The following is a 72089-nucleotide window of genomic DNA, read 5'->3' as shown; positions in this document are numbered from 1 at the left end:
ACTTGGCTCAGAAATATCCAACCTCACGAACTGATTGGCCAAAGCCTGAACATCCAATGCGAGCGGTCTCTCACCGACCGGAATATAAGTAAGACTGCCCATATTGGCTGACTTTCTACTCAAAGCATCGGCTACCACATTGGCCTTTCCGATGATATAAAATAGTGATATCATACTCTTTCAACAACTCCAACCACCTCCTCTGCCTCAAATTCAACTCCTTTTGCTTGAACAAATACTGAAGACTCTTGTGATTCCTGAACACATTACATGCCACACCATATAGATAATGCCTCCAAATCTTCAATACGTGAACAATGGCTACCAACTCCAAATCATGAACCGAATAGTTCTTCTCATGAATATTCAACTGCCGCGAAGCATAGGCAATGACCTTGCCATCCTGCATCAACACTGCACCAAGTCCAATGCGAGATGCATCATAATAGATTGTATAAGGCCCTGAACCTGTGGGCAAAACCAACACTGGTGCCTTAGTCAGAGCTATCTTGAGCTTATGAAAGCTCGCCTTACACTCGTCCGACCATCTGAACTGGGTACCCTTCTGGATCAACCTGGTCATCGGGGCTGCGATAGATGAGAACTCCTCCACAAACCGATGATAGTAGCCTTCCAATCCTAAGAAACTTCGATTCTCTGTAGTTGATGCTGGTCTAGGCCAGTTCTTGACTGCCTCAATCTTCTTCGAATCAACCTGAATTCCCTCTGCTGACACAACATGAACCAGGAATGCAACTGAACTCAGCCAGAACTCACACTTTGAGAACTTAGCATATAACTGACTATCTCTCAGAGTTTGAAGAACCACTTTGAGATGTTGCTCGTGCCCCTCCCGGCTGCGGGAATATATCAAAATATCATCAATGAAAACTATCACGAACGAATCCAAATAAGACTTGAACACTCGGTTCATCAAATCCATAAAAGCTGATGGGGCATTTGTCAACCCGAATGACATAACCAAGAACTCATAATGCTCGTACCGAGTACGGAAGGCTGTCTTAGGGACATCGGATGCCCTAATCCTTAACTAATGGTAGCCAGATCTCAAGTCAATCTTTGAAAATTCCTTGGCACCCTGAAGCTGATCAAACAAATCATCAATTCTCGGGAATGGATACTTATTCTTGATCGTAACCTTGTTCAACTGCCAGTAATCAATACGCATTCTCATCGACCCATCCTTCTTCTTAACAAATAACACCGGCGCACCCCAAAGCGAAACACTGGGTCTAATGAAACCCTTCTCAAGCAAGTCGTGCAATTGTTTCTTCAACTCTTTCAACTCAGGCGGAGCCATACGATACGACGTGATAGAAATGGGCTGAGTGCCCAGAGCCAAATCAATGCAGAAGTCAATATCCTTGTCGGGTGGGCATACCCGGTAGGTCTGAAGGGAATACCTCAGGGAACTCACGAATGATGGGCACAGAATCAATAGACGAAACCTCAGCACTGAAATCATAAACATATGTCAAATAGGCCAAACACCCCTTCTCGATCATACGCCGAGCCTTCACATACGAGATAACAATGCAGGTAGAATGACCAGGAGTCCCTATCCACTTTAAACGAGGCATACCCAGTAAAGATAAGGTCACAGTCTTGGCATGACAGTCCAAGATAGCGTGGTAAGGTGATAACCAGTCTATCCCTAATATAACATCGAAATTGACCATGTCTAAAAGCAACAAATCTACACGAGTCTCAAGACCCCCAATAACCACAATACAAGAATGACGGACTCGATCAACTACAATAGAATCACCTACAGTGTAGACACATAAACAGGAACAATCAATGAATCACTAGGCATGATCAAATACGGTGCAAAATAAGATGACACATATGAGTATGTAGACCCTGGATCAAACAACACTGAAGCATCTCTATCACAAACCAGAACCGTACTTGTAATAACTGTATCTGAAGCCTCAGCCTCTGGCCTGGCTGGGAGAGCATAACATCGGGGTTGGGCCCCACCACCCTGAACTACATCTCTAGGATGGCCTGCAGCTGGCTGACCTCCACCTTTAGCGGGCTGACCTCCACCTTTAGCACCTTTACCCCCACCTCTATCTGGCTGGGCGGCCTGTGGGACACCTGGTGCCTGAACCATAACACGGGAACCCTAATGCGGAGAATTGCTCAAAGCTCGAGGGCAATACCTAGCAATGTGCCTCGTGTCGTCACAAGTAAAACAAGCCCTCGATTACTGGGGCTGACGACCCTGGAAACTCTGAAGCGGTGGTGCACTGATTGGTGCTGGTGGTGCACCGTAGGACTGCTAATCAGAATACTACATCTGAGGACCACGGCTACCTGAAGCATCGTGATAAACCTGAAGTGTTGACTGGAAAGGCCTAGGGGGATGGCCTCTACCATATGAATATCTACCTCCAGACGAGGTACCACTGAATCTGCCTGAATGACGGGGCCTCTTATCCGACCCATGACCACCTCTCTGTGACATAACCATCTCCACTCTCCTGGCCACATTGGTTACCTCCTTGAAAGATATCTCACTCCCAGTCTCCCTAGCCATCTGAAGATGAATCGGCTGAATAAGACCATCAATAAACCTCCTCACCCTCTCTCTCGGTAGGGAGTATAACAAGAGCATGGCAAGCTAAGTCGATGAACCTAGTCACATACTGGGTAACAGTCATGGAACCCTGCTGGAGGCGCTCAAACTGCCTTCGATTGGCCTCTCTCTTAGTAATGGGGAGAAACTTCTCCAGAAATAGATGTGTAAACTGCTCCCAAGTCAAGGCTGGCGATCCGCCTGGTTTGGCCAAACAGAAATCCCTCCACCAAGTCTTGGCAGATTCTGACAAGCGAAATATGGCAAAATCGACCCCATTGGTCTTAACAACCCCCATGTTCCTAAGAACCTCGTGGAAGCTGTATAGATAATCCTGGGGATCCTCAGAAGAAGCACTATTGAAAGTAGTAGTGAAGAGCTTGGTGAACCTATCCAACCTCCAAAAAGCATCGGCAGACATAGCCGCTCCATCGCCGGTTGAGCTACCACACCCGGCTGAACTGCTCCAACTGGCTGAACCGCTGGAGTCTGAATCTAGGGAGCTACCTACTTCGGGTGCGAGTAGCAAGAGTCTGGGCTCCTCCTTCAGCCTAAGAGACGGCTGGTACTACAGGAAGAAAGCCTGCTCGGGTGACACTCTCCATGAGGCCCACTAATCGGACAGAGCATCCTGAAGAACTGGGGTAGCAATAAACCCCTTTGGGACCTGAGCTGGGCCCAATAGAACTACTGGGGCCGGAACCTCCTCATCAAAATCAACCTGAGGCTTCGTCACTGGTGCTGCTGCTCGGGGCTGAGCTCTGCCCCTACCTCGGCCTCTAGCACGGCCTCGGCCTCGCCATCTACCCCTCGTGGAAGCTGCTACTGGGGGCTCGGGCTGATGAGCGATGGATGAGGAAGTGTGTGTTCTCGCCATCTGCGAAAGAACAGAGTAGGAATTCAATTAGCATTGAGAAACAAACCACACGAAAAGAAAGAACGAATGTGAAGTTTTTCCTAACCTTGTAGCCTCTAGGGGATAAATACAGACGTCTACGTAACGATCCCTCAGACTCTACTGAGCTTGTCCGTGAATTGTGAGACCTATGTAACCTAGAGCTCTAATACCAACTTGTCACGACCCGGATTTCCCACCCTCGGGAATAGTGATGGCGCCTACTCGTAGAAACTAGGCAAGCAACAAAATTTAGAAAATTCTTTACTTCTTTATTTTAATCCTTTTAAAAACCTGCTTTAATAGGTGATAAACATTTAAATAATAGCGGAATATGAGATTAAGCGGAAGACTTAAACAAAATAAACAAAAATAATTCGAAAATCAACATATGCCTCTACCCAGAAACTAGTGTCACAACATTCACGGAGTATCTATGATTACTACATACAAACGTTTGAAAGAAGGAACACTGTCTCTCTCGGATACAATGATAACAGAACAAAATAACTGACAGAAGAGACGTTGGGCCTGTGAACGCCTGCAGGACTACCTCGGAATCTCGGTGGACTGAAGGCTGGCTCCCAAGCTATTGATGTTGACCTAGTGTTGCTCTGGTATTTGCACATAAATGCAGAGTGTAGCATCAGCACAACCGACCACATGTGTTGGTAAGTGTCTGGCCTAACCCCGGCGAGGTAGTGATAAGGCTAGGACCAGATAAACCTGTACAATTATATATATATACAGCGGAAAATAAATACATAAATAAATAAATAAAGATAGGAGGGGGAAACATGCTTCGGGGAATAACAGGTAAAACAAAATATCAAGAGAATTATAAAGGAATCAAAATCAACCACTAACAAGAATGAGGAAAAACAAAGACAGATTTCACTTTCTTTTTACATCTTGTTGCAGGCATGCAACCCGATCCCAATTCCTATATCTCGTGGCAGGCATGCCACCCGCTACTATTTTATTGTATCTCGTGGTAGGCGTACCACCCGCTCCCATTTTATTATATCTTGTGGTAGGCGTACCACTCGCTCCCATTTCATTATATCTTGTGGTAGGCGTACCACCCGCTCTCATTTCATCATATTTTGTGATAGGCGTACCACCCGCTCCCATTTCATCATATCTTATGGTAGGCGTACCCCTCACTCCCATTTCATCATATCTTGCGGTAGGCGTACCACCCGCTCCCAATGAAAAGTAAATAATAATCACAAGGAATCCCGACAAGGGAACAAAAGCAATATAGCAACTTTCCGGCAAGGGAACAATGATATTTTATCAACATCTCGGCAAGGTAACAATGGTGATAATAACATATGAAGCGCAATAAATCACAACGGAGTCATAACAACTATAATACAAGACTCATGGGCATGCTTGACACCAACGTATAGATACTCGTCACCATGCCTATACGTCATACTCCAAAATAACATGTAGCAAATAAGACACAACTCCTAATCCCTCAAGCTAAGGTTAGACCAAACACTTACCTCGATGCCTCGAACACAACTCAAATTTCAATTATAGCTTTACCCCTTGAGTTGAAATCATGTTAAAAGATGTTAAGGGGTGAAAAAAATGAGTTAGAAATCACTTACCCACGTTTCGGAGAAGAAGGGCTGTTTGAAAAATCGTTTCTTATGTTTTTGAGGTTTTAAAAAATAAAAAATGACTGAAAATCCCGTCTATTTATACCCCTCTCAGACCCCCTATACGGACCGCACAAAATGAACTGCGGCCGCACAGGCCTCCACCGCGCATAGCATGAAACCGACCGCGGACCGCATTGGTCCACTTCTGCGGTCGCACACATTTTTGTGCGGACCGCACTGGCGGGTTCAGAGACCAACAACTTCTGGTTTTAAGTCTAAAACATCCCGAAACATACCCAAAACTCACCCGAGCCCTCAGAACTCCAAACCAAGTGCACACAAAACCTCAAAAATATCCTACGGACTTATTCGTGTAATCAAATTACCAAAATAACATCATGAATATCAAATTAAACCTCGAGATCAATGAAATTTTTCAAAACTTCTTTAAACATCAATTTTGCAATTTAAGTTCGAATCACGTTAAATGATATCCGTTTTTCACCAATTTCCATAGAAACATCTTAAATCATATATAAGACCTGTACCGGGCGCCGGAACCAAAATACGGGCCCGATACCATCATGTTCTAAGCAAATTTCATTTCAAATTTCTTTAAACAATTTCAGAAAACAATTTTCTTTAAAAAATTTATTTCTCGGGCTTGGGATCTCAGAATCCGATTCCGGGCATACGCCCAAGTCGTATATTTTTCTACGGACCCTCTAGGACCGTCAAATCACGGGTTTGGGCCCGTCTATTCAAAACGTTGACCGAAGTCAAATTTATTCATTTTACAATCAAAACTTATCATTTTTCACAGATTTTTACATTTAAGCTTTCCGGCTACGTGCCTGGACTGTGCACACAAATTGAGGTGGTGCTAAGGAAGGGTTTTAAGTCCTCGGAACGTAGAATTTCATTGCAACACAAGTGATGACCTTTTGGGTCTTCACATTAGTAATCCGGTTAGATCAATATTTATGTGATTGTCTTTATGGAATAAAGATTAGTTGATCTCATTAACTAAATCACATAGATAGATGATGCATATAGCGATATGATCATTGAACCGACTCATTGGATAATTCCTAATGGTTATAATTACCATAAACTGTCAATAGGATATTCTCTTGAAGAATGTGATGTAAGGAGTTTCCTTTGACCTGAGATCGTTATAGTAATTGACAAGTTATTTATTGTACTTTGATACTAGACACCTATGGCTCTAGGGTAATAGTTGAAAGGATATTGAGTACGATTAAATACTTGTAGAATTAGTGATTGGTCAAGATGAAATCTGTCAACTCTTGGTGATGAGTTTAAGCTCCATGTTGTCATGAATTATAAAACGACCAAATTAAGACCTATGCCATAACAATTGAATGAAAGAAGAAAAGAGTTTCTTAGGTCATTCAATGGTCGATTATATTTGACATGAACACATAGTTGGTCGCCTATTAGGATTTGACAGTTAAACTATATCCTAGGGTGACCTAGAGCTATAAGGACAGAAGGAATTACTACATTATTCTTTTACTGGTTCTTGAGAGTAAATTGTATACTTCATGCTATCCGGTCGTTAAGGTGTGTTGCTAGACGCCACCCTTGATTAGTATATTGATGTGGTCAATTTATTACCGGTTTAGTATTGAACCTATGGGGTTGCACACTAACGAGTGTTCTGATCTTTGCTAAAGGATTAATTAAATTGTTTGATAATTAAATTAAAAAATTTAATTAGTCAAGTAAATTAAATTATTAATTCAAATGAAATATTATTATATTCTTTGCTAGCACAGAGAATATAATTAGTATTGTGAACAAATTAAAGTTTTCTGTTTGGAATAGAAAATTAAATTATCTCTTGGTTGAATATATATGATATATATTTAGTAGTCATAATTGACATTTATTTATATATAGGAGATATATAAATATTAATAAAGTATCCAATTTGGAATTGGATTGTAAATCCCATAAGAGATTTGTTATGGGATTTGAACTTTGTTTTTAGCAAAATATTAATTAATGACTTATAAGGAAAATCCAATATTGAATTGGATTTGTTATTATTACAATCCAACTTTCACGTTGGACTTCTTAAAGTCCATGTAAAAATTCGGCAGATCCAAACCTTCTTAAAAATGTTTCCGATTTCTTTTTAGAAAAATTCCATGAAGTTTATTTTGGAATAAGCTTTTACCCTAAGTAAATTATTACCTCAACCAAATAAGAAAATGGTTTATATGTGATGCTATATAAAGGGTGATGAAGAAAATTTATCGTACTTATTCTTGACAAGAAAAATATTTTGTGAAAGTGAGAGTGCAATACAAAGCCAAGAGAGAGAAAACAATTACAAGAAAAGTGTTTCTTGTTCTTCTAATTTGAGTTGAGATTTTTGAGAAAAATTTCAGCACAAGTTTTTCATTCAATTTATTCGCGGGTTTCATTGATTAAAGAGTTGATAGCAAGGATCGGTCTCGGTATGGATACGCATAGAGTCTTTGCACTATCGAAGAAATTTTGAAACGAGACTTTCTTTACCAGATACGTCTTAGATCCGATCTTTAAAATTTAAATAAAATTTAAATACAAAAAAATCTTCCTAAAATTGTTATTATATTTCGTCGCGTGTTATGAACACCTATTCACAATCGTTCGTGGGGTTCGTCCATTCACTTCATGTCAAAGTGCAGAGATATATGATTTCGGAGAAAGTTATGTAAAATATGAGGATTCTTTTATGTTGGTATATTTTACTAGTAATGATTTCAATGATATAAGTATCGGATACACATGTGCAGTAGCTAGTGAAAGGAATTTAGCAAGTCGGCGTGCCTAAAAAAGGAAGAAACAGTTTTATCATATTCAAATGTAATTATTATTAGCTGCGGGAATCATTCCTTCTTTTTATTTTATCCTTTTCTTCTCAATAACTGTCATTATCATGAAAATGGTATTACAGGCAGACCTCCTCGATAACATTCTCTATAACTAACACTTTATTATAAAAATCAAGTTTTGTTCGGAATTAATTTTTATATTATATTATAATATATACTCTTTATAATAACATTTCGCTATAATATTCATAAATATAAACAAATAAGATTGTCGTAGAAAAGTTTGACGGTAACATTTTACTAGTATTGTTTTATGTACAAGAACACTGGACTCTTTAACATCTTGAAATGACCGCATACAACTTTTACTGCAGTGGTTTGGCACAATCTTGACAATTAAAAGAATTTTTATCCAGTACTAAATATAACTGCATTGACCATCCTAATTAAAGTGTGATAGTTGTAACCCAGAAAATAAGGTATATTACTATTACAATTAATTAAAGATCACTAATAATAGGCTGGGATAGAGCTAGAGTGTCGGGAGATGGTTCTACCGAATTCAGTAGCTTTGGTTCGAACTTTGTATTTATCTTAAATTTTTTATTAAATATATTAATTACTATTAATTTAAAACTCAGTAACTTAAAAGGATTAGAATCTCACACCCATAAATTTGAAATTTTAGTTCCGTCTCAGATAATAGGTATAGGTCTCAATAGTCCTACCATAACAAAGGCACATTAATTATTTACTTGTCAAGGATTTGCTGGGAATTCCGAATCGAAGAAAGGCAGATCAAAATATGGTACGGAAAAATTCAAATCGATATAAATGGAAGATGCCTCTGGAATTCGTTTTTCACGGTAAGTCTTCGATCCCAAATACTAGTCGATTTGGCAAAATAATTTTGTTTCGAAATATTTGACGCTTTAGTAAAACAATAAATCATTTGCTGTTACTTTTTTCTAGCTTAACCCTTCTACTGTTCTACACCACCTAGTGGAGTGTCAATTAAGTAAGATATTTAAGATAGAAAAAAAAATAGTTTAGACAAACTTTCTTATGACCTATAGACCAAATGCGCAAAATCTTAAAAGACAGATAAGAAGCGGAAGTAGCAATTAATAAAAAAGGTTTTCACCCCAACCAGTATTCATAGTTCCATGTATTAATTATTACTTCAATATGTAAATAAAAAATTATTGGAATACAGAAGTGACTCGAGAAACCCTTTAATAAGACTTGCTTTAGGATGAAAAGCAATTAACTTACTTATCTAATTTTATTAAAGAAAGTTAGGATAAAAGTACCACCAATGATGTCTTGAAGAAAAAGCAAAGAAATGAAATCATAATTCATGAAAGTTAGACGGTCCTTGTTTCGCTACGTGTTTTATTCACTTTGATCGTTGAATGATATGGCTTTGTTTTTAGCGTGATTGTGACAACAACAATAACAAAAATAAATACAATGTAATTCTATAAGTGTGGTGCGGGAAAGATACTTTGTACTTAGAATTTATTCCGATTACGTCGAGATAGAATAACTGTTTCTGGTAGACTCTCGACCAGGGGCGTAGGCACGTTGAGCCAAGCTGTGTCATCCGACACCGCTTGACCGAAAATTTTATTTATTAATATATATATATATAAATAATCTGCAAAAGAAAATATAATCTAAATATAATAAATGGCACAACTTGACGTTTACAACTATATTGGCCCGTTGGTGAAGCAATCCAATTTCTGCTTGTGGTCAAGCGTTCGACTTGCCACGGTGATAAAAACTTTTTTCTTAATATTTTAGTATTCTTTTGGAAGTTTTTTGAAAGAAGCAACGTCCTATGAATTCGAATGGATAATGAGCTATATTGAGTAAATGTTTACTGCCTTATATAGATTTTTTTTTTTGGTAATAGTTGTAATGAGTCTATTATGAGTACATTTTATAAAAATAAAAGTTTGTGGGGGAGAACTGTACTACTATATTTGAATTGTGTTTCTCTAAACTATGATTTTATTAAATTAATCCCTTCATTTGTACGCCTCTCTAAATTTGGATACCGCTTACAAAAAATTCTGTGTACGCCCCTACTCTCGACTCAAGAAAAACATAAATTCAACAATAATAAAAAGAAAATACAGTAGTGAAAAAGCCATTTAATATGATATAGTCAGGTTAAATTTATATATGGGCTAGAATCCGTCAACCTAAGCCGAATTCTATGACTTGTTGGATTACTTTGTTCAACCTATCACATTTGTTCTCTCTCTCTATCTCTTTATAAAGGTAATAAGATACAGAGAATGCAGACCTAGAAGTTGAAAAATGCATGCCGAAGTTCAGTACTTTTTTACTTTCACTGTATTCTGAAACTACCCTTTTTTTTTACTAAAATATAGTCATCTGCAACTTGATTTCAATAAAGCTTTTGAGAATGATCAGACATGCACGTTTATATGCTAAAAGGGAAAGCTCAGATGATCATTTTTTCAAGCTTTGGAATTAACGCCAAAAGGTGAGTTATCGAACTAGCTTCACAACAAAGGAAAGGGAAGTGTATATATATATATATATATGCATGCCTTTTCTTTCTCATATCTATTTTTTCTACTTTTTTTTTCCTTTCTCAAAGTTAATTCGCCGATTTATGTTTAGAATGTTTAATGTTCTTTTAACTATGTGATGTATATAAAAAAGAGTAGCCGGGTGCGCATTCTATATAGAGTCTAGGAAAGAAGTGCATGTAGGATGTACTGTATACAAATACTCCCTCCGTTTCAGTTTATGTGAACATATTTTCTCTTTGGTCTGTTCCAAAAAGAATGACTTCTTTCTAATTTAGAAATAATTTAGCTTAAATTTTTAATTCTGCCCTTAATGAAAAGTTTTTATAACTATACAAATACTTTGGACTTCTTTTTGACTTGTTTAGAGCCATAATTTTTTTTTTTTTAACTTCGTGTCCAATCAAATAGGTGAGAAAGAGGGAGGGAGTAGTTAATATTGGTCCATTGTGCCCTGGTTCCTCTATGCCTAAAGCGCCGCAATCATTAATTGGTGCGCGGACGTCTTTACTACCTATACATAGGATTTGACTTATACGCATCTATGTCTAAAAAAATTTGCAGTGTTATTTAACGTTTTATAGTAGATTGTACTTTTATTTTTCAGTAATTAATCTCACTTCATCTGAACAACTATTATGTTATTATATTTTAGGTAGCCTAATTGTGTTTAAAAATAAATAAATTGTCTTTATATAGAAGTTAAGCTCCTATACATAATCCATTCTTTAGATGTTAGTTGTTACCATCTAAAGACCAAAATGATGTTATGAAAATCCCCATTCTCTAGAAAATACACTCTTGGCCTTGACTCAAAATTGTCAAAACTACGTCCAAAGAAGTTGGCTTTAATGAACTTTAATAGATTTAATAGAGGCCGGATGGGAGACATATATATAAATTTTAAAAGGAAAGTTCTAAAATATTCATGACTTGATCAGCTTTCGCTCGACGATTGAGAGGCCAACCCATTTGTGCCGAGAAATTTTACTACGTGAGTCATATAACAACATTATTTATATGACTCTAGTTTATTTCTTGACAAGTGGATTCATATTCTTACTTATTTATTTTAAAGCATAAACTAAAAAAGGTAATATCTAAGTCTATTCTTTTTCCTAATTATAGGCTTAAATGATGGAAATTAATAAAAGAATAAGAAAAAATTTAGAGGGAGGGGAGTGTTGTTTGTTTAAGTTAGCGTTGGGTGCTAAGTAGTCAATAAAATTAAATAATTTGTTGGCCTCTAAAAAGAAGTTGCTCAATTAGTAATTAATCATTCAAATCATAACTCATTATTTGTATTTGTCTTTTTTTATTATTTATTACAATCACGTATCCAGTTCATGATATACATATCTTGAGGCCTAATTTGTTTCATCTTCTAATATTGGTGTTACAATAACAACAAACTAAGTGTAATATCGTAAATAGAGTTTGGGGAGGGTAATGAGTGCACAACCTTACCTTACTTTGTGCAGGTCGAGAGGTTGTTTACGATTGACCATTGACTCAAAGCAAGCATGCAAAATCACAACAGTTGAGATAAAGGGAAATCGCTAAATGTTTTCTATGTTCACTGTGATCTATTAACAGTAGGAAGCTGATTGAAAACTAGATATCCTTTACTTACTTAGCAGTATCATCTACTACTTTAATAAATATACTTGAGTACGTAACAATTAAAGGAAAGGACGGCGTTCCACAAATCTAATTGCCTATAATCCAACTGAACTAAAAGCAAAACCTAGTTGCCCAATAATTACGTGCCACCTCATTCTTACTTTAATTTCCTTGCCATGCAAAGGAGTAATTCAATTACTAGCTAGCCAACTTCAGCTACACATAATCAAAATTCTACTCCTCTATTCGCTATATATAGCTTCCACTTATTTAACTTGGCATCATGATGCATGTACCGTTTTCATTGAATGTCATATGCTTTACAAATACTCACATTGATAAACATGGACTAGGAGTAACACGACAAATTTGTAAGTTTTTTTGAGACGATATAAAATTATTTGGAAGTCCCATATGAATTGAGTTCATCTTTGCAAATGACTGTCTTGTCCAAAATGAGAAGGGGGTTCGTTTTTTTTAATCCAATATAGTGAACAGTGATTTCTTTAGTCGTTCTTTAGGCACAATAGCAGTCACACAAAAGATAAATGTTGATGCATCAAATATACATATTTCATAAATTTGTAATTCTTTTAGACGATTTAGAAGTCCCATATGAATTGAGTTCACCTTTGCACGCTTGCTTTGAGCCGAGGGTCTATCGAAAACAACTTCTCTACCTATACAGGGTAGGGTAAGGCTACATACACATTACCCTCCGCAAACTTCAATTGTGAGATTACACTGGGTATGTTGTCGTTGTGTTAGCTTGACACTTAGCCTTAAACACATAAAACCACGCCAATATTTGGTCATTACTTCGTAAATATATATAGTTCCAACTTCCAAGCAGGTAACGCTCAAGTATTACACTTAACTGAAACACAAGAGGATAGGAAACCCCAGTTCAACCATAGAGTACGAAATAAAATGCGACGAAAATCTCATAAAAACTTCTTCCATTCTTCATAAACTTATGACTTTCTATCTTCAAAATCTTCCCAGTTACTTTCATGAGGTGCACATGAGCTTGAAGAAGTACCAAAATCCGATGAAAAGCTCATAAACACTTCTTCTTCTTGCTTGTAACTTGATTGTAATGTCAAAGGTGGCAATTCTGATAATGTACTGTTAGATGATGATTGCGAAAAATCAAAAGAACCAGATAACTGCTGATTATAACTTGGCGAGATACCAAAGTTTAAATCAGTAATGTTGCTGTCATTCTGAAGCAGCTGAGCATAGTGATGTAAACTAGGATAATGTTCTTGAAAAGGGAGAGGATGATTATTATTGGAGGTAGTTGGAATATATTGTTGGGCAACAATATCATTAGGCAAGTGATGATCTTGACTAGTATTAGTAGGAAGGTATTGGAATTTGCCTTGAACTTTTTCAGGGAAGTTGAGTTTGGCTTTATTGCCTTTGAATCTGAGAGCTGCTTCATCATAGGCAACAGCTGCAGCCTCAGCAGTTTCAAAAGTGCCAAGCCATACTCTTGCTGCTTTCTTTGGGTCTCGGATTTCGGCTGCCCATTTTCCCCATGGTCTTTGCCTCACTCCTCTATACCGTTTTCTTCTCGAATTCCCTTCACATATACATACACTGTTATTAGATCGATCACCTAAAATATAACTACAGTCAAACCTCTCTATAACAATATTCTCCTATCCAAAAAATTTTGACTACTATTATGAAATGTTGTTATATATACATAATATGAAAAAGTGGTTCCAAGGAAAACTTGACCGTTATAGTAAAGTGTTGTTATAAAGCATGATTGTTATAGAGAGGTCGGACTATATACGTAACCATTCATAAAAATGGGATTAGTAACTTGAAAAATAATATATTACTTTTGTAGATTATCTGCAATAGGGAGGTTAAGGTACATTGATAGTGTTAATTTTTTTTTAAATTTCAATGTATATGAGTTAAATCCTACTCCTATTAAGAAAACTTGATTAGATTTGTTGTGATCTTGACAACCGATGTCGGTGTAATTCTAGGAAGAAATTGAACTAGTTGAAGCTAACTGCTACCTAATGTTCCTTACTTTTCTTTTTCCTCTTTTTTTCCCCCGAAGTCTTTGTTTTCTTTTCCCTTTTGTTTTGCTTCGAAGAAATTTTGTGGGAAGAATGAAGGAGGAAACAATCAGTTTATTTCCATTTAGGGAATTAGAAACTAGAATGTCAATTAACTAAGGACGCCTGGCCACCCATAGTAGTGGTCATGAACAAGATATTAATGAGATGCATAATTAGGTTATATAATCTAATAAAAATATGTATAAGCTTGCGAAAAAAAAAAAGAAATGAGTCAGATAATATATCTAATTAAATATGGTCATCTTTTAGGAAAGCACTTGTCATCCAATGAAGATGATAAATAACTTACAAAAATAGGTTTTTTTTTATTTAAAAAAAGAACGTGGATCTTGGATCTAACTCAATTCTGGAACTAACTCAATAGGTTATCATTGTTTAAGACGATATAAGGAGACGACGACAACTCACTCCCTAAACTGACTTGAGACACTTAACAAAGAAAAAGGGGCCCAAAGAAAGAAAACATTGCTTACTTTATACTTGGAAAAGAATTAATTTGATGTTAATCATATAATTAGTTGTGGTTTGTGAGTAATACCTTGATCCTCAATAGATTGAGATTGATTTTGGAGAGCTACAGCAGACTGAGGTAGGGTTAATGGAGTAACATTAGCAGAAGAAGAATGGGTGGTACTGTTCCCGATAACTTGAGAAAGGACAGAAACCATAGCAGACATGTCATGCTGAGATCGAGCTGAGTATATATTATAGGGCTCCTCTTGAAGTTGAGGATGATCAATATTATCATTATTCTCTTTCTCTTCCATTTCATTGGATGAAAAGTCCCCTCTCTCCATTCCTTGGATCCACTGTTTTTGACTCTTTAGTTTCTTCTAACAAAACTCTACCTTTAATCTGTTTTAGCAACCAAACCCAAAGTTAATGAAACAATTGAAGGAGGTCCACAAGGAATGGGGCAAGAAGAGTAGGAAGAGGAAGAAGAAGATATTAGGGTTTACTATTCTTGCTTTTTATATCCGAATGTGAATACTTTAACTTAGTGTGGACTATACTATGGTCTATAGAGAGAATTGTGCGGTCCTACTTTTTTTTTTTTTTGAGATGCTTGTGTAATTATTTCGCATAAGAACAATATGTATATCCATCTGTTTATGCTTTCTTCTTTTCTTACATTCATATGGGACAAAAGGTAGCGTTTGCGCCAAAATTTCGAAGAAGATTTTTTGGAAATATAATTTTTTAAAGATTTTGCAAAAACTCAAAAATTGCTAAAAACGTTTTCTTTTAAAGCTGAAGGAAAAAACTTTTTTGGTATTTGATGAACCATGTTATGAAATTTAACTAAGTACATGTTATGAATATAGTAAATCTTGTTGAATTGCTTCACAACAGCAAAAGGTTGAGTTAACAGAAAAATTTCGACATCTTAGTAAATTATGTTGGAGGGTAACAGCAAGTCAGCGACCAGAAACTAGCGGTTTTACGAACGTAATATGGCACCCCTTGCTTTTATAAAACTTATAAAACCGCACCTCTCCTTGAATGAGCCATCATTTTGGCGAATAGCAAAATACTCATTTCGTTGTGTTGTATTTATTTAAGTATAATATTAAGGTTAAAATTTGTAATTTTATTTTTTCCGAATGAAGATGGGTCCACAGCAAACGGTAAATTGATTTTTAGTTAGACTTGATTATTGTACATAATAACTATTGCAAGGAATCATCATGAAAAGGAATTAACAAATGTTTAAAAAACATGCATTTTTCTCCACAAATTTTAAACAATTTCAAATTGAGACTTTTCACATATCTAAAGACCTATCAATAAGATGTCTTACGTGATTTTCTTCAAAAAGAATTGATAAAATAGAAGTAAGATGTAGAATATTTTTGGGAGTTTGGTTGAAGGGATAACTATAATAATTCGGAATAAAATGTGAAATTGCTCCATCCCATGTTTGGTTAAAAATTTTGATCGGTATAATTAGTCCCAGAACTATTTCATACTACACTCTGTGAGATAACTATCCCCAAGTAAAATAGTAAATGTCTTCCTCCAAAACTCTTCTCCCGGGTTCTTTTAAAGAGCCAAGATTAAAATTGGAAAGTAAAGTCTATCCAAATTTATCTAATTTATAACCAAATACATGTTTATATTGTGTTGTATCTCTCGTTTTTAATCCAATAAGCTAATCATCTAAAAAATGAAAATAAGCACTGAATAATCTCATTATAATTTAAAAGTACTACCCACCCCTCACCACCAAAGGAAAAGAACTTGTAAGAAGGTCACACATCATACAAGAAGCTCGAATTGAAGCCGGACTCCGGTACTGCCAGACCACCTCATTCATCGGCTTATTCGTTTACCTTGGTCCTGCCAACTGCCTTTAAAATTGCCCGTTATTTTGCCAGCGGCAACTGCCTTTACTTGTTGGGAGCTTGTTGCAAAGTAATCGTAATTATCACAACTGGAAGGTGATCACGACGCCCTTTACTCCTAACGAGATTGGAATTTGCAGAACGGAAGGCAAGGGACATGGTTTTTTTAATCAACAAATCAATTACAACACGATGCTGAAGAAAACAACATACCTAGTATATTCCCACAGTATGAGTGTGGGGTCTGGGGAGGATAATGTGTACACAAACCTTATCCCTACCTCATGGAGATAGAGAGTTGTTTCCGATAGACCCTCGGCTCAATGATGCTGAAGAAAAATATCAGCTAAATCTTCTGGGCAACATGAAGGAAGACGTGACCAGAAATCTAAAAGCAAAACTTAGTCTTGGGAAGCCAGCTCCAAAATGGCAAATAGCACGGGGCAATAGGCGAATCAACATCTATATGTACAATAATAATATGATCATAAAGTCGGCTGTATCTTTCTGAACCGCATAAATTCCAAAAATTGGGAAGGTAATTCTGCTAAAAGCGATTGAACAACTGAGACGTCTCCATCTGCAAATCAATGAAAAGGCGTCAGATCATACAGTAGAAACCTACCTGCAATATTCTCTCAAGCTCTTAAGAACGTTTGATTATCCTTTTCTACATGAGGAAGCTTTAACTGAGAAATTTATAGTATGACCCACTTTGTACATCTCGGAGAGGAACAAATTGTACTATATCCCGCACGGCAACACGTCCAGTTGCAGACTCTAGCCTCTCTCCTTTATCAGCATCTAATATCTGTGAAAACGGATCACATGGGAAATCATCACAGTTAATTGAATTGGATAACTCAAAAGCCACTCCTTGTTGAGGATATAAGTTGTTGCACTTGCATACCTCCATTTCTTTGAAGTCTGCTCCTCCAACCCCAACAATAAGAATTGACAATGGCAAATCCGCAGCTTGAACAAGAGCATCCATTGTTTCTTGGAGATCTGTTATCACTCCATCCTGGAAATTTTCAAAAATATAATTCAGTTATAAACATCTCTAATAAAATCAAACCCAACCAAAATAAGATAGACAGTTTGATTTCTAACAAAAATTCACGTTTGAGGTTTCACTGCATTTTTATGCATTCAGGTTAAGTTTACGATGTATATGCATAGAGATATATACACATGATTGAGAAGGGATTGGTTCACTAAAACTCTGATTGGTATAGCAGATGATGGTTAATATTTTACTTGAAAGGTCTAAAAACAGATGTTCATCAGGAAATCAGACAAGATATAGAACATAGAAAATGAAATGTACCGTGATTATTAACAAAACGAAATACTTCCGCTCATTGTTCGTCATAGACTGACTTGCTATATGTGCAGCAGAAGTAATCACTGGTCCAAATAAAGTTGGACCTGCAAGTGAAACATTATGAAGAGCACTCATGTATGCCATCATAATACCCTGGATTCCTTCCACCTAGAGTTAAAGGAAGAAAAAAAAACAGCTGAAATTAATAGCAAAACAAAATTCAGAAAGCTAAAGCAATAACAAAACTGAAAGTATATAACGCTCTCTAAGAAATACCTCACAGTAACTGTTGCTACCATTTAGATTGAAGCAATGAGAAACTGGGCCATCAATTGGCCGTGCTCCAAAACCCCAAGCAGGAAAACGTTTGTCTGTATCATAATACTGCAACACCTCTCCAACATCCAAGATTGCCTGAAATTGATATGCTCATAAAATAACCTACTTCATATGAAGGAAACATATCAAATCATTATTATTGAGACTATATTCTTACTCTCTGATAGGCATTTGGCCGTCCTGAAGGGTCGATATAATGCAATGAATCAGGGAGGCGTGGATTTCCATTGGAAGCTGACATACAATAATTCACACAAGAAATGATTACAGGCTCAGATGCAAGCTAAGTATGAATGCGAGCACTAACATACAGAAGTTTTTTGTTTCAATAACATAGACATCCCATGTGCCCCAGTTGGCCCACAGGTTTGGAACTCCGGAGAGTATGGACCCTCCCCTCTACCCTATTCGAACTGTTGGTTGCACTTATTTTTCTGAATAATTTGCTGTATGTGCAAATTCAATGCAGAAGATTATTGAGAAAAGAAGCAACCAACAACTCAAACAGGATCTACATAATTGTTAGGAAAAATAATTAGTTTTTCCCTCCAGGGATATTCTGACATAGATGGGGAGGGGGATTGCAAAGATTTTCACATTCCATAAAATCTTTAAGTTAAGCTAACATTGCAACAATAACAAATAGTAGTTGTCAATGGAGGCATCAGTCCAGCCCCCACTGCACATGCGAAAAGAGGAAGATGCCCGGAGTTTGTCCAAATAAATCATGCCACTGATGAAGACGACAACTACATTTCCAGGCATAGCTATGGAAACAAAGGAAGACTTATGAGAATCTGGTATTTGGAGACATTAAACAGGTACTTGAAAACATGAAAATATATGTATCATTAGGCAACCACATACCAGTGAAATCAATGGCCACCATGAAGTTGAGTTCATAGCCCCATGCTAAGTAATCAAGGAATGTATACTGGATTTTCTCAGAATAGCTTTCCACGAAAAGCTCACTCTTCAGAACCTGGATAAAAATCCAGTGACTCTTAATTAAATAAGTTGCAATAGCAGTATTGTTTACCTGATTAATAAGTTCTTACCTTGTTTTGTTGATTAGGTCCCAGAGCAGCTGGTATAAAAAGATTTGCACCAATACCGGCAGAATGTAACTTTTCTAAATCTGACAGTGACTTGTGAATCTTTCTGACAATCAGGAGAAATACTGTCAGCTTCCAGTCAGTAAAAGTCAGAAATGATGAAGAGATGAAAAAGAAGCTCATTTACCCAAGTAAACTATGCTTGCCGTTGCTATTGAAGTCATAACACTCGATAGTTAATGGGCTGTCCTGCATTAATTCAAATGTTTCTAAACTGAAAATCAAAGAATAAATATTGTGCAGAAGTGATATCCCTTTCGATTATGCAACATACTGTCAGCACAAAGTAGATGGTAATTTCCTCAGGGGAAAAGTATATTACCAATCACATCCCTTAAAACGAGTGAGTTCTTAAAGTGCAGGCTCAAAGTCGAAACCACTAACTACTTTGATGAGTAAAGTTTGTTATTGCACAAGAGCTTAACTCCATAGATATCTGCTGAATCCCATCAATTGGAGTAGTTTAATTACAAAGTCCAAAAAGACAGCTAATTTAAAGTACTAGAGAAAATAGATGGTGAAATCTACTCATTAGGGAGCAAAGATCTGTGAAAAGTGAGAACTGGGAGTTTCATCATAATTCGTATGAAAAATACTAGCAATTTCAGAGCTTGCCCAAATAAGTTTTAGGGGGAAAAAAGCGCATGTAGCTCAACATATATTGATTGCTTGGAACAGCATACACTCTCATGGAAAAAGAAATTGCTTTTGAAGGATATCATTTCCTCCTATTCAGGGTTCTATTTGTATGGGATTTGCCCAAGAAACACAACACGTTCTTAAGAAAATGCATAATGGATCACTCAAAAGGGAATTGTATTGTACCTTACTTCCAATTTGTTGGATATTCAGGAACACCGATTTCCAGATGGGTGAGTGATCATTTTTTATCACTTCTGTTTTGCAAATTGGAACCACTATTCCACTTTCTGTAGCTTTTGAGACCACCAGAAATGGATCCTGCCAAAAGCAGAAGAGTTATCAGCATCATACGTTTCATAGTGAAAAAAGATAAAACTACTCTGATGAGTTTCGTACACTTTTTGAGAACAAATCCTTTGATTCCAATTCTGAACATCTTAATCTCAACTCAATAGTAGTCTTGGAGCTGACACTTTCTTCAGCTAAAACAGTAAGCTTGCCTAACTTTCGCGCATGCGTTTGATCAGAAGATTGTTCGCCACATACAAGGTCCAAGGTCAGGGACCTGCCCGACTTTGTGACAATCTACACGGAAATATGTTTAACATCCATTGGATTAATAAACAAAATAACCTCATATGTACAACTACATTATTAAAATGGACAATACCAGAATTTGATCCTAAATCGTGGAAGAAATAGTTGTACGCAAGAATATTACACAGAGATGCAATAATTCAAATGGTTCACGGCTTGTAACCATTATCTGGCAGAAAATTCATAACCTCTTGAAAATAAAGCAAAATGGTACAACTGAAAAAGCAGATCCATAATACTGTAGCTCCGACTAACAGGAAAGCCATTCTGAATAGAAGCAACATTTTTCTTTTTCCTAAGTACTTACAGCAGTTTCAAAACAATTTTTTTTTTAAGAAAAGAGTTTTTTTTTTAAAAAGTACTTACAGGAAAATTAAACTATGAACAATCTATTTCGAGTCTCAACCAAACAACGGAATGCATGTCCATAACCAAGTACTGTACAAATAATTAGTAGAAGAGCCTCAAGGTGAGATATGTTTTCTCCTTACTCTTCAGTTAGCATGCTAATAATAGCCTTGATGGTAAACCATGCAATTTCACTTCTACCAGTGCCAGAAAGCTATGGTGATATTATAATTTTATGAACAAATGTTAATGATTAAAAAGGGATGCACACCTGGGCCAATGTGCAACTGGCCTCACCAAGAAAGTCCTGCTCTTCCAGTTTAAGCATCTGCAATAATTATACAAACTTCCATGATTTCATAAGATTTTTGCTGTGGAAGCACTTGAATGAGCATTCAAAAGAACATGATTATATACCTTGTATCCTCTAATATTTTTTCACACGATATATAACAGATTATTGTATCTTGTACTATCTAATAGCATTTAAAGAGAAAAATTGGATTACTCATTGTCCATAATAAGCAAACAAAAGCAAATTCAAAGCATACGGCAGGTACTCAAGTATACGATGTTAAACTACCCCCACCCCCCCTCTTTCCTAGATGAGCATGTAGTAAAGCAAGAGAAAATGAAACCAGAAATATGGTAGTTGGACGTATCATTCTTACTATTGATCTACTTCCTTTTTTAACTATTGAACTAATTCAAGGTTCAGGTGAAGCAAGATTACTCAATTTGAAATGAAACTGTCACTGCAGACAGCTAGCTCCCAAAAAACACCATTATGTAGGACTACTTCTAAGACCAAGCATCTGCAAGGATCTCAAAAAGAAAAACTCCCTTCAATATACAAGAAAGGAGGGAATACTTTCACATGTTGCCTGAGATGTCCAAAAAATGGAATTGTCCCGTTAAAAGACGATACAGATGAAAAGTGACATCACATAACTTGAGATGTATTGTGTAAAGGAAGCGAATTAGAAGGTTCCATCTGTTACAACAACATATAGTGGATTTGCTTGAAAGTCTAGAACCATTTCCTAAAAAGTGAAACTAACATGCCAATGCTGCAATAAGCTGTAGTGATTACAATCAATATTACTTCTTGCACGGTGAAAACACAAACTGTTTTGCTCCAACTGTTGTTTTATGCTTCAACCGGGTAAGCTATTGAAGTGTTGTTAGTTCGTAAAATATATGCAGATCTTTTACCACATAAGTGACATGTTGATTTCGAGATCAAGCACATAAGCTAGTACAAACAACATAACAGTAGGGATTATGACAGTATAAAGCAATTAGCACATTACACAGTTCAAATCACTAAAGCAGCAGGTTGATTCAATCACTCTTCTTTAAGTCTTCTCCTTATAATCAGCTCAAGGTTCATGTTAAAACTTACATAGCGGAGTTCATATTCAAAATTACAGGTTAATCTGATATGAATGCCTCTGGGGACAAGTAGAAACTGTAATTATCGTTATCAGAAATTTTAAAATGATCACATATATACCTTGACATCTTGATTGTGAAATTGAGTGTCAACATCGTACACACGAAACCTGAAATAAAGGCAAAGATTGTGATATCGAAAAACATGTATTTCAATAGAACCAGGAAGTGTAGTATCAGGACTTACACTAAATTCTGCACTGTCTCAAAATAATAAGCAATTGTATATTTTGTAATCCACTTCGGGTTCAATGAGTTCAAAACTACTTCTGTACGGCTAAGCTCTTTCAATGAACCATCTTTTTCTTTTGAATAAAGGACTGCCATAGGGTCACTCTGTAAAAAATAAATACAATAAATTCTCAGTTAAGTTATAACATGTTTATTTTAGAAAACAGACTATGATGCTTGAAGATAGAAGGCATCTCATATTGACAAGGAAAAATCAATACAACTAAAACAATACCATTTATCAAAAACAATGGGATAAAAGACAATTAGGTAACTCATAAACTAAAAAAAATACTGAAGTCCAAAAATAGCCATAATGAGAATTGGAGAGTACTTCTTAGATAGTTGGCAAGCAAAAACTAGTTCTTTTGTTATGGAAGTACTAAGCACAGTATCACAAATACAACATAGCCAATTAAACATCAAAGATCAGTGAGTAGATTTCACCTCCCTTTCCCATATCATAACCGGAAGGGATAGCGTATCCACAGAAGAGAGACTACAAGCCCTTACCCTTAAATTAGTTTAGACGCGTCTCTGACGCCTTTATGTTATAGGCTGGGTAAGCATGCTTCTTTGCCACAAAGAAAAACTCTTTGTACATGGAGGCGGTAAGCTCTCTATCAATGTTATTCATAGCAAAACACTACTAGACTATACGGATTCCAACTGAGCTCAGAGCATAAACCTCACAGAAGTCAATAAGTTCTAGCTGGTACAGGACTGCTGATAACATTCTACCCAGAAATCTGGTGCACCAAGTATAGGCTTTTCCCGCAAGCCATATTTTAAAAGCTATCCATACAAAGTAAATCGAAGACAAAGTAACACGCTAGCAGGCAGTACACGTAGTACATGAAAAATAACCTCATTGTTTGGTACCACGGTTTCTCGAGTATAGTTCCATTAACCTTTCAGTTTACCAGGTTGTCTTTAGAAGCTAGCTTTTGAGAGTGAAAAATTTAAGGTCAAAAAAATGGTATTTTGGAGTGTTCGAGACTTCGAGTAAGTACTATCCCCGAAAGTGGAATTTCACCTTCATACAGGAGAAATTATTGCACTGATGGAAAAAAGTAAAACAAGAAAACACCAAGGCAAAGATTCACATTTGAAGTCATATTACGGAGATGAAAAAATTCATATTCAACAGGAATATAAAAAAGCAACAATGATAGTCAAAACCAGAAAAGATGACACTCTATCTAAGAATAACCCAATGCTGCTATAAATCACGGCACATGAAAGTCAGCATTGTCATTTACATTATCTAACGCGCATCAAATAAGCAACAAACCTTGGAAAGCATATCACGATCGCGCAAGCTGGTAGCAGATAGAGACAACTGCAAGTGCATAAATAAATAAATATAAGAAACCTCCAACATTGAAAATGAAGAGCACAATTACAGAAATCAAATAGCCAAGAACTGCAATATGATGTTGCATAGTGAAACAGTCAATTCAAAGCTCCTACAATAACGGACTGGTGATGAAGTAGCTTGGTTCACAAATAACTGCACCGCTATATTTACATCGTATAAAACAAGAAAAAATGGACTTCGTCATCAATTCGAACATCTAGCAGTTTGGCTCCCTTCTTCAGATGACATAATAGGACATTGGCTAATCAAGAGCAGTGCAATTAAGTAACCACATCACTTGTCAAATTCCAATTACATCGGTCCATCCTCCAAGTCAATGACTACTCTTAGGTTCCTAGCTAACAAAAACGAAAAATAAAAAACAAACAGCTGTACAATATGAAGAAAGGAATCCAATAATTTGTTTGGAGAAACCTCAAGCTCGAAAGTATAATCTTTTAGATTTAAATGAATTACTATATTCCCGCTACCCGTTTACTCGGAACTTTTAGCCTTTCTGTTTGGTTGGAGCCAAACATATTTAATTTTGATCATGATCTTGTGAAGGATAAAGTTAGTATTTCAGAATGCTCACATTTGCAGTTGGAAGCTTTTATCTATGATATCTACACACTAAACTTTAATAACAAAAAATAAAAAAACTACTAAGTTATTATCGTAGGAATTCTGATATAACAAGTCCACATCTACCTCAATTACCAATGAAAATTTAGAGACATACAATCAAGCTAGTTATTCCTAATCGCAGAACAAGTCAGTTTCTCGCACGGCCAATGCCAATTCAACTTGTAGTATCTTAATTCAAGCACAATTGGTAATGAAACGACAAACTAAGTCCTCAAAATCACAGTCGTTTAACAGAACATAGGGAAAATGATATATGTGCGTATGAGCTAGTAAGGTTGAATGAAAATCAAAGTAACAGAGAGAGAGTGAAGTGCCTCGATCTGAGAGTAGAGGCCTTGGTAACCGCGAGACTTAAGGAAGGCATCGACGGCCTCGTTAGGAGAGTAAGCTGGATCGTTCTGATTTTTTCCGGTACCGCCGACCGCCGATTGTCCGCCGGCCACGTCGGAGCAGCAATTTCCCATCGACGCCGCCTCTTCTCTAACTTTCAAAAATGTCCAAATACAACTATCTATTCTCTCTCCTCTCTGTATATATGTATTCACAAATTTATAGATTCACAAACGTACATTCTGTGTATATATACTTTAACGTCCGTTGAGGTATGGATTTTGGCAGAAACTAAGCCAGAACATTGTGGGCCACCCACTGCCGCGTTAGTCGTATCTGTTTAAACAAAAAGCGCGTTTTTTTTTTCTTTCAAATTAAAGAATGACTTATTAGGTGCACTTTCAACTTGGAAACCGAGAATTCAAAGAAAAATAAATAAATAAATAAACTGAATGAATAATCATTAAGAGAACCAAATAATCAAAGTAGATCAAATAAATTAGCCATGCATTCGTGAGAATCTAAGTGGGCGTTTGGACAAAAGAATTGTAAAATTTCAAAACATGGTGGAAAAAAATTTCAAGTGAAAATAATATTTGAAATTTAGAGTTGTATTTGGACATGAATATAATTTGGATTTTTTTTAAAATTTTGTGAGTGATTTGAGTGAAAATTTTGAAAAACAACTTTTTAGATTTCAAATTTTCGAAAATTTCCAAAATGCATCTTCAAGTGAAAATTGAAAATTTTATGAACAAACGCTGATTTCGAAAAAAAATAATTTTTTTTCAAAAAGGAAAATATTTCTTATGTCCAAACGGGCTCTAAAGAGAAGTAGATACTTCCACGGTTCCACCCTCCAATTTATGTGTTATTTTGACTAGGCTTGAAATTTAAGAAAGAAAAAAATAAAAATTTGTAGTCTAAAACATATCACATTTGTGTGACTATAATTCATTCCATCAAGCATAAAATAGAAAGTTTATAACTAAATATTTTTTAAATATAAAAAGTATTGTCATATTTCGGACAAACTAAAAAGAAAATTATGCCACATAAAATAAAAAGTTGTGCCACATAAAATAGCACACAGGGGGTATTTCATAACTCACCTATTCTTCGATAACCTAAAATAAACTAAAAGTTCTTTCTGAATTTATAATAATAATAATAATAATTCTTTAGGTCTTCCAAATAATGAATGTGCACCCATACACGAGCATATCGATATCTCACTCAACAATTTTTTTTAAAAAAAAAGACATTTTCTTCTACGACTTGTCTGGTCATTGTTAATAGTTGACGGGGGATTTTCACTGTCAAAAAATGGACATGCAAATAAGTGTGCTATAGAAGAGCTAGTACATAGCATGAAGTTGTAACAAACAGGCTACTTAAACTAAGATAGTAGTCGATAACTCAAATTTTCTTTTCCCAAAGAAGTTATATTTACTAATACTTGCAATATCTTTTTTGGTTTCCCACCCGATGTCCGTTATCCACATTGTAGCCCGACTATTAGATTCACGCCGCGTAGACCTTATTCGGCGGAAAGCGCTCCCTACCAAGATTTTTTTCATACCCAGAGCTCGAACCCGAGACCTCTGGTCAAGGGAAGAACAGCCTCATCCGCTGGCCCACATTCTTTGGTGGTGCATCAATGATATGTTCAAATATCATTCATTAGTTTATGTTATAATCCTTAAGGCCACTTCAATTTTAAACTATCGTTCATTAGTTTGTTGGATTAGATGTCTCTTTAAAGAAAATTGGGGGTGAAGGTGGGGGGGGGGGGGGGTGGAGTGGGTGGGGGGAATAGAAACTTCTGTTTGGACAGATAAATGTAGCTTACGGGTTGGAAACCCGGCGGTCATTTACACTATGCTTTTACAAAATTATACTGAGTAAAATTTCAGTCACATGTCATGTCTTATTAATATTATTGGTTATCATATTTTTAATCCAATAATTCATATCATATGGTATTTACACATTTGATGCGAGTAAATAAAGAATTATATATGCATGCATAAATCAAAATGTCCAGCGCTAGCTGGCCCTACATGCTGATAATAATCGTATTACTTTAGAAATTAAAGCCATGTGGATTTACATGTAAGCATTGTAAAGCTTTTAGGAAGCATCATTTCTTAGCAACTCCACTTTGTTGCATGTAATTATTGAAATTGGAAGACTTCTCTATCTCTCTGTCACCTTTTTCTATAATTTAATTGTAACAATGTTAGAAAGAACCAACGAAAGAAGATTGTTTTTGAAAGGTTTGCGACAATTGGTTGAAAATGCTGTCCATGCACTCCACGCCAGATTTACTACCAATTTTTTTCGTATGGTGTTTGGTCAGATTGTGCGTAGCTAAAAATTCCGTCAAGTAAATAGTATACCAAAAGTTTTGTAGAGCTTAACTTTTAAATTATAAAATTTAATTTAAGAAAACTTTTAGTTAAAATATTAATTTTAAGATTAGTTATTTATTTCTACACAAATTTTAAGTTTTAAGAGTTATTTTATTAGAAAATTTTTTAGATTGCAAAAGAATCAAATATACCACACATGGTGGTTTAATTTTGGCAAATAAAATGGGCAAAGAACTTTGAACCCATGATACAACACGTCATTTTTAACACCCTGGATGGCTGGACTACCTCACTCAATTGTGCTAAGGGTGTTAAAACTATAACATATAACCATATAAAGTAGTACTTAATTTATATACACAATATAATTTTTCGGCGACGGATGTGCGCCTGACCACCCTTGATGTAGGATGGCTACGCTACTGCTTGTGCCCATATGCGTATCTCTATCAACTAAGACTTTGGACAGAAAAAACCATTTGGGTGTACTCTTATCTCGATCACTAGGCAGATAGAAAAAAACCATAAAGTGTAGGCCACACCCTTTGGGTGCACCTTATTTAAACCATTTTTACTTGCATAGGTCATTAAATAAAAAGACAACACAATCATCCTCCATCAATATAGTATTTCTTTAAAAGAAAGCAACCAAAAAGACAAGGCCTCCAAATTAATAATGTGATCTATAGGTCTGGCAAACTTTTTAGAGCATGATTAGGTGTAGACCCCTTCATGAAAATTCATTCATACTTTCGTTCATTGAGTGCAAATGGAAAGTATATTTTGCCCACGCCACAACAATAGAAAAACACTACTTCAAGTCTTCAACGACGACTTACTACTCAAACTTTTTTCTTGATTTAACCAATCTCATTATGCACCAAAACATGCAAATAGTCTGTCACAGTATTCACACATACTTATTATACTCTTAACTTTGATGCACCCATTTTAATACCTCTAAGTTGGTATATCAAAGTCAAGTTAGTGGTCAACGGTCAAGAGGTCAACCACTAAAGGATATGTCTAAAACAAGGACGGAATGCTGGCGATATGTCCATTACATTAGACAACTTTCAACAGTCATTTTTGTTTTTTATAACGGTTATGTCCAGAGCAACATGCATTCATCTCGATTAATTCACAAAATATCTCCTATCTCCCACATATATATTGGGTAACCCTACCTACTTAAGATTAGACAGACAATAACAACTCATTTAGTGTCTGTTTCCACTGGATTTTAATGGGGTACTTGGTTGTCAAGATTGTCATTTCAACTAACCACTCTACATCACCCCACCCCTGGGAGTGACTATCAGTTAGTGGTGGCAAAAATGGTTCAAAGAAAACAATTAACCACCCATATTATCCACTGAAAAATGGATTGGATAATGAACTTTTTAAAAACGGGTCAAATATGGATAAGAACCATATTATCCATTTAGAAAACGGATAACCAATGAGTCTAAATTTTACATTTGTAAAGCCTCAAATTGGGGTTCCTCAAGTTAGGGAGACTAAGAATTCTCCCAAAAGTGATCATATAAGCAAGAAGTCATGGATAATATGGTTACCCATATTATCCGCTGGTTAACCCTTTTTATCCGTATTAAATATGGGTCGGGTCGGATAATTTATCCGTTTTTTCATTACCCGTTTTCGACCCGAACCATATTCGACCCGATCCGCCCATTTGTCACTCCTAATAGCAGTCAATTAATTGACAGACCTCTGAGCTAACAAAGAGGTGAAATACTTCTGAATGATACAGACAGCCTTTTTCATAGGATTTAACAGCTTGAATGCAGAACAAGGCACAGGAAAAGATGACACTCCTTAACATTTCCTTTTCAAATCGCCTGCTGTATCAAACCCACGCAATGAATTTCTTTGATCTAAGAGCCCAATATGGCTTCGCGGTAACGATTTCCAAAATGAATGGGAACAATAAGGGCTAAAAAGAAAAGGAAGCACACCTCTTTAAGCACCTCATAAAATTCTGTGCAATCCAATGTTCAAATCAGAAGATATAGAAATGAGGAGCGGGAGAGTGTGGTGCCAAACAGCTTTGAAGACTCGCTTATGATGAGCTCTAATGGACTGGGAAGGTTTGTGAGAATTGTACCGTATATCAAATATGTGAATGTCAGGATCAACAGAGCCAGATGAAATGTACAAACCATCAGGTGACCAAGCCTGATTTATAAGAGCCGAGTGCGAGTCACTGCTTTCTTGTTTCCACCCAAAGGAATGAATCTCAGCTTGCCTCGACCTAAAATCAAACAAGCGAAGCTGTTTCTCTAAGGTCCTGCATGTGAAGATGCAGTCATTGGACCAGAAAAAGCATAACAAGAATATATCAGCCTAAGTAACATATTCCTGCTTCAATCGTATCTACTTTAAGATAATAATTCAATCAGACTTGTGACATAATAAGAAAATAGTTCAAGATATAAAACAGGCTTTACACTACAACAACTAAGCGTCAATCCCAAACTAATCGAGGTTGGCTATGTGAATCCTCAATATCCATTTCACTCATTTTGGATCCGTTTTATTCCATAACATAAAATTTTTAAGAGAAATTAGGGGCTTCCTATATTATATTAATATAAGAGGTTCTCTACATTTTCTACTAACATACCAACCAATAAGAAAAAACCAAAAAATTCTTGCCAAACACCTAACCGAACGTAAGTGTACCAGTAAAAATAAACCCTAATATATGGATCTTTCACTTCTATCATTTTTATCCTTGGAAAAAATTTGCATGGAGTCTAAGACACTGTAGCTTTTTTCCTGACAACACTATTCCACGTAGTTTTAAGTCTAGGTCATCACCTTTTACAACCTTTAATCATCATAGTGTCACACGGACTAGTGTATTTGAAAGTCGGCATAGCCAAAATCAATTTCAAGGGACCTTCACTTATTTTATCCTCTATGTGTGCTATTTGTACCTTCTACCAAATGTGGTAAATTGTGATCTTGTCAAGAGGGTGTTTGGATTGGCTTATAAAAAGTAGTTTTTAAGCTAAAAGCCAAAAGCCATAAGTTGGTAATACCTAACCTTTTGGCTTTTGGCTTATTTTTGTACTTTTTTATGCCTAAAAGTAAGTGCTTTTAAGCACTTTTTATCATTGTCAAACACCACACAAACTAAAAAAGTGCTTAAAAGCCAATAAGCACTTAAAATAAGCCAATCCAAACACCCTCCAAATTTCGTATGACTACCCCTCCATTTTAAAATCTGTATTTTCGGAACACTCATTTTGTGAATATGTTGGGTCATTAGAGGTCCAACACTCCATCAGATATAAACACTACTCGTCTCACAACCGCTCTATAAAACTCGCCTTTAAGGCTTTCACTCTAGTAGTTATTTTCCAATTACATCAAGATCCTGTAGCACTCCTCCAATTTAGTCATATTTTAAGTATGTGTTAATATCTTCATCTAGCATGCTATTCTCCTGAACACCAAGTCTAGATACTGAATTGTTCACATTTAGGTACCACAATAATGTTAATAAAAGAAATTTATCAAAATACTTTTTAGATGAACCCCAGATCTCTTCCTTTTAGGAGGAATGACTTCATAGGATTCCAAAAACAAATTTTATGGATCCATATCAAATTCTAGATTCTACATTGTTCAGGTTGCTCCTCTTCTTCTTCTTCTTCTTCCTCCTCACAGGTATAATAGTTCTTAAACATAATTAAAGTAGAACACATCATTTTCCGATGCATTACCAAAGAAAAACCGAAACATTATCATATAAATCTAAATGTATCAAAAACAATATAGTAGAAATCCACTTTACTCAAACACTATTGCACATAGCACATTTTGACAAAGAAAGGAAGGGGTAAAAATACCAAAGAATCACAACACATTGGGTGCTTTGGAGGAAAAGGGAATGGGAAATAGCAAGAAAAATTATTACTAATGTAAAAGAAATATCTACATAATAAAATATGCACATAATGGAACAAAGACATATGCACATAATGATCATAGAATGACCATAATGGTAACTTACCCTGTCTGAACCATAAAAAGGTTCAAATCATGTGGATTAGGCAGGACACTCATGCATTTGCTTTCTAGTTGATGTTTGTATTCTATTCTCTGAGCTGGTAAATCAAATCCTAATATACGTTTATCGGCACCAGCAGACATCACAACTTTCTTATGCTGCAAACCGGCAACTCCCATTACAGCAGAAGAATGCTCTTTAGGCAACACTTTAGGCTTCCATGAATTTTCTCCATCTTTATTGGTCCACAAGACAACTGCATGATCATTACCACCAGTAACAAAACAGTCCTCTTCCCATGGCATGAACGTTATGCTGTTAATGATCCCTTTGACATGAGGTTTCTCCTCCAAGAAATTTACTCGCGTATTCTGTTAATATACCAGGATATGAGATCAGAGCAGAGAAAAAATCCAAGAGAGTCCTTTGACACAATAGAGTATGCAAGACATACTATCAAGTGCTACATAACCAAGCACCAATAGAATGTATGATAATTGTGATAGTGACAGAGACAAGAACAACAATGCACCTATAAATCATAGACTTTAGTTTAGGCTGGAGGAGCGGCATATGATATCAGGTTTACCTGATGGGCTTCCATTGGTTTTTAATCTTCCGTGGAGGGAGGAGAATTCAGATATTTTTTATGTACTTGAATACTTGACAAAAGACACATTGCATCCCTTTTTGGATGTTTACTTTATGACTACAGTCTAAAAATAAAACCACGCTGCTGCCTCTGACTCTTTAAAAAATGTTTTATAGCAAAATCATGAGAGAGAGAGAGAGAGAGAGAGAGATTCATAGATCCCTGAACCGTATACTCCACAGTTTTTTCCTAAAATTATAGACCGTGATTTACCCCGTATTCCTGCTACAAACCTCGTCCATCATAAGGCCAAACAGGTCAGCCTAAAAATCAAACCATGCACGCATGTTTCTTCAGTCATGCAGATTTTAGAGTGAAATGGTCTGTCATATAATTTCATCAAGAAATTTCCTAAAAATACCTCTTTTCCCTTGTTAAGATTCAAGATTGAAATTTGTGAATCCCCACCATCAGCGCTGTACACAGAAAAGAGACTAGTGCCTTTCGGATGCCATGCTACGTCTTCTGGCCATCTTCTACCCTCGCGCGAAATGCAATCTGTGCTACTGACAAGATTAGCACTTGACCTGATTACCAAAGTGACAGACCATCAAAATACAAGCATTTGGTGATGCGCGGGGAAAACAATTGACATCTAAAGTTATTGCCTAGAAAGTGGGTCTCGCAAAGGAAAATGATACAGATGCAGCTCTAGAATTTGAATGCTAAAGTTTTGACATACCCCATGTCCTGCACCTGCCACAAGTTGACAACCCCATCCAGTGCACTGCATGTTAAGCAACTCTGAGTTAGCCTTTCTAAGCAAATACAAAGAATTCGAGACTGATTTGTTTCATTCGATGCTGAAAGGTTGAAAACTGTATGAGAAAGACTGAGAAACATGAGTAACAGGTCGTTCTCAAAAGAAGCAAGTACAGTGCAGCATTACATCAAGGAAACCAGTGTTTTAAAAGCGAAAAGCAAGAAGGTCCATGAGGCTTGTTTAAGCAAAAAGCGAGAAGCGACGTTGCATGCTTCTTTGAAGTTAAGCGTTAAAAAAATACCAAACACCAATGAATTTAGTACCACAATGATCAAATTGCAATTTGAAATAAGTAGTTTTAGTATCCTATATACAAAAATGTCGACATTAATCCAACTCCTCCAAGTTGAGATTCAGAAAACCGACCGCTTCCCATCCGGATTACTTTGCTGTCATAGTTTGAAGCACACATTCTATGAAGCACTTGGTTTCACTCATGAAGCGATAGCTCTTCGCTTCGTATCACTTTAAGTGACAAATCCATGGCTTTTAATAGCACTGAAGGAAACAACTTATCAAATCATTACTTAGGCAAAGTAAACTTATTATCATCTAATATGACCAATTGCAGTGTGCAATTTAGGAACTCGAATTTTGCTCGGGTACGAACTGTTATGTCGAGGAAGAGGTAAACCAGAAAATAAAGAAGATAAAGAACACTAAATTTTAACGTGGAAAACCCTTCAAATCAAAGGTAAAAACCACGGGATCACAAAGATCCAAAAAAGCTCCACTATAACAATAAGGGGGTGACAAAAATTCTCCAAATTGGCTACATAACAAGTGCCAAATATAGAGCAACAACTAATCAATTGAAGAAAGAGTATAATCCACAAAAACGAAGTTGCTGTTCGAGGCTCGAAATCAGATGCTACGAGCCTCCAAATCCGATCTCCACCGTTCAAATTCAAGACCAAGATGTTACGAACACTCAGTCAAAATTTCAGCCCGATCCAACGGTTAACGAATCGAAAAACGTGATTTGAATGTTGGCTGGTCGGAATAAAAATCTGCAACAAAACAAATATTTTTCTTCTCTCTTCTCTCTTGACGAAAGCTCTCTCAAAAACCACTCTTATGTGCTTAAGTCTTTCAAAGACTTGTATCAATGAGCATAGAATAATTCTCCAAGGTTGTCTTATTTATAGATCATGAGTGGTGCTTTCTCTTAAAGCCAAAACCAACTCTAAATAGGAACAAAAACCGAATCCAATTCCGAATAGGAATGGAAACCAAAAAAAAAATAGGATTAGGCCATTAGGCCTTTGGCTGGACAACATGGGCATGGGCCTAACAAACTCCCCCTCCAGCCAAGGGGCCAAATGAGTCTTCAAGTAGAAGAACTATTGACAGGCTTCATGCCTGCCAATTTCCTACAAAATTCATGTTTATCTGCAACCACCGCCTTTGTCAGCATATCCGAAGGATTTTCATCCGTGTGTATCTTCTCAACCTCAAATAATTTCTCTTCCACGGTCATTCTTATCCAATGATACTTTTTATTTATATGTTTGGTCTTAGAATGAAAAGTGAAGTGCTTGATGAGACAGATAGCACTCTGATTATCACAAAATAAGATGTACTTTGGCTGCTCAAAGCCAAGATCATTAATAAACTCCTTCATCCATAATAGTTCTTTGGCACCTTCTGTGACAGTAATATATTCGGCTTCTGTGGTGGATAGAGCTATGCACTTCCGTAGTCTAGATTGCCAAGAAACAGCTTCAAATCTGCAGTACCTTTCAAATACCTTAATATCCATTTTACTGCATCCCAATGTTCTTTTCCAGGATTAGAAAGGAATCTACTAACAGTACCAACGGCATGTGCAATATCTGGTCTAGTGCAAACCATAGCATACATCAAGCTACCAACGGCAAAAGAGTAAGGAATACGAGACATCTCCTTTTTCTCTTCATCAGTAGATGGAGTCTGACTAATACTCAATTTGAAGTGTTTAGCAAGAGGAGTGCTAATCACTTTTGCATCTGTCATATTGAACCTCTTAAGTATCTTCTCAATGTATTGCTTTTGGGACAGAAATAACTCTTTTCTATCTCTGTGTCGGTAGATTTGAATGCCTAAGATTTTCTTTGCTGGCCCCAAGTCTTTCATCACAAACAATTTGCTCAACTGCTTCTTAAGGACTGCAATTCTGGATTTATTCTTGCCAACAATAAGCATGTCATCCATATAAAGCAATAAAATAATAAAATCATCATCAGAGAACTTCTGGAAGAATACACAATGGTCTAAAGAAGTTTTCTTGTACCCTTGTTCTTCTATGACAGATTTAAACTTCAAATACTATTGCCTTGGAGCTTGTTTCAATCCATACAGGCTCTTTTTCAATTTGCAGACACAATTTTCTTTTCCCTTAGTTACAAAACCCTCCGGTTGCTCCATATAAATCTCCTCATCTAAATCATCATGAAGAAAAGCAGTCTTGACATTCATCTGCTCAACCTCTAAATCTAGACTTGCAGCTAAGCCTAGAACCACACGAATAGAAGACATCTTTACAACAAGGGAGAAAATTTCATCAAAGTCAACTCCCTTCTTCTGGCCAAAACCTTTAACAACTAACCTCGCCTTGTACCTAGGTGTAGAGGTATGGTTATCTTGCTTTATTCTGAATATCCATTTTTTAAATAAAGCTCTCTTACCTTTCGGCAATTTCACTAACTCATATGTGTCATTCTCATAAAGCGACTTCATCTCATCTTCCATCGCTTCGATCCACTGATCTTTGTGAGTATCTTGCATGGCTTCATCATAATTCTCAAGTTCTCCCATGTCAGTTAAAAGTACATACTCATCAGGATTATAGCGCATGGATTTTTGCTTCTCCCTTGTAGATCTTCTAAGAGAGGTTTCAGGAGCATTCGAAGTAGTTACCTGTGCAGGAATTGATTGCTGATCAACCATAACTTCATCAACTGGAGCATCCATAACATCTACACCATGATGAACATTTTGATCTTGATCACTATCTCCATCATTGTCTTGGGTTCTTTCATGTGCAATAGGTGCCTTAGCAATTGAAACTAGATCAATATCAACTAAGCTCTCATTACTCTGAGAATCTATCTTCTCAGCTTTGTCAATATCTTCAATAGTTTGGTCTTCAAAGAATATTGCATCACGACTTCTAATAAGTTTATTGTCAACTGGATCATAAAAACGATACTCAAACTCATCTTGACCATAACCGATAAAGATGCACTGCTTAGTTTTGACATCCAGTTTTGATCTCTCATCTTTAGGAACATGCACACAAGCTTTACACCCAAAAACTCTCAGGTGATCATAAGAAACATCTTTGGCAAACCAAACTCTGTCTAGGACATCACCATCCAAAGCAACAGCAGGAGACAAATTGATAACATAGGCAATAGTGTTAAGTGCTTCCGCCCAAAATGTATTTGGAAGTTTAGTCTCTGAAAGTAAGCATCTAACTCTCTCAACTAGAGTTCTATTCATCCTCTCTGCCAAACCATTCAATTGAGGTGTCTTGGGCGGAGTTTTCTCATGACGAATTCCTTTTTCCTTGCAATAGTTATCAAAGGGACCACAATATTCACCACCATTGTTAGTGCGAATACATTTTAATTTCTTCCCCGTCTGTCTCTCAGCTAAGGCCTGAAATTCCTTAAACACGCTAAGTGTTTGATCTTTAGATTTCAAAGAATACACCCAGAGCTTACGAGAATAATCATCAATGAAGGTCACAAAGTAAAGTGCACCACCTTTTGACTTTACTTTAAAAGGACCACACAAATCAGAGTGTACTAGTTCCAATAAATCGGGCTTTCTTGAGGGAGGATGACTATGAAAGGAAACCCTTTTCTGTTTGCCAGCTAAACAATGGATACACCTTTTCAGCTTTGCTTGTTTCACTCCAGAAAGCAAACTTTTCTTAGTCAAACACGTAATCCCCCTATCGCTTATATGACTCAATCTTCTATGCCACAATTCTGATAAAGTATCACCTTCCACCATATTTATTGAGTCATTAAAAATAGAGCCCTGTGTCACATATAAATAACCAAACTTGACTCCGCGAGCCACTACTAACGAGTCCTTAGTGAGCTTCCATTGGCTATTAAAGAGGGCATTATGGTAACCTTCATCGTCTAATCTTCCTGCGGAGATCAAATTGAAGGGAAAGTCTGGAGCATGCTTGACATCTTGAAGAACTAACATTGAACCATTATTAGTTTTCAAACAAACTGTGTCAACACCAAACACTTTAACTTCACTGGCATTGCCCATTTTAACACTCCAGAATAGATGAGAAAAAATCTTTTCTTGGTGTGACATGTGAGGTAGCTCCAGAATCTACTATCCAACTAGTCTCATGGGATACCAAATTGATGTCGTTTTCATCATAAGCAAAAATAAGGTCATCTCGAACAATAGCAGCAACATTGTTCTCGTTATTTTCAGTTTTCTTTCCTTCTCTAGAGTCTTGATTCAACTTGTGACAAAACCTTTTGATGTGTCCTTTCTTGCCACAGTGGTTGCATGTAATATTATAGTATTTGGACCTTGACTTACTTCTACTTTTACCTCTATTCCTTGAGCCTCTTGTTCTATCTCTCCCCCGGTCTTCTGTAACCAAGATATCTGCTTGTGAGGACGAACCCTGAGATTTTCTCCTTACTTCCTCGTTCAACACACCACTCTTGGCATATTCCATGGTCACCTTACCTCCAAAAGCTGAATTTGTCAAAGAAACACGAAGAGTTTCCCAAGAGTCTGGCAGAGTATTAAGAAGCCAAAGTCCTTGTATCTCATCATCAAAATTAACTCCCATTATTGATCAAGGACGCCCTGAAAATCATTTATGTGATCAAGGATAGGGTCGTCTTCCTTGTATTTAAAGGTCATCAATTGGTTTAGCAGAAACAATGTGTTGTTCCCGGTTTTGAAGCATAAAAAGTTTCTAGCTTTTCCCACAATGATCTCGCATGTATCTCATTCACAATATGGTTGCGAACATTATCTTCAACCCATTGTCGTATATATCCACATACTTGTTGGTGCTCGATATCCCAATCTTCATCGGATATACTCTCAGGTTTATGAGCTGAAAAAACGGGTAGATGCATCTTCTTCACGAACAACAAGTCTTTCATCTTGCTTCTCCAAACATTATAATTTCTCCCATTTAAACATACCATCTTGTTCATATTCGCCTCAATTCCGTAACAACCCGGATTAATAACCTGGCTCTGATACCACTGTTATGCCGAGGAAGAGGCAAACCCAAAAATAAAGAAGATAAAGAACACTAAATTTTAATGTGGAAAACCCTTCAAACCGAAGGTAAAAACCACGGGATCACAAAGATCCAAAAAAGCTCCACTATCACAATAAGAGGGTTACAAAAATTCTCCAAATTGGCTACACAACAAATGCCAAATACGGAGCAACAATAGCAACAAAAGCAACAACTAATCAATTGAAGAAAGAGTATAATACACAAAAACGAAGTTGTTGTTCGAGGCTCAAAATCAGATGCTACGAGCCTCCAAATCCGATCTCCACCGTTCAAATTCAAGACCAAGATGTTACGAACAGTCAGTCAAAATTTCAGCCCGATCCAACGGTTAACGAATCGAAAACATGATTTGAATCGTTGGCTGGTCGGAATAAAAATCTGCAGCAAAACAAATATTTTTCTTCTCTCTTCTCTCTTGACGAAAGCTCTCTCAAAAACCACTCTTATGTGCTTAAGTCTTTCAAAGACTTGTATCAATGAGCATAGAATAATTCTCCAATGTTGTCCTATTTATAGATCATGAGTGGTGCTTTCTCTTAAAGCCAAAACCAACTCCAAATAGGAACAAAAACCGAATCCAATTCCGAATAGGAATGGAAACCAAAAGAGAATAGGATTAGGTCATTGGGCCTTTGGCTGGACAACGTGGGCATGTGCCCAACACGAACATCTTCAGATCGGCCACAATCATGTGGCGTTACTGTAGGATCTCTAAACTAGATTAAAGTCATGACATACATGATGAAGTTGGTGGAGCCATGACAAACATGACTAACTGTAGAAGGGAAAGGGACAAGCAATTTCTACAGTTAGTCCACCCATAATTCATCTATAAATCTAGAAGCAATGAATGAAATACACAACCACAATTGTCATTCACACAGAGGGCGTACCTACCTGCTCGCAAAAAGTTGATCATTCGTAGGGCACAAGACAATAGTTCTCATCTTTCGCTTGTGTTGACTAGGTATGAAATTGCACGTCTGACAATGGATCTTGCTTGCTGAAGAGGAGCTACCTATCAACGGAATCAACTCTTCACGCTCTTTCTGTTCTATACCCACAAAGAGAAGATGAGAAACAAGCTCGTCAAATGGTAATTTTCATACGAAAAAAAGCATTTGCATATTATATCAGAGTGCATGTTACACATACTAGTATTGACAGATCAAAGCTAAGGAATAAATTATTACCAAACTTCCTTTTTGTTCCTTTAGGTTGAATCTCAGCAGCTACAACGTCAGGAGGGGTTTCCACAATATTATCTGCTTTTGACCTTGCAATGCGAGTGTTACGAAAATTAAATCCTGATCCTCCAGCACACAAATCAGATCCACATAGGACAGGACTAGGTTCTACCATCTTCAAAGGCTGAGAAACCTTTGGTCTCACGTCAGGAATGATAAGTAATGGTTTTGCCGTGGGCAGCTTCGCGGAATTATCATTGTTTTTCTGAAAAGGGCTTGCTATTTTTTTATCAAGTGCTGAAGATTTTCTAGCTGTGATGTTGTCTTTGTCAGGTTGAGGCTTACACTCAGAGAGGCTTTCAGAAGAATCATCACTTATCTGAATAGGACTGACGGATCTTATTTTAGCTTTCACCGGATCCAGGTCATTCCCATGAAAGCTTGTGGATGTTGCCACATTGACCCGAGCCCGGAGGCTAGCAAGTTTCTGTTGTGACTCCTCTAAATTCCTCTCTGCTTGATCAAGCTGGAAATCTCATTCCAAAGAAGGGGGAAAATGGAAAATATTAGTTATGGTCCCAAAGTAAGAGAAAGACTCCGAAGTAAAATGAACATTATTTCAATTACATATTAAAGTAGATAATAAATCCTCCGCCAGGTAATAGCCAACATTCAACAGCCATCCCTTTGCGAGTAAAATGATTGTAAGGTAAGTTCACAGATGTGTATGAAACTTGATAGATACACAATCATCCCTATGGAATTTTATAGATATATAATTTTTAAGACAAAAGGATTCTGTTGCACTACACTAAGTTTAACTCAAAGCTGGATCTGTTGCCACAAGCAAAGATTTGAAGCTTATCACTCATAAAATTGGACATTCAAGTATCCTCCTTTTGCCAGGGAATCAGAAATATATGGAGTATCCTTGGCATAGAGAAAACTTGCAAATCTAAGAATGGGAAGAAAGAACAAGATATACAATTGACATTCATGTAGAAGCATTAGAAACATAAACAGCTAAACAGCCAGCTCATATTCCAATTGAAGACCCTGAATGTCATAATTTGAATAGAACGCGCATTAAGCCACATGACAATATCTCCATGTCATCTATTTGAACAATGAGAAGACCATGGAGAAAGTATAGTAGAGTTTTTAGGTTCCTCAAGGCACCCATCTTCACTAGACCACTTGTTATTGAGAGAGAGACAATGAACTACAAACATGTAAAATTGATCCCAAAAAGGAAAAGAAGGAAAAAAAAAACGTAAAAAATACGGTAATTAGCTTTTTTCTGACTATATTGGTCCTTGACAGAAATGGTCTGACTTTGGTCGATCCAGATATAGCCGCATTGCATAGATATCACCAAGATTGATGGTAAGACTTGCAAGTCTATCGAAGCTATGCTACTTATTGGTTATCAAAAAATGGACCCCCCCCCCCCAATTTGGGGCTACGCATACACCCTAAGATAAGACGGTTCCCGCCGTCAAGTCGAGAATAGAGCTAACTGCATAATAAAAAAACAATTACTAGTCTGAATCCTGAACCTGGTTTACTCTTTAAAGAAGCAGTACTTCTTCCAATTTCATACATCAAATTGTGTATATAAAGAAGAAGATCAAGTCAGGAGGCCCTTTAACAGAGGCTTCAGTCATCCTTAGAATCTCGGGGCAGCCCAAATGACATAAAGAAAGGATACTTATTTCCAAGTGGTTCAAGTAGTTCAGTGGACTGAAAATCCTAGTGTGGTTTGAATCCACATCTACTTCACAACTCTAATAGTCCATACCAGCAGCTTGTGTCATTCCTGCTGAAGCATATATTCCAGGTTTTCTTAAAAGCAAATCCTCATTAAGATGACCACGATTTTATGGTAACAAATCCAAAAACACCTATGGGCCAACAGTAGCTTTTACTCATTTTTTCCCCTTGTTGACTTGAACCCCGAACCTCATGGGGAGGGTCCTCTCCATTGAGACTATAATTTTATCAAAAATGTTTTTTTTGTGACTGCTGGTGTCCGAGTATTCCATCTAATTCCCACTAGGACATGAATTTGGCGAACTCTACCCACCAAGACTTAGGCAAATGGGAAGAAATCACTTGTTCAAGAATGTTATAGTAGGGTAAACATCTTTCATACATGTACATACATATATATGCGTGCACACACAAAACTGGGAAGCCCCTAAAATACATAGACATTGAAGTTAATTATTCTTTAAAAAGAAAAGAAAAAAAAACATCAAAGAAAAAGAAATTTGAAGGCTTTCGGGACAAAGCAATGATTTTCAATTTTGGAGATCCAAATCCACGACGGAAGATATAAATGGACTTGTGAGTAGATAGCAGCTTTCTTTACATTCGGTTAATATTTTTAAAGAACGTTAACCGCAAAACTCCTAGGGATCAACAGTGGTTTTCATTATTCAAACAAAAAAAGGGGGGAAATTAAAGACCGTCCCGCACCAATCCCGGTCCCCTCCCAACAATAAACGAAGTTGACAACTTTAAGACTTTACAATTTCAGCCATTAAAGCTTAAAAAGACATTTAATGAAAGGTTTGTATGGGTCCCAACGAAGAGAACCTGAGAAGTGTAATAAGAGATGCGTTTGCGAAGATTTTCAACATCTTTAGTACGTTGTTCAATGAGAGACAACAGTACTTCTTCTTGCTCCCTTCTTATCTCCTCTGCTATAACCTTTGGTTCTTCTTCCACCATTTTTCTCCTCCCCACAGTCTTGCACCGCTTCCACTAAATTCAATTTTCAAGAATACCCGCTCTCTCTCTCTGTATTTAGGTTAAAATCCTGTACTACCCGAATTAAAGTAAATAACCACAGTTTACCGCTTAGTTAAACAGTTAAAGGATTACTATAAATTATATACTAGGTAAGTTTTATATTTATCTCTAATTTTTAAAACTTCATTGAATTTCGGTAATCCAAGAATGATCTTAAAACTTCTATAATTCCATTTTCTGCTACTTTTATTCAATATTCTATTAGAAATTAGAATTTGTTTATGTACTTCTCTACAATATTCTACAGCTTTTCGTGTTTATACATTTTCCATCATAATATAATTATTTTTAGTTACTCCTTTGTGCCAAGTTACGTAGAACTATTCGAATTTCAAGAGCCAATTTTTTAAATTCTGACTGTGGATTCGAACATAAAAAATTTATGTTTTTTTATTAAAAAATTGTATATTTTAATAAAATATTTTAAGTCATAATAATTAATAATATATAAAAAGTATATAAAATACGATCAAACAAAAACTTATTTATCTCTCAAAGTGCAAACAATAAATATACAAATTGGAACATGGGGAGTAATATTCTATTTTATTGCATAAAATAAGAGAGTGCGGTCCGCGGTGAGGAAAATTTTACTGGTCCTACTTCGAAAGCTCATATATTTTAATCTACAAGAAATTTTAGGATGATTCAAAAACGAAAGTTGTAGCTCTTCGTCTCTAGTTTTCAGAAAGGTAAAGAAATCACAATTTGGACATCTCTAGTGAAAATTATGGCCAAAATACTAACGTCTGTCACTGCAATCAAAACCTGTGCGGTCACAGTCGTTTTTGCGAGGACCGCACTGGTTTTGTGCCGACCGCAATCGTTTTTGTGCGGTCCGCAGAGGTGTAAATCCGGAGGTGCCCTATAAATACGAGGTTTTGGGTTTTTATTTCATATTTTGACCTAGAGAGCTCGAATTTTGGCGATTTTTCGAAGGTTTTTCAAGAAATTCATCGGGGTAAGTGATTCTAACTCAGATTTGGCTAGAGTACATGAATACATCATTGAATTCATCATTTAATTCGTGATTTGGGATGTAATTTGGGAAGAAAACTTGTGAAATATTTCAAAAATATAAAATGATGATTTGAAGGATCAAATGGTATCGGAATTGGATAATTTTGGTATGGTTAGACTCGTGAGGGTATAAAGATTCTGAAAATGTAAATTTTACCTGATTCCGAGATATGGGCCCGAGGGGCATTTTGGTCATTTTACATAATTTCGCGTATTAGCTTAGAATTTAATTATAGAATCAGTTACTTGAAGTATAATTTACATTATGCAATTTAATTGAATAGATTTTGATCATTTGGAGTCGAATACTCGGGGCAAAGACGTGGTGTTGGGTTGATTTTGAGCCGGTTCGAGGTAAGTGGCTTGTCTAACCTTGTGTGGGGGACCTTCCTCTTAGGATTGGTATATTTGGTAATTGAAATGCCTTGTACGTAAGGTGCCGAGTGCGTACTTGTGCTAATTGTTGGAAATCCGATTTTCTTAAGTAATTACTAGTATGTTTCCTTTCCTGTTTCTATTTCTCGCACTATTAAGCATGTTGTTAGCTTAGGAAAGCATGTCTAAATGACTTAATTTGCTTTATTTGATTTAACCTGCCTTACTTGAATTCTGTGCAGCATGCTAGGCTAGAATCACTTGTTGCTTTAATATGAAATTTTGTCATTTTTGGATATCTTCCTGTTGTTGTTGTGTATTTATTTTGGGACTACGGATGTGGGATTCCGGTAGCGCCCCCTTGTCTGTTTACTTTGGGACTGCGGGTTAGATTCCCGGTAGATCTCCCTACACAGTTATATGGAACTACGGGAATACACCCAGTAAATTCCCCCAGTACTGGATATTTACATTTGGGACTACGAATCGGGATTCCGGTAGATCCCCTCGCATTATGAGTTGGACTACGGGACGGTATCCCAGGAAATCCATTGATATTTATATTTGGGACCACAGGACGGTATCCTAGAAGGCGCCCGGTTGTTATCTCTGTGTTGAGCTGTATTTCTTTTCGTAGCTTGTTTTGTCTTTGATCTAGTTGTTGTTGTTCTGTCAATTCTACATTATTTCTTACCGTTGCACTTATTTATACTGTTTTATTCCATATTGTTAACTCTCGTATTAATTTTTTTCCTCAGTAGGGCTCTGACCTTCCTCGTCACTACCCAATCGATGTTAGACTTGGTACTTACTGAGTACCGTTGTAGTGTACTCATGCCTTTTCTGCGCATGTTTTTCATGTGCAGATCCAAGTACCGTCGTTGATCAGACCTACTATCGTACTCCGAGGTACCGCGTTTGTAACTTAAGGATTTTCGGGTATTACATAGTAGTACTTAAGGATTTTCGGGTCTTACATAGTAGTACTTAAGGATTTTCGGGTCTTACATAGTAGTGTATGCCAAACGGCATATTTGTATACTGTTACTATTATATTTCTATTTTAAATCGTCTCCTTCCCCAAGTTTTAATTTTCTTCCACAAATTAGACTTACCTAATCATAGAAATTAATACCATCACAATTATGCAAATTCTTTATGTTGAATTTGATATCTGTGATTTTTTTTCTTTTGAGAATCCCAACTCATTTCGGGCATATTATTAACGAAAATGGGGCATATTATTGAATTTGCATCAGTAGGTGCCTGTTGCAAATTGATATCTGTATAGTATATCTTCAACATCGTCAGTCAAGTTTTAGCACTGATTAGATGGTGCAAGTCTGCAACAACATCAGGCACATTTTGGGCTATCAATTTACATAAGGCCCAATAGGTTTAGCACCGTTAAAGCAGCTACAAGTCTGCAATACGCAATTCATGTAAGGGCCCAAAATCTTAAAATATGAATTGGGTAGGGGCCGCGCGAACGCAGGCCCCCTCTGCCACAAATTATGACGTAGGCTCGGCCACTTGGGCCGACCTTAGGCGGGCGCCCTTCCAAAGTGCAATGGAAGTCACCAACCTAGGCCATGGGCATTCATGACCACCCATTGACCCCGTCCAGGTAAGTATGTTTGACGTTGTTCCCTCATGTCATTTTATACCACTCCATCTCTTTGTCTCCCTTTACCTCAGCCGATGTGGGACTACACTAATACCTAAGTTTTCCATTTTTCTGCCCATGCTACAATTTTGTGCGTAGCTGAATAGAGATGCCCCATTTTCATTTTCACGAACCATAAGCGTTGTAAAAATAAAAAAAGCCAACTAACAAAGAACATCATATGCTTGAATCTACCTGTTTAACATGTCCCTAACATAAGATAATTTTTACAAATGTTGCATCAACGAGAGAAAAAGATCCCTGAAAAAGACCCAAAAGACCCCTAAAATTAGGGGTGTACAAACCGAACCGGAAAAATGCACCAAACCGAAAAGTCAAACCAAAACGATTAAAAACCCTGACTAGGTTTGGTTTGATTTGGTTTGGTATTGAATAAAAAAATACGAACCAAACCGACATATAAATATATAATTTTTATATATACTTTTAAGATTTTATATAGAATTTTCTTTAAAAAAATATCTAGAAATATTTGGGATTCTCTTATGGGATGTAATATCTAATAGAATATGAAGTGCTCCATATTTATTAACCTTAAATAATGGTTGTATGATCATTTTCTCATCAAGTGTTATTGAAATGCGTCAATCTCTTTATTCTTCCATATTCATATCATATGTTAAGATCTACTAAATTGTTATATCTTTTTTGAATGTGAAGTGATTATTATAATTGAGTTATCATATTAATTTTTATGTTTAATTATTAAATTCGGTTAACCTTGAAAGTGTACATCAATGAAACATTATTGTCAGGCGACTATAAAAATAACTATTATGTGTTACTAAGAAAATTCTCTCATAAAAATATTTTAATAGATAATATGTTTGTTAATTTTTTATATTTTTACTAAACATATATTACTTATAAAAAACTTAACAAAGTAAGATTGAAATAATATTTAAGTAATAAAAAATTCGAAAAACCGGAAAATCCGACAAAACCAAACCAATCCAAATCGATATAGTTGGTTTGATTTGATTTTGATAAAAACCGAACCAACCCGGTCCATGTGCACCCCTACCTAAAAGAGACCCCTTGTGTATGAATTTTCTTACGGCTCTCTTAACTTTTTAATTTCATATCACTTGTCTCAACCAACATTTGAACTCTATTATCAACATTTAATACTCAAAATTTCATTTAAACATTTCAATATAACTTTTGGCATACCAATCACGCTTTATTAGGTAAACTTCATTATTTAGTGGCAGCAGTCAATAGACAATAGCTGGTGAGTAACAGTTACTTGGAAATTCTAGTAACCCACGGCAGAAGGTCAATATACCTGCCTTAAACGATTCGGCAATAAATAGAGCACCAGTATTTGGTCGAATAAAGGATTACAGTCCCCTTCTCAGAAATGGCAACTTCTTGAATAAGAGAATCAAACAAGGCTGTAAGTTTTGAGGAAATATTTTTGAGACACAAGTCATAACACATTGATCCAACAAGGGCATCTACAATAAGGTAACACAGATATACTTTAAGAAATCTGTCCAATTAATGGGTATTGTCTCTTAGGAAATCCAGTGCTTGAACAAGAAAGACTTTAAAATTCAATCCCCAAAGAAAGAATTCAGGCCTTTGTTTGGAAATCAATCACCAAATCAACTTGGTAAATCTCTTGAAACTAGTAATCTCTCCCACAATAATAGGCAATAGACAAATTTCCACCAATAGACCATCCCCAAAGATCTTTATACTGTCCCCTTTTGTGCAATGTTATCTCACCCTAATTGACCTCTGAAACAAAACTCAATGACATTAGGCTCAACAGAGATGAATGAGAACACCACATCTTTAGCTGACTTGGTTGATGGACAGCAAAAACCAACTGAAGACACAGATGACAAAAGTAAAACACCAAGACACTCGCGATGGACCAGACAAGAAACACTTGTTCTCATAGAAGGAAAGAAGATTGCAGAGGAAAGAACTCATAGGGGGCGTAAATCCAGTTCTGTGTTCGGTTCAGACAAGCCGGAACCCAAATGGAATTCGGTCTCCTCTTACTGCAGACAACATGGAGCAAACAGAGGACCTGTTCAATGCAGAAAACGATGGAGCAACATGATCAGTGACTTCAGGAAAATTAAAGCATGGGAGTCACAAACAAATGGAAGCAGCGAATCTTATTGGATTATGAGTAATGATCTAAGGCGAGAGAGAAAGCTACCAGGTTTTTTTGACAGAGAAGTCTATGATGTCTTGGATGGGAAGGAATTCACAGCAGAAGCATACCAACTAGCTCTGGTAACCATAACTACAGATGATAAAGTTGAGTATGGGATAGAAACAGCAGAAGAAGAGGAAGAGGAGGACGAGCAGGAGAACACAGAGGCTGAAGCAGTTTCTCATACAGATGGATATATCATGGCAGATGATGTTCTGTTTCCAGCCATGGAGGAAATTGGAAGCAACCCACTGAAGGAAGGGATTGCCAAACATAAGAAAGCTAAGTCCATTCCCTCTCCCACGCCTATATCAGGTAAATTAAAGTGTCCTTCAAAACTTGCTTTGCTCTCAAGCAGAACTTCAGCACACGAGTTAGTTAACTTTTTACATCAGAACTGATCTGAGATTGTTGGACACAACTTTCATGATGATAATTCCCCTGTTATTATATCATGGTTAGCACAATTTTTTCGTAATTTAGCACAATTCTGGATTTATAATGTTGGAGGAACTATTTTATTCTGTAGAACTATATTTATATCCTATTTATATTGTTGGAGGTACTAATTCTATCCTGGTGGCATAAATATTTTCTTGCAACTACAATCCATCAGAAAGTAAGCCCTTCACAAGCATACAACTCTATGAATTTCCTACCAAACAGAGCATTATCAAAATTAACACATTTAATATGAGATTTGGTTCATGCTACCACTGTCCATCCCATCTATAACCAATAATAACCAACAATTCAAAGCTTGAAGCAGCCTCGTCTTTCCTAGCACATACTTGTTATCACACAGACTTCTGTGCCAACTCTTTTTTCTTGCTTGGTTTGTGACAGACAAAGTACATTTTGCAATTTCACAAATATTCTGTTAAAATTTAACCATAACTCCAGTAAGCTAGACAGGATGAGTGGTACAAGTAAATGACCAGAAACTTAAATAAATAAATAAAAATAGATGGATCATTTTTCAGATGACTCTAATTTAATAGCACATTTCAAAGTGCCACCATTTAACTTAAGTTATCCATAACAACTTTAGTTAAATGCTATACCGTAAAGATTTTAACAGTAAAGTACATTCCTCTGTATTGCTCTCAGGTACAGCTGAAGGTGAACAGCCTGGATCAGATTTCTGGAAAAGCTCCATTTTTAAGGACGGAGTGAAGAGAAAAAGACAATCACCAGATGGTTGTATTGCTACTAGTCTGGGATATAAACTGCTGAAAACTTTGGAGCAAAACACCAACATGCTTCATGCACAACTTGATGCTCAAATCGACAACCATCAACTGGACAGGGAGCAGCAGAAGGAACACACTGATAGCTTAATTGCTGCTCTTAACAAGGTTGCTGATGCACTAGCAAGAGTTGCTGATAAGATGTGATGGACAAAGACAGCCTTTAAGATAATGACAATTTAATAGTAGGTTTTGATTATTTATAGATTATCAAGGTTCTTGACAGTGATTATGAAAGTATGGTTTCCGGTTACTTAGTGATCTTCAAAACTTATTGACAACCATAAGATCTCATTTACACCTGCCTTCGACTATGAATGACGGTCTCTTCTGTGATGAATTTAACCTAGCATCAATTGGACATAGGAAGGCAAACACTTAGCAAGATAACTGAGAATTTACAGGTTCAACCTCATCTCCAAAATGGATTACTTGATAGTAAATTCTACCCCCTCTTCTCCAATTTTTATGACATTATCTCCATCTTTAGCCTGAATGTTTAACACCATTCCACTAATAATATTATCTTACAGTTTACACGGCTTTAAGAAATCAAATTCATTTAACTGTTCAATTCTCAACTTTGATGTAATCTGTTATCTCTTGAACTAATTTTAAACTGTTATTTTATATTTTCTTTTACTGCCGCTAACTGTTCAAAATATTATCTTGATGTTTCCAATGCACATGGAATGAAATATAGAAGCTTAAAAAAAGGAAGGATAGGATTTCACAACAATCAAGCATTATTTGAGGAAAAAATGTAGCAGAGCTGCTGGCAGAGAACCACAAAAGTTAGAAACGAGAAGGAATGAATCAAAGCAACCAAATGATGACTAACATTTACATTTCATGATCTATTAATAATATCAACAAAAATTTTCCAAGTCAGAAGCAGAATTTTGATACATTATAAACTATTATACAAGTTAGAAAACGGAGGAGTGAGATAACACATTCATGATAAACACTCAACGAACTTCCTAATCTCTAACCAGCGGCAAAGAAACATGGCCAAACAAATGAGATCTCACTTGCCTTTCAATCCTAAGCAGGGACAGCCTCAATAAGCTTTGCAAAGTAAAATTGTGTGGCAATCAGGCCTCTCTTCCTTATCTTCCACCCAGCTTTTTGCAGTGCCCGCTCCACATCAGCCTCTGCATGTAGATATGCTCGTGTAGCCTTTGAAGGTCCAGGGAACAACTCTCCGATTCTTTTTAACAAATCATAATAGAATGTCTTTGGGGCGAAGCTCAGGATCAAACGATTCTCAGCCAATGACGCAAGATGAGCAATCATACCATCAGCCTTACTTTGTGGGTAATGTATCATAACATCTAAGCAGACCACGGTGTCATACTTTCCATCCAAACTCTCCAAGTCCTTCACTTCAAATTTTGGCATTACTGGTGCCGGGGACTGGTCATCCTTAGCCTTGAATAACTCCTCTTGCGCCTTCATTAAAGATTAAGAAGTATAACTCAGTTCTCAACTCCACAAAAGCCATAATCCTAGTACCAATTACACTTCTAAAACAAGTTTCTTTCTTAAAGATGAACCAAAGCTCGTCATATAATCTAAGATATACTCCAAAGTCCAAAGGATAATATAAAAGCTGCTGGTGAAAAGAAAAGGTACGAGCTAAGACATTGCATTTCCCACGCTGTAATTTAGTTTGTCCAAGCTAAGAGAAGAATACATAAAATTCTTCTTCCACAACTACAAAAAATGTGATGCAAAGCATAGGCAGATTCAACTCGTTGGACCTTCAACTTTAAACTATACTCCTTTGCTTCAATTTATGTATCTTACCTTCCTTTTTAGTTTGTTTCATAATGAATGTCACTTTCTATATTTAGTAACTCTTTAATTTCAACATCTCACATTGCATGCTTAAGACCACAAGATTCAAAGGGCATTTTGGTACATTTATATACATCTTTGGTTTAATCACAAGATTCAAAAGTTTCCCTAAACTTGGTGCCCAAACAATTCTCTTGTTAATCCAATTTCCCTGTCCAGACAAACTAAGACATAAAATGAACGGAGGATATATGTGAAACTATTGTTGGTAAAAACTAAAAAGTATTTTAAAAGGATCACCTGTTTTTGGGCTTCAGCGACCATGGAAGCTGAAATATCACTAGCTGATACAACAGCACCTTCTTTAGCTAGCGGAATGGATAAACAACCGGTCCCACAACCAGCGTCGCAGACAGTAACTCCCTGAAGAGACCCCTCTTCAGTCAACATTTTCATCACATTCTCAACAGTTTTAGAATGGCCCAGTCTTATGTCCAACTGCACTTTGTTCACATCATCCGTGTCGCCATATATCTTCTTCCACCTCTGAAACCCATTGTTGTTGAAATACTCTCTGACTACCTCCTTGTCACCGCCGCCGACCTCCTCCGCCTGCAGCTGCCGCCGGCGCTCGGGGTCGGCGAGCGAAAGGATAGCTGCAAGTGCTGCCACGGAACCACCACCGAGTACGGCGAGAGTCGTTCCGTCCAACGGACCGGTGACCGCCGAGATGTCGGTGGCAGTAGAGAGTGGCGGAATGGCGCAGACGGAGAAGTTCCGGCGGTTGGGTTTAGTGCTTTTAGGATGGATTTGAGAGTTAGGATTTAAGGCGAAGTTAACAGGAGAGAATAGTGGCGAAGAGAAAGCCATAATAAGTGGGAGTGAGCAAAATTTCCTCCTGCTGGGAAGGCAGAGGAAGCTGAGTCAAGAAGATGAAAGGCAGTTGACGATAGTGTGTAATCCGCGGGATAAGGATATCGTTCGTTGCCATTCCTTCGCGCTGGGTCCCACTGTCAGCATATTTAACTTCGAAAACTGAAGTAATTTATACTTACGCCTAAAGATTAATATAGTGAAAGTAGTAATAATAATTAGGGGTGTTCAAAAAAATCCGAAAAATCGAACTAAATCGAAAACTAAGCTAAATCGACCAAAAAAATTAATATTTTTTGGTTTGGTTTGGTTTTGGTTTTAAAATTTAAAAATCGATCAAATTTGGTTTGGTTTTAATAAAAAAAAAAACCAAACCAAACCGAATATAGGAGTAGCTATTTTAAATTTAGAATTACACACATATATATGAACACTTTTATACAAAGTTTCAAACTTTTTATAGTAAATATTAATCGTTTGCACTTTTAGTGCAGTTCTTTACCTTTACATTCTAGTTTGATTGGTAGTTTCTTTTGTTAAGTGTAAGAATCTATTTCATGTTAAAAATAATATATTTTTAATTGAGTCCTTAAATTATTCATCACTATTTGATTCAATTATCATCAATATACCTTGGTAAATAATAGATTTCTCAAAGGGCAATTGATTTGATAATGTTACGTTAAAAATGTGGTCGCCGAAATATGTGTTTGGTAGTGTATGTCTTATATTTAAGAAAAAAACCGACAAATAACAAAAAAAACCGAAAAACCGACATACACCAAATCGAGAAAAAACCGACTTAATTGGTTTGGTTTGGTTCTAATATTTGAAAAACCGACTTATTTAATTTGGTTTTTTTCGGGAAAACCGATCCAAACCGAACCATGAACACCCTAGACGTGAGTAATTGATATGTTGCGGCCGCTTTTCCTAAAATTATGCCAAATGCGCACTCAGCTTCTTTTTCTTTTTTTCTCTAATAGAATTAAATTATTTTTAAATAATATTTTGTTAAATATATGTACAAAATCAAGCATGATAAACATGTATGTTGTTGTTGTTATATGATGAACAAAAAATATAAGAAGGGGTACACAATTTAATTAGTAGGATCAGCTAAGTTGGAGTAAATATATAGAAGAAATAGCTAAGAGAAGTGGAGGAGTTAACTTTAGAGGAGAAACTCCAACATCTCTCTGGACTTCCTAAAATCACTAAATTGCCATAACCTCTTTCTTATACACCTCTACCTAATATGGGCGTGGATACAGAGACATTGATTCCACCAAAACCACCAGACATTCTGAACGATTGCACTACCCAAATACCTATAATCTTCAAACCACATTTAAAGATAAATTAATTAGGGGAGGTAATGTGAACACCTAATTTTTGTCCTACATGAAAATAACTATTAGAAATGGACCAAAAATAATTTTAATTAATTTTTAGGAATTTTTCTTTATTCAGTTGCATTTCATGCATTTTAAATATTTGAAAATTATAGAAAAAATTATAAAATTGTCACATTTTTATTTTTATGCCATCCTAGTTTCAACTTACATTTAGGAATTAATTACATTGAGTTAATTGTATTATTAAGAAAAAAATTTACAAAAATAATCATTTTTACATATTTAGCTTATAGTCTTTAGAAATTAGTGTTTTACTTAGTTTTAAGTTAATTAGTTATTTTAATAAATAAAGAATTTTATTTTCTACAAAAAAAATAGCTTTATTTAGGTTTTTAATTAATTAAGGAAAAGAAAAAGGGAAAAATAAATAGAAGAAAATAGGAAAAAATGTTTGGTCTTGTTTATTCAAAATTGGGCCAATCCTTAAATTGACCCCAATTAATTAACCCGAGTCCAATCCTTTAGCCCAAGCCTATTACTCTAACCTACCCATACCCCTTACCCTTTAATAAAATCTAGATATAGAAAGAAGACAACATCAGATAATTAAAGACCTCACCCTGAAGAAGCTAAAAAAAAGGCGCAACCTCCCCCCATTCTCGATTCCCTTTCTTCTTCCTTGGCCTCTCACTCAGCCCCCATGGAACGAAAAACTCACACACCTACATTGATTCCTCTTACTCATACACGCTCCTCCCTCTCTCACACGCTTAGGCCTCTAGTAAGAGCGTGAAACTATAGAGATCAGATCTTAAATTCAAGGTTACAAAGTTCGTTTTTTTTTTTTTACATTTTTGGGGGAATTTCAGAGTTTAATGCAGCTGTTGAGTTTGTTTCGAATCCGGAAGAAGAAAAATACACGGATTCCTGCATATTTGAATATAAAAATTCCCATACAAAAAATCAAGAGCAAAATTGTTTGAAGTTGCTATTGCCTCGTCTTCTCATTTTTCTGGGATTCTGAAGTTTGTGCCGGATAAATGCTGTTGCATCTGCTGTATCTATTTTGCCGAGCTCTTCTGACTGATTTGCTGCCCTTATTTGGCTCATATTAACATCTTCCTTGCTCAAATAGGTCATTCTGAACTCCTCTGTATTTATGGTTTCAGTGGATAATCAAAATTTATGGTTTATTTTGCAGTTCATTTTATATTCTCTAATCAACCTTTTTAATTTGTTGCATTGTGGACTGTGATATCATTGGCTTCCTTATTTTACCTCGTGGGGAAGGACATGACACGTCAAAATCTTGCGAATATACTTTGTTCATCTCACGTGTGTTCTTTTCTTGAACTAATAAATCCAAGTTTGCTAATGTGGATTGTGCTTCTAATGCTTTCCCTTCGGCTTAGTTTCTTCTTCTGCCCTCTTCCTTTTCCTCCTGTAGAGATATTCTTTAACAATGAAATAAAACATTTTGTCTTCATTCATATTGCTGGCTTTTGCATAATATCGTGGAGAGTTATTTCATTGTTGTATGTAAGGATGGGAAGTTTTCTTGCATTTAATAAATTGGATTCAAGTTGTAGGCCACTAGTAGCTGGACTTTCCTTTGATTACATTGCATATGCCAGTAATTGACGTATATTTGATATACTCGATTTGTGGGTTTTTATGGGTGCACACAAGTTCAATGGTGTAGCATAGATTACTATGTTAGGACCTTTATGCCCTCTTCTGAAAGTGTAACTTCAATTCTCTCTTATTTATCTTTTTGCAACATTTATTACATTTATGAAAATGTTTATCTCCAGTAAAACATTACAAATAATGCTGGAGCTTTGTCCACAAAAGAATTTCACTCACCTTTGGACTTTACAAACCATTTCAAATCGGTACGAAATAAACAAACTTATGAATGTCATAGTTGCTTTAGGCGCGACTAATAATAAATTATCGTGACTATGATAAGATTCCCGTGGCATAGTCACGATACCTAATTCCCAAATTCGGGGGTGTATTTTATGTGACCCGATCATAACAACTTCGAATAATAATAAAATAAACATATCGTGATTCGCAGGCGCATTTCATGTAGCGTAATTTGCGGTGTGTTCCAAAACGGCAAGTGTACGACAATCATAACTTGTTCAAAAAATAATTCTGTAAATCCTAGAAAGCAGTTTAATGAATAAAAGCGGTTATAAAGTTAAAAATGCACAATAGGTTTAAAACATGTAATTAATCAGATAACTAGGCCAATATTAATAGTTTAAGCGATCGTGCTAGAACCACGGAACCCGGGAATGCCTAATACCTTCTCCCGGATTAGCAGAATTCCTTATCTAGAATTTCTGGTTCACAGACTTTTAAAAATATAGTCAAAATTTCCTCGATTTGAGATTTTAAAATGAACCGGTAACTTGGGACACCATAAATATTTCAAGTGACGACTCTGAAATAAATAGAATAATCACATTTCGATTGTCACTTAAATTGGAAAAAACTCCCTTATACCCCCTTGCGGGGGTAGGAAAAATGAGGTGTGACAGTTGTGGCGATTCTGCTGGGGATCAAAACCCAGAACTTTGGTTCAGGGTTCAAGAATTCGAGCTTAGAATAACTGTTATAGTTGACTTGTTTTTATCTGACTTTTACATGTTGAGACTAATGTGCTAATTTTCGCTTTTTACCGCTTTGATATTATTTGAACTGTATATAAACTGTTACGAAACCCTTCTTTTCTCATCTTCGGGGATGTGCACGCTGGCGTGACTCCTTTTTTGTTAGTGTCATACCTTGAATTAGAAAGAGGCTCGGACAAGTTACAAAGCCGGATGGCCTTTTGGTTCTCGGTACGTAGCCCCCTCTCGGTTCGATTTGTCCGCTCTGGTAAACCAAGTCTAGAACAATACACCCAGGTTTTAAACCTAGAATAACATAGCCTCATGTCGGATCCCTAGTATGTACGCTTGTCTGCATCACGTGCATTTGACTTTGGAGACTCAACACAGGGGTTGGGTCCGTCTAGGACAGGTGTACCCAATTTAAAAGACCATCCTAATGCATTTTACGTGCTACTTGCGTATTTATTTGTTTTGGCTTGCGTGTCGACTTACTTCTAGAATAAGAAAATAAAAACAGAAAAAATAAAAAGAGAAAAAAAAAAGTGAGGTAGGTATTTGGAAAATCTGGAAACTCTGCCGAAATTCTGGAAAAAAAAAGTCATTCCAAAATGAGCTAAAATTTTCAAGCCATGTTTCCCTTGTTCCGTCAAAACTGACCGAACTACGCGGGTCTGATTCTCACCGGATGTACGATACGTAGGCAGACCTCATCGGTTTCGGCCCTAACTTTTTTTTTAAAAAAAATCCAAAATCAATTCCCTTCAATTCCATCCTTAGAAGCATTTTCTTATAAAATTCAAAAAAAAAATTAAACTCAAAAAAAAAAATAGTTTCCTTCTTTCTGAAGTCTTTCATACGGAAAAAGAAATAGAAAGAAAAATCAAAATGAATAAAAATCCAAAACAGGGTTTCCTTTATGTTGAAGTATTTTTCCAAAAATTAAAAAAAAACAAAGAATCCAAAAGAAAGGGAAATATTCCTTTCCTTCTTTAAAAGTATTTATTTCATAAATGTCAACAAAAAAAATTGAAAAATTAAAGTCCAAAAATATTTTGCTTTTCTTTAGAAGTACTTTTGTGAATAAATAAAAAACTCAGAAATTCAAAATATTTTTCTTACAAAAAGTCCCTCTTTCGAAAATTAAGAGGCAACATCCAAAATCCAAAAATATCTTCTTTCTTCCTTAGAAAAAGATAAAACAAATGAAAATTCAAACAAAAAATATTTTTTTTTTACTTTTGAAATTTTCAAAGTTCAAATCAATGGCAAATGAATTTTTAGAAGTCTTTCTTTAAAAAAAAAAACAAAAAAGAATCAAAAAAATATATTTCCTTTCTTCTTTTAAAGCATTTCTTTCAAAAATTCCAACCAAAAAAAAGGTTAGCTTATTTACTCCATTTTCGATCCTCCCGAACTATGCAAGATCTAACTCGTGCGGTTTTACTCCATTTTCGATCCTCCCGAACTATGCAAGATCTAACTCATGCGGTGTTATGATATGCAGGTAATCCCTATCGAATTCGATCATAGCCATAAAATTAATTGAGTGAAAAATAAACTGAATTTTTTTTTAGTGAAAAAGAAAGAAAGAGTGAAAAAAAGAGCGACACAAACGAAATGAAAAAAAATCAAGAGTGATTAAAGAGGGGCAGAAATGAAGAAAATGGGTGCAGATTGAAAAAAAAAGAAGGTCAGTTAAGACCGGGATGAAACATGCAACCGTTCAAACACACGATAGAAGCGTTTAACTTTAGGTGCATTGCATCCCAACGTGCGATTTCCTATATGTTAGATATTTCAAAACTAACAAGGTTGCTGGATGTGCAAAGAAGCTAGGTTTTGGTGGTTGGTTTTGTTGGTAGTCTAGCCTCCCCTCCTTCACAAGATCCAAAGGCACAGATGGCCTCCGCGAGCAATCTACCAATCATTGGTCCCGAGGATAGCCCCGCATCGGCTATTCTACAGCTAGAATCAGCAGTTGCTGAAGAGAATAAGATGTTGCGTCTCCGCATATTGAAAATGTGGGATGCCTGGTTTAACGGTAGGGAACCGCTAAATGCAATCCCTAGGTTCCCTGAGTTGATCCCCAGGTCAGGTGAGGTTACCAACACCCCTGTGCCCAACCCCGCTCATCCCATGCGGGCACCCTCCAATGCTGTCCAATGTTCCTGGCATGCCTTATGTGGGCCAGTTTCCAGGACACCTCCAATATTGTTCTATGCAGCACCAGTCTGCACCAGAGCACAACCAACTTTACCACGGCCGTATATTGAGCCTCCAATGTTCACCTTTCAAGGTCCACAATTTCAATCAGAAATAGCATATGTGACCCCGTACTCTTTCACTCAACCTCCACAATATGATCTCTCAGAGGAGTAGAAAAGGTTGTTAAAAATCCCGAGCAAGAGGAAATGGCTCGGAAGATGAAGAGCATCGAACAAAGCCTAAAAAACATGCAAGATCTGAGTGGCCAAAAGAGTATCTCATACTCTGACCTCTGTATGTTTTCCCATGTCCACTTGCCATCTGGCTTCAAGATGCCATAATTTGAAAGTACGACGCGCATGGAGACCCGATCGCTCATCTGAAACGATATTGTAACTAGTTGAGGGGTGCTAGTGAAAAAGAGGAGCTGTTAATGGTCTATTTTGGGGAAAGCCTCACAGGAATCGCTTTTGAGTGGTATATGGATCAAGAAATTACTCATTGGCACGTGTAGGACAATATGGCCCGAGATTTTGTCCGCCAATTCCAGTATAATATGGACATCACTCATGATAGAAACACTTTGTCCAATTTGAAAAAGAAAACTACGGAAAGCTTCCGCGAATATGCTGTCAAATGGTGTGAGCAAGCTGCCAGGGTAAAGCCTCCAATGGATGAAATTGAAATGGTCACGGTCTTTTTATAGGCCCAAGAGGCGGGCTACTTCCAGAACATGATGTCTGTTATGGGAAAGCCATTTGCTGAGGCTATCAAAATTGGTGAGATTGGTAGAAAGTAGGCTAAAAACAGGTCGAATCTTGAGTTATGCTACTTTTAAAGCCACATCATCAGGTGTTCAAAATGGTTCAGAGGGTTTGATAAATGGAAACGGGAGAGAAGAAGGATCCATGATGGCTTCCAGCTCAAGGGGGTCCTGCAGGTCATTCAGCTAATCATATATGCTTCGTGAGGTCCCTCAACATTATTATCCCTTTCAAGATGCTACTTATGTCGTGGCATCACCTCTTTATGCGGTGATGAATGCGCAACCTTACCCGCGGCCACAACATTATCCACGAAACCGAGCTCCACTTCCCAGAAATACCCATCTTTACCAAGCTCCATATAATCCTCAACCAAACGATCCCCAATACAATCCTCGCCCAAGACATCCTTTCAGAAAGAATCAGTTCACCCCTATTGGTGAATCGTATTCAAGCTTGTTCCAAAGGCTAATCAGGCCAAATCTATTGCAGCCAGTGGCCTCGAACCGGCTGAACCCTGAGTCCCTATCGCACCGAGCTAATGCTAGATGTGAATACCACTCTGGAGTAGTGGGACACAGTATAGAGGACTGTTGGTCCCTTAAAATGGCAGTTGAAGACTTGATTGAAGCTAAAAGAATCGCTTTTTGGGATGAAGAAGCTCCTGATGTGATGAACAATTTGTTGCCTGCTCATAACACTGGGCCAATAGTCGGAATGATTTGTAAAGATGAGGAATTTGATCCTGCACTAAAGGCTATTGCAGCCATTGCCGAAATAGAAGAAAAGTTGAAAGATGGTCGCCAAGCCTGAAAGTTCCCCATTAGACGGGAGTCTTGGTAGCCAGTCTTACTATCCTTTTTGCGTCCGGATTATCTCAGGGTGTGATCTGGATATTTTACTTTATTGTCTTACTTTCCAGTGTAAACCCTTATATCTTAAAAAATCAAAAATAAAAAAAAACAAATGAAATTCTTCCAGGGATGTCTCTTTTCTTAATTTTGTCATTTTCTTATTCTCTTTTCAGTTCTGTTAAATGCAGATTTCAACAACATGACATACTTGCGGACTTCATGCCCAGATCCTGAAACGCTGTCAGACTTCGAAATCATGAATCAAGAATCAGATTGCAATGAAGATAAGTTTAAAGAAATAAAACAAAGAGGTGGAACAGTTGAAGGAAAATTGGTTCTAGATTGGAAAGGTCCATACATGGTAACAAGAGTACTGCCAAAAGAGAGCGTTGTACGTGGAACACATCGAAGAAATGTCCCTGAAACAACTGTCAATGCAAATGCAGACAAAGGTAATATGTTGGATCTTTTATACATCATTAATGATCTCCGGTTGGGATGAAGAAGGCTTTCTTTCTTAGTATCCAAATATTCAACCCTTTGCAAACCTTTTGAGCCGGTTACTCTTCTTTGATTACCCTCTTTATAACCTGAAAGTGTTATGAAAAAAAACTGATTGAAAAATGATGATGAAAATAAAGAGAAGAAAATAAAGATACAGGGGGGGGGAGGGAGAAAAGACAAAGAAAATAAAATGAAAAAAATGATGAAAAAAGAGAGGAAAAAGGAAAGGAAAAAGAAAGAGAAAACAAAACAAAACAGAAAAACAAAAGGAAAAAAAGTTCCCTGAACTACGTTCGACTTGATTCCGAAAGGATGCGTAGGCAGCCTCTCACTGGGGTTCAGTCACACCAAAATTCCCCCAAAAGTGAAACTGGGGCAGGAGTTACAATGGTTTCGCCTGAAAGGTTCCGAAGTTATAATTTAATCCAAATTCCTTTTATCCCAAATCCTGTCCAAGTCTTTCCGATCAATCGGTGAGAATATTCAAGGATTGGAGAATGCGGCTACTTGAATTTGATGCAATCCAAATGAGAGAAATAAAATGAGAGAGTCTTATTGGTGAAAATCCACACGGGCACCGTGAGGCGACGGTAAGCACAGAGAAATAAAAATGAAAGAGTTTTGTTAGTGAAAACTCACAAAGAGCACTATAATGCGACAGTAAGAAGAGAAATGAGAGAGGTCAGCAGGTGAAAACCCGCAAAGGGCGCCCCTGATCGAAAAGAAGATCCTCACAGTCATCGGCATTGACAGAGTCCTAGCAAGATTTCTCGATTTTAAGGCAAAAGTTGTGATAAATTTTTTAGAATCGGACGGTTTACATAGATCAGGCATCCAGTCCAAATGGCATGTCATGTTCATTGAAGTCTGCATGTACTCCAGATAAGTCCTTCTTTCCTTTCCCCGAAAGGGACACTTCTTGTTTTAAACTCATTCTCTATTCCATTATTTGTTTTCTTTGAATCCCTTTCGGCCCAACTCTGTTCTGAAACTAAGACAAAGAAATGATGGTAAGACTGATTTACATGTTTCTCATTTGATACAAGCTAATATGCAAAAAGGCACCAGCCTCGTTGGGGGCATCAAGTCAACCTTGACCGGCCATGGCGGCTGATGTTTTGAAATTGAAAAACTCCTGAAAAGAAAGGAAATCAAAGTCAAATGCCCACAAAGGCAAAATGAATCTAAAAAGGTTGAGTCCCACGTGGCTAACCGCCTTGGCAAAGGTTTGAAAAGCCAAGGTACCCCAAATGCTCTGAAATTGAAGTTAGAAGAAAGAATCCAAAAATGAAAGGCCTACGAAGGCGAAATAAAGTTGGAAAAAGTTAAGTCCCACGCGACTAGCCGTTGCGACAAAGTTTGAGGAGCAAAAAAAAAAGAAAAAGAAAAGGCAACAAGTTAGAAGGGAAAGGCCCACAAAGGCGAAATAAAGTTGAAAGCTGAAGTCACATGTGACCAACCGTCATGGCAAAGTCTGGAAAAACCAGAGATTCTCCAGGGCCTGAAATGAAATCGGTCCTCAGGGAACAAGCAGTTGCAGTTGAGGTCTGCATCAAAGAAGCTGGGCCGAGATTAAGTGATTGAAACCGTCAAGGCCACAAAACCAACCACCGTTTCAAATTAACAATTGTTCTTTGTTAGAAAACAGGAAACATGTGCAATCCAAAGCAACCTTGCAAGAAGTAGGTGCAACCAAAAAGAAACTGCACAAGGGCTAGAAATAGCTTAGCAACAATAATCAATCCGAAAGGGAAGTTTCTTTCAAATTCTTTCCTGCATTTTTACTCATTTTTCTGAAATAAAAAAAATATAAAAAAAAAGAGAGAAGAAGAAAAATGATGAAAAGGTCCCATACGGTAGCATAAGGTCTCACTCCCTAGCTGATGCCATCATAACCTGGTAATCTTTCCATTAGGGTCCCAGTCCCTAGTCGATGCCAGCATAACCTGGTAATCCTTTTCAACATAGGGTCTCATTCCCTAGTTGTCCCCGACATAACCCGAGGACCTTTTTCTTTTCCGGCATGACCCAATGATCTTTCCCGGCATAATTCGTGGACCTCACCGACATAACCCGAGGACATTTTTGTTTTTTCAGCATAACCCGATGACCTTTCCCTGCATAACCTGTGGACCTCCCCGGCATAACCCGAGGATCCTTTTCTTTTCCAGCATAACCCGAGGACTTTTCCCGACATAACCCATGGACCTTCCCGGCATAACCCGATGACCTTTCCCGGCATAACCCGTGGACCTCCCCGGCATAACCCGAGGACCTTTTTCTTTTTCCGGCATAACCCGATGACCTTTCCCGACATAACCCGTGGACCTCCCCCGCATAACCCGAGGACCTTTTTCTTTTTCCGGCATAACTTGATGACATTTCCCAGCATAACCCGTGTACCTTCCCGGCATAACCCGATGACCTTTCCCAGCATAATCCGTGGACCTCCCCGGCATAACCCGAGGACATTTTTCTTTTTTCGGCATAACCCGTGAACTTCCCCGACATAACCCGAGGACCTTTCCTGGCATAACCCGTGGACTTCCCCGGCATAACCCAAGGACCTTTTTCTTTTTCCGGCATAACCCGAGAACCTTTTTCTTTTCCGGCATAACCCGATGACTTTCCCGGCATAACCCGTGGACCTCCCCGGCATAACCCGAGGACTTTCCCGGCATAACCCGTGGACCTCCCCGGCATAACCCGAGGACCTTTTTCTTTTTCCGGCATAACCCGATGACTTTTTCCGGCATAACCCGTGGACCTCCCTAACATAACCCGAGAACTTTTTTCTTTTCCGATATAACCCGATGACTTTCCCGGCATAACCCGTGGACCTCTCCGGCATAACTGGAGAACCTTTTTCTTTTTCGGCATAATCCGATGACTTTTCCGGCATAACCCGTGGACCTCCCCGGCATAACCCTAGGACCTTTTTGTTTTCCGGCATAACTTGATGACTTTCCCGGCATAACCCGTGGACCTCCCTGGCATAACCCGAGGACCTTTTTATTTTCCGGCATAACCCGAGGACCTTTTTATTTTCCGACATAACTCGATGACTTTTCCGGCATAACCCGTGGACCTCCCCGACATAATCCGAGGACCTTTTTCTTTTCCGGCATAACCCAATGACTTTTCCGGCATAACCCGTGGACCTCCCTGGCATAACCCGAGGACCTTTTTCTTTTCCGGCATAACTCGATGACTTTTCGGCATAACCCGTGGACCTCCCCGGCATAACCCGAGAACCTTTTTGTTTTCCTGCATAACCCGATGACTTTTCCGGCATAACCCGAGGACCTTTCCGGCATAACCCGGTCATTTTTCCAGCATAATCTGGTAATCTTCCCAACTTGGGGCCTCCGATCCCCATTTGATTGCATTTTAGATATAGGGTCTTCACTCCCTAATCTCTTTTTCTCAGGAATACACAATTCCGGTTTTAATTACTTTCAATAAAGAAATAGTTTAGATTTTTGTTACAATAACTCTCGAAATTTTTCTAGTGAAAACTGAGCAGAAAATTTCGTTTGTTTGCTTTGGTGCCTAAACAAGTTTTCACCGTGAGGCACAAGGTTTGAGATGACCAAAAGAAGAAGTCTAAACCCAAATAAAAGAAAAGAAGAACAAGAAAAGAAGTTGAACTCTAAGTATAGAAGCGGAGAAAAGATGCGGACTGCTCAAGATATGATTGAAGTCACAAGCATTGCATGTCCCGCCTTGATCCAAAAAGCTGAAGAAGAATGAACCAGCGGTTGCAGCTAACGAGCATCAAGATTCAGATCAGAGTCTGCAGGAAGAACTAGCCAAGACTCAAGATCAAGCTTCAGAAGATTTATAGATAGGAATCTTGTAACTCGTAGTTGATAGGCTTAGCTAGTTTAACTTTTTATTTTTCATTTTGGTGTAATAAGGAGCTCAACAAGCAGAAATAGCAGCAACAGTAGTGAAATCACAATTTCTCGGTAGTCTCAGCTACCAAAACTTCCAAAACTACACCGACCTGATTCTTTTATAGCCAAGGATATGTAGACAACCTCCGAAGCAAGGTTCGGTCAAACTTTTTCAAAATGCTTCCAAATGGAGTTTCAAACGGGCAAAAATTGCTCAAAATTGCTCACTTTATCTTTGCCCGAAAACTCTTCATGTTTCTGAGCAAAGAGGGGCAGCTGTGAGCACCTAATTTTTGCCCTACATGAAAATAACTCCTAAAAATGGACCAAAAATAATTTTAATTGATTTTTAGGAATTTTTTCTTTATTCAATTGCATTTTATGCATTTTTAATATTTTAAAATTATAGAAAAAATCATAATATTTTCACATTTTTAATTTTATGTCATCCTAAGTTCAATCTGAATTTAGAAATTAATCACATTGAGTTAATTGTATTATTAAAGAAAAATCACAAAAATAGTCATTTTTACATATTTAGCTTTTAGTCTTTAGAAACTAGTGTTTTTACTTAGTTTTAAGTTAATTAGTTGTTTTAATAAATAAAGAATTTTATTTTCTAAAAAACAATAGCTTAATTTAGGTTTTTAATTAATTAAAGAAAAGAAAAAAAGAAAAATAAATAGAAGAAAATAGGAAAAAATGTTTGGTCTTGTTTATTCAAAATTGGGCCAATCCTTAATTTGACCCCAATTAATTAACCCAAGTCCAATCTTTTAGCCCAAGCCCATTACTCTAACCTACCCAAACCCCTTAACCTTTAATAAAACCTAGATATAGAAAGAAGACAACATCAGATAATTAAGGACCTCACCTGAAGAAGCTAAAAAAAAATGGCGCAGCCTCCCCCCATTCTCGATTCCCTTTCTTCTTCCTTGACCTCTCACTCAGCTCCTATGGAATGAAAAACTCATACACCTACACTGATTCCTCTCACTCATACACACTCTTTCCTTTCAAACATGCTTAGGCCTCTAGTAAGAGCGTGAAATTACAGAGATCATATCTGAAATTCAATGTTACAAAGTTGGGTTCAATTTCAATTCGTTTTTTTGACATTTTTTGGGGAATTTCAGAGTTTAGTGCAACTGTTGAGTTTGTTTCGAATCTGGAAGAAGAAAAATACACGGATTCATGCATCTTTGAATATAAAAATCTCATGCAAAAAATCAAGAGCAAAATTGGTTGAAATTGCTACTGCCTAGTCTTCTCATTTTTCTAGGATTCTGAAGTTTATGCCGAATATATGCTTTTGCATCTGATGTATCTATTTTGTCGAGCTCTTCGGACTGATTTGTTGCCCTTATTTGGCTCATATTAACATCTTCCTTGCTCAAATAGGTCATTCTGAACTCCTCTGTATTTATGGTTTCAGTGGATAATCAAAATTTATGATTTATTTTGCAGTCCCTTTTATATTCTCTAATCAACCCCTTTAATTTATTGCATTGTGGACTGTGATACCATTGGCTTCCTTGTTTTGCCTCGTGGGGAAGTACATGACACGTCCAAATCTTGCGAATATACTTTGTTCATCTCACGTGTGTTCTTTTCTTGAACTATTAAATCCAAGTTTGTTAATGAGAATTTTGCTTCTAATGCTTTCCCTTCGGCTTAGTTTCTTCTTTTGCCCTCTTCCTTTGCCTTCTGTAGATATATTCTTTAACAATGGAATAAAACAATTTGCCTTCATTCATATTACTGGCTTTTGCATAATATCGTGGAGAGTTCTTTCATTGTTGTATGTAAGGATGGGAAGTTTTCTTGCATTTAATAAATTGGATTCAAGTTGTAGGCCACTAGTAGCTGGACTTTCCTTTGATTACATTGCATATGCCAGTAATTGACGTATATTTGATATACTCGATTTGTGGGTTTTTTTGGGTGCACACAAGTTCAATGGTGTAGCATAGATTACTGTGTTTGGACCTTTATGCCCTCTTCTGAAAGTGTAACTTCAATTCTCTCTTATTTATCTTTTTGCGGCATTTATTACATTTATGGAAATGTTTATCTCCAGTAAAACATTACAAATAATGCTGGACCTTTGTCCACAAAAGAATTTCACACACCTTTGGACTTTACAAACCATTTCCAATCGGTACGAAATAAACAAACTTATGAATGTCGTAGTTGCTTTAAATACGATGAATAATAAATTATCGTGACTATGGGTACGGTTCCCGTGGCATAGTCACGATACCTGATTTTTTAATTTGGGGGTCCATTTCATGTGACCCAATCATAACAACTTCGAATAATAATAAAATAAACATATCGCGAATCGCGGGTGCATTTCAAGTAGCGTGGTTTACGGTGTGTTCCAAAACGGCAACTGTACGACAATCGTAACTTATTCAAAAAATAATTCCATAAATCCTAAAAAGCAGTTAAATGAATAAAAACGGTTATAAAGTTAAAAATGCACAATAGGTTTAAAACATATAATTAATCAGATAATTAGGTCAATATTAATAGTTTAAGCGACCGTGCTAATCATGGAACCCGGGAATGCCTAATACCTTCTCCCGAGTTAACAGAATTCCTTATCTAGAATTTCTAGTTCGCAGACTTTTAAAAATAAGTTCAAAATTTCCTCGATTTGGGATTTTAAAATGAACCCGTGACTTAGAACACCATAATTATTTCAAGTGATGACTCTGAAATAAATAGAATAATCCCCTTTCGATTATCACTTAAATTGGAAAAAACTCCCTTATACTCCCTTGTGGGGGTAGGAAAAAGGAGGTGTGACAAGTGAAAGGTTGGATATTATCACTGACTTGACCACCCTAAGAGTCAGCTCCGGTGACACTACTTCCTCAATGACACCCCTTGAACTAACCATAGAAGAAAAGATAATCTCCCTTTCACAAGAAGACAAAAAACGGATGTGCATGCCCCGGAAATATTATTAAGCTATAAGGGAAAATAATACTCCATCAAATTCTCAAGAATAAAGTCAAGGAGCTTTGGAAGGTGTCTGAAAATTTTCCTTTAATAGATTTAGGGTCAGATTACTTCATTGATAAGTTTCAAAAGCAGGAAAGCATGATCACAGTTCTTCAAAATGGTTCATGATTCATCTTTGGACATTTTCTATCATGCCAAAGATGAGAACCAACTTCGTAGCATCCAATGCCAAAACAAATTCATACAGCTGTTTGGATTCACCTACCAAACCTGCCTACGGAGTTTTACAATGGGATCATACTTCAAACAATTAGAAATTCGATTGGTAGACTTCTTAAAATAGATGCTTGTACCTCTGCTACCCTAAGAGGTCGATATGCTCGTCTATGTGTGGAATTACCTATGGACAAACTAGTTGTTAGTCTATTAATATTGAAAATTATAAACAGCCAATTGAATATGAAGGGGAGAAAATACTTTGTAAGAATTGTGGACTGTTAGGGCACACAATGTACCTATGCCCAATGACTGCAATCTCAGTAGTCCAAGTAAAAGGTAATAAAGATGAATCTGATGAAACAGATCTAGGGAAAGCAAGGAACGAAGAAGGCTGGCACATAGTGTCCTTCCAAAAAACAAAAAGGATGCAGAAAAAGATCACAAATAATGACAAAGAGAACTCTACAGATGCAGGTATAGACGTTAAAATCTTTAATGATGCAACAGGTAAGTTCATTCAAACTCAAACGCTAAAATTTGTCCATAAGGATAATTATTCTATGTCTCCTACACAATATAATCCTCGTCTGGCAAAATTCACCAATACAACTATGGGAAGCAAAAAGGGTAACTTGAATAAAAAAACGCTTCTCCACTTTGTGTGAGGAGCACACTGTTTCAGAAAACCACCACCCTCAAAATATTTTTTTTATTAAATAACTCAAATAATATCAATTTGTATGCTTGTATATAAGATTTAGAAAAGACAAAATTAGCTAATAACTTTATTAACCCTAATGATCCTACTATTCACACGCCTAACCAATTGATGGAGATAACTTATCCGAAATAATTAGTGTAACCCCCTCCCCCTTCGTGTGGAGCTACTATACTAAACTACCCTTCCAAACTAGACAGTACCTCTAACCCACAGAACTCCCTCACAAAAGACAAAACCAATACTCGTAAAAAATCATACTTGTCCACTAGTAATCTCAAGATTTAACAAATGGAAGTTTGCATGGGATATGTGGCCAAATTTCCCCATGCAAAATCCTCAAAATCTTCTAATAAATCCTACATGCATAATCCCACAAATTGCATGCATGTGGATGCAATCATTCCCTACTCCCCAACTCCTACAAACTTAAACACTCCAAACACCTTTAATAATGCCATGGCTCCCATTAACCAACCGAAGGAGATACCGGTTGATTCAACTCCCTCGCAACCATTCTCCCTTGAACATGGCAAACCTTCCTCCTCTTCCACAACAACTCCCAAACAATCCCATTGTCTACTTCCAACCACCACCATCCTAGGAACACCATCCTCTATCCTGGATAGAGTTAGGGCTAATAGGGAGAGGTCTCATGTTCAATGCAACAATCAATGGACAGGAGAGTGTCATCTTGATCCAAAATCCTCGTTACCTTGCCCAACTAGTATCCGAAGGTCTTCATCTTGCCATCAACAACTATTTGAATCATGTATGGGTAAACAACATTCACAACCTCTAGCTCCAGCTCTGAACCAGAACCTAGTGCAGGAAATGAGAGGTTAGTGGAACCTACCCCCTCCCTTCAACCGAGTCCCAATACTACCACAAAACCTAGATCTCCCGTTCTTCCCAGCAGAAACACTAACAGCTCTGAACCCAATTTTAATACAGTGGGAGGCTCCCCAGCCACCACAACAACCACCCCCTCCAAAATGCAAATGAACATAGGGAATATCAACCCAGATCCTCCAATCATTCCAAACATGGGGAATCCAGTGGAAGAAAAGATGAACAAGCCAATCGACTTGATTGGAGAATCAGTGGTGGAATTGGGAAGCCTAAACAAAGTAAAGATTTTCTTGTTCAGAGAAGGTCAAGAGAAGAGGCACATTCTTGTTTGTCCACCGGATCTCTTCAAGTGTGCAATGGATATACGCCCACCTCAGGATCCAACAGTGGGGAATAAAGCTATGATCTTAGTCCCCACTCTGAGGAGAAGCTCCCATCTATCCATGGAGAATGGACACAAACAATCACAAACTGCTAATATATCTAGCTCTATCAACTTTATTATATGAAATATTAGAGGTGAGAATAATGAGGACTTTAGAAGAAATTTTAGGGAACTTATGGTAACACATAGGCCTTGCATGGTTGCATTACTAGAAACTAGAATGCATAATCATGGCTCTCTTATGAACGAATTTGATTTCTCGGAGTTGATTGAGGTGCTTGCTGAAGGCCAAGCTAATGGAATGGTTGTCCTTTGGGATCATACCAAAGTAAATATGCATAATTTCGTCAGGCATAACCATGAAGTCCATGCAACTATTGAGGTACGACCTACAAATTTTAGATGGCTTTTTTCTTCTATATATGCTAGTACAAACCCTGTCATTAGAGACAATATGTGAAAAAAATATTAAAAATATTAAAAATATTGCGGATAATTTTAAGGGTCATTGGCTAGTTGGGGGTGATTTTAACGACGTCTTTAATGCTAATAAAAAATAGAGGGTAAATCTATAAACCGTAGACATGTCCTTAAACTTTGGTCTTACTTGAACTATTGCAATCTTTTAAACTTAGGGTTCAAGGATAGTAAATATACGTGGTCTAATCGAAGATTGCTAATAACAATCTTATTTTAGAACGGCTGGATAAGGTTTTTAGTAATGATCTATGGATCCAAAAATTTCCTAATGCCTCCATAATTCACCTCCTTAAAACCCATTCAGATCATAATCCCTTACTGATCAATCTCCTTCCAAAGCAGTGTGCACCTTATCCCAAACCCTTTAGACTTGAACCCTTTTGGTGTAGGCATCCTCAATTTTATAATGTGGTAGAAGACTCTTGGGGTAGTAACCCTTTCGTAGAAGCAGCTGCTACATTTAGAAACAATGTGACCATGTGGAAAAACAAAATTTTTGGTGACATCTTTAGAAATAAAAGAAGAATCCTTGCTAGACTTAATGGTATTCAAAACTTGGTTAGTTATTATTATAGTCCATTCCTCCAAACTCTTGAAAATACCCTAAGACTTGAATATAATAATCTTTTAAAACTAGAAGAAGACTACTAGAAGCTTCGTTCTAGAATTCTTTGGTTAAATGATGGAGATGCTAATACGAAGTTTTACCAAATAATGGTCACCAATAGAAAAAGGAAAAACAAAATTGTTTTCTTTAAAAATGACCAAGATTAGTGGATTAATGATGCCGATGAGATTATTATCCACACTAGTGACTACTTTAAATCTGTTTATACTACTTCTCATGAGTTCGGTAATTAGGACAATATTAGAAAGACCCCTCAATCTTTTATTAATATAGACCTAACCTCTCTAGACAACCCCATCACCAATTCTGAAATAACGAGGACCTGTTTTTATTTTAAACCTTTTAAAACATCTGGTTCGGATAGACTCCACTATTTTTTTTTTCAAAAATACTGGAAAATTATAGGCAACTCAGTTACCAGCCTTTGCAAAGAGGCCTTCAATAGTGGAGTTATTCCTGAAGGTGTTAATGACACTTTCCTTTGCCTTATTCCAAAAATCCCTAATGCTAACAATTTAAAAAACTTTAGTCTCATTGGCCTATGTAACAAAATTATTACCAAAATCATTAGCAATCGCCTTAAGCCCTTTCTAGATAATCTCATTAGTCCCTATCAAGCTAGCTTTCTTAAAAATAGAAAAGTCTGTGATAATGCAATCATTATTCAAGAATTGATGCTAAAAATGAACAGTTATTGTGGTAAACATCACAATATGATTTTAAAAATAGATTTAGAAAAAACTTTCGACCGCCTGGAATGGTCTTTTATTTATAGAGCCCTAATTTTCTTTAAACTCCCCCCCCCCCCAAGATGATTAAGCTTATTATGAATTGTATAACAACCTCCAAAATAGCCATCTTAGTTAATGGTAACAAAATTGCTTATTTTAAGCTCAGTAGGGGTATAAGACAGGGTGGTCCTATGTCACCATACATATTCATTCTTTGTATGGAGATGCTTTCCACTCTAATTAATCACAAGGTAAATTTAGGTGTCTGGAGCCCAATTACAATTGGTAATAAGAATTATCAATTGTCCCACCTTTTCTACGCTGACGATCTTACTCTACTGTCCAAGATTAATGACAAGTCCATAAGTTCCATTAAACAGTGTTTAGAGCAATTTTGCACCTTGTCCGGTCAGTCTATTAATAAAGCTAAGTCAAAAATTATAATCTCTAAAAAATATCCCACCCAATTTGCATCCTATTTAGCTAATACCTTTAATATAAATATTAGTAATTCGTTTGGGAAATATTTAGGTTTTTCAATAACTAATACGAAGCCTAGAGCTAAAGATTTTCAATTTGTCCTTGACAATATGTTGGCTAGACTAGGAACTTGGAAATACAACTGCTTGAATATGGCAGGTAGAACTGTGTTAGCCACATCCTGCCTAAACTCCCTCCTTATCCATATAATGCATTACACTTTGTTGCCCAGCAAAATCCTTAGTTCAATTGATAAGATTCAAAGAAACTTTATTTGGGGAACTAGTGCAACAACAAAAAAACTCCATCTTATTAATTGGGATACTATTACGAGGCATAAGAAGGAAGGTAGGTTAGGTATTTACAAAGCTAAAAATAAGAATTTAGCTAGCCTAGCAAATCTCTCTTGGAAACTGCTTACTAACACTGGGTCCCCTTGGGCAAAATTAGTTATACATCTTCATGGATATAGGAAAACTACCATAAACTCATCCTTCATTTGGACTAGTATCTTGAAAGGGTGAAATATTGGTAATAACGACATTACATAGATCCCCCATAAGTCCTCCACCCTTAGTGTCTGGAACAGTCGTTGGATTCATAATACTCCTCCTCTTCAACAATGTATAAATGGCCCCTTGACCCAAGCTGATAATGTGCTCACCATAAAAAATATTTGGAGGAATAACAATTGGGATATGTAGACATGTGACTTTTGACCCTGTCACACCTCCTTTTCAACGCGCCCGCGGGGTGCGTGGGGAGTTTTCTCCAATTGAAGGACAGTCGAAACGGGATTTATTTAGTTATTTCAGAGTCGCCACCTGGGAATTTTAAGGCGTCCCAAGTCACCATTTTCAATCCCTGAATCGAGGAGAATATGACTCTGTTTATTATTCTGCGAACCAGAAATCCTGAGTAAGGAATTCTGTTAATCCGGAAGAAGGTGTTAGGCATTTCCGAATTCCGTGGTTCTAGCACGGTCGCTTAACTGTTTTTATTATTGGCTTAATTATCTTGATTTTTATTAAACATATTGATGTTACATGATTTTTTTGCTACCGCTTATACTTACTGTGTTTGAGGACCCTTCTTTGAATCG

General features: G+C 36.8%; 5 protein-coding genes and 1 non-coding gene across 9 annotated transcripts; 1 reads left to right on the top strand and 5 right to left on the bottom strand.

The window, feature by feature from the left end:
• Window positions 1-12948: 12948 nt before the first annotated feature.
• LOC107773732 (ethylene-responsive transcription factor ERF113-like) lies at window positions 12949-15209 on the bottom strand. The gene is made up of 2 exons (XM_016593158.2): window positions 14805-15209; window positions 12949-13746 (listed from the first exon to the last, which is right to left on the bottom strand). The coding sequence occupies exons 1-2, from the start codon at window positions 15061-15063 to the stop codon at window positions 13133-13135; spliced, it is 873 nt and encodes a 290-aa protein (XP_016448644.1). The 5' UTR covers window positions 15064-15209; the 3' UTR covers window positions 12949-13132.
• Window positions 15210-16329: 1120 nt separating this feature from the next.
• On the bottom strand, window positions 16330-25331 carry LOC107820681 (protein BONZAI 1). The gene is made up of 16 exons (XM_016647000.2): window positions 24988-25331; window positions 23960-24007; window positions 22622-22770; window positions 22496-22544; window positions 21251-21307; window positions 20431-20619; window positions 20218-20352; window positions 19520-19581; window positions 19336-19438; window positions 19145-19259; window positions 18435-18511; window positions 18215-18352; window positions 17942-18106; window positions 17522-17635; window positions 17326-17422; window positions 16330-17191 (listed from the first exon to the last, which is right to left on the bottom strand). The coding sequence occupies exons 1-16, from the start codon at window positions 25135-25137 to the stop codon at window positions 17097-17099; spliced, it is 1743 nt and encodes a 580-aa protein (XP_016502486.2). The 5' UTR covers window positions 25138-25331; the 3' UTR covers window positions 16330-17096.
• A 4005-nt stretch (window positions 25332-29336) lies between these two features.
• LOC107820683 (uncharacterized) lies at window positions 29337-42108 on the bottom strand. Its single transcript, XM_016647006.2, has 7 exons — window positions 41911-42108; window positions 39316-39835; window positions 39020-39176; window positions 32755-32799; window positions 32434-32599; window positions 31424-31791; window positions 29337-29689 (listed from the first exon to the last, which is right to left on the bottom strand). Exons 1-7 carry the CDS (start codon window positions 42043-42045, stop codon window positions 29371-29373), a joined length of 1710 nt encoding a protein of 569 aa, XP_016502492.1. The 5' UTR covers window positions 42046-42108; the 3' UTR covers window positions 29337-29370.
• A 2887-nt stretch (window positions 42109-44995) lies between these two features.
• On the bottom strand, window positions 44996-45156 carry LOC142182402 (U1 spliceosomal RNA). The gene has a single exon (XR_012711237.1). It is a non-coding gene; the product is annotated as a U1 spliceosomal RNA (small nuclear RNA).
• Window positions 45157-46467: 1311 nt separating this feature from the next.
• LOC107820682 (magnesium protoporphyrin IX methyltransferase, chloroplastic-like) lies at window positions 46468-51452 on the bottom strand. 4 transcript variants are annotated; one of them, XM_016647003.2, is made up of 3 exons: window positions 50738-51452; window positions 49673-50089; window positions 46468-47252 (listed from the first exon to the last, which is right to left on the bottom strand). In XM_016647003.2, exons 1-2 carry the CDS (start codon window positions 51305-51307, stop codon window positions 49682-49684), a joined length of 978 nt encoding a protein of 325 aa, XP_016502489.1. In that variant the 5' UTR covers window positions 51308-51452; the 3' UTR covers window positions 46468-47252; window positions 49673-49681. The 4 variants fall into 4 exon arrangements, with proteins under 4 accessions (XP_016502489.1, XP_016502488.1, XP_016502491.1 ...); XM_016647002.2 differs by lacking the exon at window positions 46468-47252 and adding an exon at window positions 48319-48767; XM_016647005.2 differs by lacking the exon at window positions 46468-47252 and adding an exon at window positions 48319-48746.
• Window positions 46970-50044, top strand: LOC107820679 (trihelix transcription factor ASR3-like). The gene is made up of 2 exons (XM_016646999.2): window positions 46970-47699; window positions 48495-50044. Exons 1-2 carry the CDS (start codon window positions 46970-46972, stop codon window positions 48779-48781), a joined length of 1017 nt encoding a protein of 338 aa, XP_016502485.2. The 3' UTR covers window positions 48782-50044.
• Window positions 51453-72089: the final 20637 nt, after the last annotated feature.

The sequence above is a fragment of the Nicotiana tabacum genome, chromosome 6 (genome assembly GCF_000715075.1).
Source record: "Nicotiana tabacum cultivar K326 chromosome 6, ASM71507v2, whole genome shotgun sequence".
Lineage (NCBI taxonomy): Eukaryota > Viridiplantae > Streptophyta > Magnoliopsida > Solanales > Solanaceae > Nicotiana > Nicotiana tabacum.
The sequence above is the reverse complement of the archived record's forward strand: the minus strand, read 5'-3'. Positions and strand labels throughout refer to the sequence as shown.

What these genes read in the sequence shown, in the direction of transcription:
- LOC107773732 (XM_016593158.2), bottom strand. Translation starts at nt 15,063, where the DNA reads ATGGAGAGAGGGGACTTTTCATCCAATGAAATGGAAGAGAAAGAGAAT. An exon ending in TCAATCTATTGAGGATCAAG is followed by an intron (nt 13,747 to 14,804) that starts GTATTACTCACA and finishes GTATATGTGAAG; the next exon opens with GGAATTCGAGAAGAAAACGG.
- LOC107820681 (XM_016647000.2), bottom strand. Translation starts at nt 25,137, where the DNA reads ATGGGAAATTGCTGCTCCGACGTGGCCGGCGGACAATCGGCGGTCGGC. An exon ending in GAGACAGTGCAGAATTTAGT is followed by an intron (nt 22,545 to 22,621) that starts GTAAGTCCTGAT and finishes CCTTTATTTCAG; the next exon opens with GTTTCGTGTGTACGATGTTG. An exon ending in GGCAAGCATAGTTTACTTGG is followed by an intron (nt 19,439 to 19,519) that starts GTAAATGAGCTT and finishes CCTGATTGTCAG; the next exon opens with AAAGATTCACAAGTCACTGT.
- LOC107820683 (XM_016647006.2), bottom strand. Translation starts at nt 42,045, where the DNA reads ATGGTGGAAGAAGAACCAAAGGTTATAGCAGAGGAGATAAGAAGGGAG. An exon ending in TCTCTTATTACACTTCTCAG is followed by an intron (nt 39,836 to 41,910) that starts GTTCTCTTCGTT and finishes TGAGATTTCCAG; the next exon opens with CTTGATCAAGCAGAGAGGAA. An exon ending in TGGCAGGTGCAGGACATGGG is followed by an intron (nt 32,600 to 32,754) that starts GTATGTCAAAAC and finishes TTTGGTAATCAG; the next exon opens with GTCAAGTGCTAATCTTGTCA.
- LOC107820679 (XM_016646999.2), top strand. Translation starts at nt 46,970, where the DNA reads ATGACATTAGGCTCAACAGAGATGAATGAGAACACCACATCTTTAGCT. An exon ending in CTCTCCCACGCCTATATCAG is followed by an intron (nt 47,700 to 48,494) that starts GTAAATTAAAGT and finishes TATTGCTCTCAG; the next exon opens with GTACAGCTGAAGGTGAACAG.
- LOC107820682 (XM_016647003.2), bottom strand. Translation starts at nt 51,307, where the DNA reads ATGGCTTTCTCTTCGCCACTATTCTCTCCTGTTAACTTCGCCTTAAAT. An exon ending in TCGCTGAAGCCCAAAAACAG is followed by an intron (nt 50,090 to 50,737) that starts GTGATCCTTTTA and finishes TCTTTAATGAAG; the next exon opens with GCGCAAGAGGAGTTATTCAA.